The following is a 54,747-nucleotide window of genomic DNA, read 5'->3' as shown; positions in this document are numbered from 1 at the left end:
ATCTCAGCTCACTGCAACCTCCACCTCCCAGGTTCAAGCAATTCTCCTGCCTCAACCTCTAGAGTAACCGGGATTACAGGCACTGCCCCCCCTACTATTCCTGGCTAATTTTTGTATTTTTAGTAGAGATGGGGTTTTGTCATATTGGCCAGGCTGGTCTGGAACGCCTGACCTCAGGTGATCCACCCACTTCAGCCTCCCAAAGTGCTGGGATTACAGGTGTGAGCCACCGTGCCTGACCTGGCATCATGTGTCTACGGTTGCGTCCATGTGGCTGTCGTGCCTATCAGTAGCTCAGTCCTTTAGACTGCTGAGTGGTGTTCCATTGTATGGATACTATGTGCCCCTGGTGGTGGTGGTGGTGTTTTTATCCATTCACTAGCTGATGGATATTTGGCTTGTTTCCAGTTCTTGGTGATTATAAACACGTGCATAAAGGTTCTTGTGTTCACATTTTCATTTTTCTTGGGTAACTGCCTAAGTGCAGAATTCATAGGTTATATTATGAGTGTATGTTTTACTATGTGAGGAACTCCCAAATTATCTTCCCAAGTGGCTGAACCATTTTTGCATTCCCAGCAGCAGTGTATGAGCTGTTCTGCATGCTAGCTAGCACTTGATAATTTCAGTTACATTTTTAAAATTTTTCAGCTATTCTAATAGATGTGTAATGGTATTTTCTTATTTTAAAATTTCATAGCAGCCATTTTGATTGGCATTCACAACTGCCTCAGAGGGAACCGAGACAAAAAGAAAACATAAAGAAAGAAAATTCTGTCTGTGGAACGGAAGAATGGGAACAGGTGCAGAAAGGGTTCTGAGAATGAGTGTGACATTGAGTATATTCAGGGTAAAAAAATCAGCTTTGGCTGAGGAAGAGTGCCCCAGGGAAGTGGGGGTTGTGTCAACCAGACTGCCCTCTCTCCCAGAGCTCAGACCCAGGGCTTCATGTCCTCAGGTCTTCATGTCTCAAGAGGAAAGAAGGAGTTGGGGTGGGGGAAGGGTAGAACTCTTTCTGCCTTTATTTATTTATTTATTTAGAGACAGGATCTTGCTCTGTTGCCCAGGCTGGAGTGCAGAGGCGTGATCATGGCTCACTGCAGCCTGAAACTCCCTGGCTCAATCGATCCTCCCACCTCGGCCTCCTAAGTAGCTGGGACTACAGGCATGTGCCACCACGCCCAGTAATTTTTTTATTTTTTGTAGAGATGGGCTTTTGCCATGTTGCCTAGACCAATCTTGAACTCCTAGGCTCAAGCAATCGTCCTGCCTCAACCTTCCAAAGTGCTGGGATTACAGGTATGAGCCACCACACCAGATCCAGAAAGTTTATTTTTGAGCGCAGTGTCCATGTCACCATACTGTGAGCTCCATGAAGGCAACCCATCACTCTTGTCCCCTGCTCTGTTCCCACACCTGGCTCACTGCCCGTCTCATGGTTGGAGCCCAGGAGGTACTTATGGAGTGGATGGAATAATGAATATTTCTAGACCACTGAAGCTGCTTTAGTGAAACTTCACACAGAACAGTGACTGCATTCTTCCTGCCAGTCTAGGGAAGGTCCCTTTTGCTCGCCCTAGGCCCAGTTGATGGCCCATCTGGTCATTTCTTCACCACCTCTCACACCTGTTCACTTTACTATCCCTTCCCTCACCACTGCTTCTTCTGTGGGCTGTTGACACAGCCTCCTAACAACTCTCACGGCCTCCCCCAGTCTTCTTCTGTCCCCCAGTTTCTAATCTGTCTTATCTTTGCCTAATGTTGGATTAATAAGCCTTGCTCTTATCCTGACCTGTCACACCAAAGCCCCTGTACTGGCTCCTGATATCCACAAAAGAAGAGCCAACAGGAAACTGGCCCCTGCTCCTTTCCTATATCCCAGATCCCACTGGCCCTCTGGAGGGCTCTTGATTTTGGTCAAAGTCTACCGTCATGTTTGTTGTTGTTGTTGTTTGTTTGTTTGTTTTTTGAGACAGAATCTCGCCCGGACACCCAGGCTGGAGTGCAATGGTGCGATCTCGGCTCACTGCAACCTCCGCTTCCCAGGTTCAAGCAATTCTTCTGCCTCAGCCTCCTGTGTAGCTGGGATTACAGGCGCCCGCCACCACGCCCAGCTGATTTTTTGTATTTTTGTAGAGACAGGGTTTCACCATGTTGCCCAGGCTGGTCTTGAACTCCTGACCTCATGATCTACCCTCCTCAGCCTCCCAAAGTGCTGGGATTACAGGCATGAGCCACCACACCCAGCCACCTTCATGTTTTTAAAACTGCCCTTTCCTGCTGAAACCAACCCTACCCTGTCTGCATGGCCTCTCAAAAGAACGAAAGAACCAGGGCTTCGGGATCAGAGAGACGTGGGTTCAAACTCTAGTGACCTATTTCCTAACCAAGGGGACATTGAAAAATTCCTTACCCTGAGTCTCAGTGCTCTTTTCTCTAGAATGTGCAATAAAAAGTACCTACCTTTACTTGGGAGGCTGAGACAGCAGGATTCTTTGGGTCCAGGAGGTTGAGGCCACAGTAAGCTATGAAGCACCACTATGCTCCAACCCGAGTGACAAAGGGAGACCTCATCTCTAAAACAAAACAAAACAAAAAAGTACCTACCCTGGGTTTGTGTAAGGAGATTGTATGTATAAAGGGGGCCTGGCATATACTAACAATGTAGAAATTTTTTAAAAGGTAGATATGATTTTTGGTAATTTCTGCCTAAAGAAAAAAAGGCTAAAAATAGGAGTACAGTTAATTAATTGTTTTCTAATTCTTTCCCAGCCATAACACTGAAGGTTGCTTCCCTAGGGAGGGAACTACCTGAGTAGAGATTGGGTTTCAAGTGTGGGTGCTGCTGCCCCCAGCCTAATGGGTCTCATGCCCTAAAGAGAAGCTGGTCAGTCACAATGCTCCCTCCAACTCCTCTCTACCTTGGGATAGAGTCCTCATGGGTTAAAAGACCAACCAAACAGCAACAGGACACAGTAGAGAAAACAGTCAGTGAGGGAGAACTTTTTCATCCTTTCCCACAGACATTTGGGGTCATCTCATGTGTGAACATGGTGAAGGAGGAAGACAAAGACAAACAGAATGTGGTCCTCCTGACTGGGTGCTCCCTGAGGGAGAGGCATGAGCCTACTGATGATTGGAGTTTGCTATGGTTTGTATAATAGTGTCTCCTCTGAAATTCATGTTGAAATGGAATCCCCCATGCAACAGTATTAAGAAGTGTGGCCTTGAGGATGTGATTGAGTCATGAGGGCTCCATACTCATAAACGGATAGGGTTAGGGCTCTTATAAAAAACTTGACAGGCCAGGCACGGTGGCTCACGCCTGTAATCCCAGCACTTTGGGCGGCCGGGGCAGGTGGATCACCTGAGGTCAGGAGTTTGAGACCAGCCTGGCCAACATGGTAAAACCCTGTCTCTACTAAAAATACAAAAATTAGCTGGATGTGGTGGCACATGCCTGTAATTCTGGCTACTTGGGAGGCTGAAGCAGGAGAATCACTTGAACCCAGGAGGCAGAGGCTGCAGTAAGCAGAGATCATGCCACTGCACTCTTGCCTGGGCAACAAGTGTGAAACTCCATCTCAAAAAAAAAAAAAGTCTTGACAGATGGAGTTCACTCTTTTACTGCCCTTCCATCCCTTCTGCCACTTGATACTATGGCATTCCTCCCCTCTAGAGGATGCAGCAACAAGGTGCCATCTTGGAAGCAGGGAACAGCCCTCAGCAGACACAACCAAACTTGCTGGTGCCTTGCTCTTGGACTTTCCAGCCTCCAGAACTGCAAGAAAATACATTTCTCTCTTTTATAAATGACTCAATCTCAGGTATTTTGTTATAGCAACAAAAATGAACTAAGACAGAGTTGTTCCAAGAAGAAGACACTTAAAACCTCTCCAAAGCAGATGGGTCTCCCTGGAGTAGAAAGCTCCCCAATATTAATGAGATTCTAGAGGAAACATTATGATCACATATCAGGGAAGAGAGTGAAGCTTCAAATGGGCTCTGATTAGGGGCTCTCTAAAGCCCAGCCTCATTCTGGGTTCTGCAACTGAAGAGGCTTGAGGGTATCAAAGGGCTTCCAGTTGCTTGAAAAGCAAAAATAAAAAAGAAGAAGTTCGTATGTCAATAAGGCAAGTCATTAAGAAAGTAGGTGCTTTTAATACCAGGTAATGTCAGCATAAGAATATGTATACAAAGCTGGGTTATTTTTAGTATTGGGTGAAGGCACATTATTCTTTTGACAATTAGAATAAAGAAAGCAATTAGAAACTCCAGGAAAATGAAAAGCAGTGCAGAAAAAGCTGTAGCCCAAATACAAAGCAAATGAAATGTGGCATGTCTTTGAGCAGTTGATGGAGCGTAAGAAAATTGAATACATTTGACCTTGATGCTAAGAACCCCTTCTGAGCAGCCTGGGCATCAAGACATTAGATCAGAAGGGAAAGAAATGTAATTCTTGGATATTCCTTGGCTCAGCAGTGACAGTGAACTGTACTCACACAGGCATGAGAATATAATATTGGTTTATTGATTTTTTTCTTAAAGTCAATTTATGGACAAAATGCAGCTGTTATAATAATGACTTCAGAATAGTATCTAAATGTTATCATCAATTAAAATGTAAAAGTAAGACTATTAAAGACTTGAGAGGTAGAGGAGAGATAGAAGTCGGTTTCTCATTTTACATAGTGGGAAGTCAGATTGTATCTTCACTCTGTGGAGTAAGAAGTAGGTCTGTTAGTTAGAGCTCGAAGATAACCAGTGGAAGAATCAAGAATATTTTAATTTGCAAAAACCAGAAGGAATGAAGAGTGATGAAAGGGAGCCATGCACATGAACCAAAACCTTGTTTTTCACAGGAGAGTGAATGAGTTTCCTAGGATTGCCATAACAAAGTATCAAAAATAGTGTGACTCAGCCTGGCGCAGTGGCTCACGCCTGTAACCCCAGCATTTTGGGAGGCCAAGGCGAGCAAATCACTTGAGATCAGGAGTTCAAGAACAGCCTCGTCAATGTGGTGAAACCCCATCTCCACTAAAAATATGAAAATTAGCCGGGCTTGGTGGCAGGAGCCTGTAATCCCAATTACTTAGGAGGCTGAGGCAGGAGAATCGCTTGAACTTGGGAGGTGGAGGTTGTGGTGAGCCAAGATCATACCACTGTACTCCAGCCTGGGCGACAGAGCAAGACCTTATTTTAAAAAACAAATAAATAGATAAAACAGTATGACTCAAACAACAAAAATTTATCATCTTACAGTTCTGAAGGCTGAGGTTGAATCAAGGTGCCAGCAGTGTTGGTTTCTGCAGGGGAGGATCTGTTCCAGGCTTCTCCACTAGAATCTCTTGCTTGCTGGCGATCTCTGGTGCTTGCAGATGCACGGCTCCACCAGCTGCTTTCATCTCCATTTTATGATCTCCCTGTGTCTTCACCTTGTCTTCCTTCTGTATCCAAATTTCCCCTCTTTATGAAGACACCAAGAATTCTAAATTTTGAATTTGGTCTTCCAGGTAGTTATCAAGACACATTTGTCATGGATTGGAGAATAGAACATATTAAATCTTCTGTAGATTTTATAACTTTAAAATATTTACACATATGGCCAGGTGCGGTGTCTCACACCTGTAATCCCAGCACTTTGGGAGACCAAGGCAGATGGATCACCTGAGGTCAGGAATTCAAGGCCAGCCTGACCAACATGGCAAAACCCTGTCTCTACAAAAATACAAAAATTAGCCAGGCGTGGTGGTGGGTGCCTGTAATACCAGCTACTCAGGAGGTTGAGGCAAGAGAATCACTTGAACCCAGGAGACAGAGGTCACAATGAGCCAAGATCATGCCACTGCACTCCAGCCTGGGCGACAGACCCAATCTCAGGTATTTTGTTATAGCAAGACAAGAGTGAGACTCTGTCACACAAAAAAAAAAGAAAGAAAGAAAGAAAAAGAAAAAAAAAAAGGAAAATAGGCCAGGCGAGGTGGCTCACGCCTATAATCTCAGCAGTTTGGGAGGCCAAGGCAGGTGGATCACATGAGGTCAAGTGTTTGAGACCTGCCTGACCAACATGGAGAAACCCTGTCTCTATTAAAAATACAAAATTAGCTGGGCATGGTGGTGTGCACCTGTAATCCCAGTAACTCAGGAGGCTGAGGCAAGAGAATCACCTGAACCTAGGAGGTAGAGGTTGCAGTGAGCTGAGATGACACCATTGCACTCCAGCCTGGGCAAGAAGAGTGAAACTCCATCTCAAAAATAAGTAAATAAATAAATTAAATATGTACACCTATGGTATATGGGCTTCCAATTATCCTCTTGTCATAGGCCCTGCAAAAGTATGGGCGGGCCTGATGTGTGTAACCACAGCAGAAGAATAACCAGAAACCATCAGTTTTTGCTCTGGAGAGTGCATAGGAGAAGCTGAGAGTGGGAGAAGGAGGATTGTAGTGTTCTGTTAGAAGCCTCTCTGTCAATGTGATGCTCTGTTTTGCCATTTGCATGCTTCACTTCAATAAAACTTATGAAAATTATCCAAGTTCTCACCTTCTCCCTTGAGTCTTCCTGATCCCCAGCTCTCACCACAGAGAGAGCTTCTACAATCCTCAGCAGCTGTGCTGCCTTCTGTCCTGCTTGGCCTGCTCTCCCAGAGGCCCCCGAAGACAATATCACCTCCCCAGGCCCACTGGCCACCTGTCTTCTTGTCTCCCCTGAGGGGTTCCCTGAGCTGAGGTCAGCACAGCCTGTTTGCCCTGCCTCCTCTTGGTCAGCATTCTCTGCCAGAGCTTCTCTCCTCCCTCCTTCTCTAGCCTGGTGCTCCCACCTGCACCTCCTGGTAGCCCCTCAGGGTTGGGAGAAGCCCAAGCTCTGCCCATAGTCTCTGTCTGGTGGCTGGGGGTGGGTGGGGAGGTGTTGCATGGAACAGTGCTGCAGCCTCACCTCTTCGTGAGAAGCAGGTGCCTGCCAAGTCAAATGGCTTTCTGCTGTCAGTGAGAGGCTCCACCTTCCTCCTGACTGGCTCAGGCCTTTGCCACCACTGTTCTCTTTATGTCTCAGTCTCCCTCCCTCCCCTCTCCCTCACCCTTGCTTTCTGCTGGGTCCCCCTGTTTCTCCTTTTCTCTCTGTCTGCATTACCCTCCAAGCCCTTTACCCTCAATTCCATCTTGCCATGGAGCAGAGGGATTATTGCGACTCCCCCATTCCAGACCCCAGATCCTACTTCATCCTCAGGGTTAAACTACCCCTGCCCCACACACTCAACCTGCACTGGCATCTAATCCAGGCCCTTCATGCTGACCCCTGACAAATGGCCCTTGGCCCATTCCTAGTGCCCCACAGCTAACAGCGGGACGTGATCCTGACCCTGTAGCACTGGTTCCAATCTAGAACCTTAATCTGAACACTCACTGTCATTCATAACACTCCCGAATCCCACCCCTACCCTTTTGGAAGGGCTGGGGCTGAAAACTCGAGGTCTGCGATGTATCCTGGGGGTGCGGCCAAGTTCTGCATTCCTGGAAACTGGGACTGGCTTGGAGAAAAACAAAAATAAATCCTATGAAGTATGCTTCAATTGGTGCTACTGCTGAAAATAGTCCCTGAGGACTAAGACGAAGGTCAGGAGAGAGCAGTGGGAATGGTGTCAGGAGAGGGGACCAGAAATGTGGCTGGAGATGGCTGTGAGTGGAAGGGCAGTGACAGTCAGCAGGGAGGGATTAGGAGGCCCTGGGCAGATGGAGCAGGGAGGAGAGAGGGGGGCAAAGGCTCCAGCTGGAAGGCCAAGGTTATTGTTCATTCATTCCTTTGTTCAGTAACTATTTGTTGAGCACCTACTAAGTGGCAGGCCCTTTGCTGGGCACCGGGGAGATAGCAGTGGACAGAAACAAATACCTGCCTGTGTGGAGCTCACATTAGATTGCAAAGATAGACAGGAAACACACTAACAGAGATGTTAGGGGAAGGTAGGAAAGAAGGACAAATAAGGCAAAGTGAGCAGACAGCGAGGGACAAAGACTTTATATAGAGTGGCCTGGGAAGGCCTTTCTGGGGAGCTGGCATTTGAACAAACCTCAAAAGACAAGAGGAAGAGAGCCCTGCAAGTATGGAGGGACTTTGTCCAGTTAGAGGAAATAGTAGGAGCAGCAGCCCCAAGGTGGGAGCAGGCGACACATGGAGCTGCACACAGCGAGCAGGGCCAGAGCAAAGCGGGGTCAGGCCAGAGAAAGCAGCCAGGCTGCCCACCAAGGCTCGCCTGGGTTCCTAGGTCAGAGATCCCGAGAAGAGGGGAGAGGCCCTCATGCCCAAGTGGTGGGAAGGGGTGGAGGAGAATGGGGAGGAAATGGAAGTGAGGCCACCCCAGGTAAGGTCAGCTGCGACCTCTGAGTTAGCATGATGCCAGAAGAGAAGACAGGGCCTGCAGGGCCTCTCCTCCATCCACAGCCCTGGGTGCACATGCCACGAGCTCCCGCTCACTCCACCTCACGTCCCCACACTCATGCATGAACAACACACACACAGAAAATAGGCACAGGCTCAGCTTTCACATGCATGCACATAGAAATTGCGTGTAAACACATGCATGCACACGGGCCCCTCGTGTCAATGGAGACATTTTTGAGAATTCTAGATAGGCAGAATATAAGGGCTAAAGGACTTTAGAGCAACTCTCACGTATGACAGAGGCACTAAGGCCTAGAAAAAGGAAGCCTCATAATTTGTTGAGCTAGGCAGATTGCTCTATGTACCCCCATGTATGTGCGTGTTGTGCGCGCGTGCGCGCACGCGCACGCACACACACACACGCAGTCCCACCAGCTGGCCAAAGCTCCTTCCATAACCCTATCTTCTCAACAGCCTCTGCCTCCCAGGACACTCACAGGCTTAACCTAGTCCCACCATGAGTGCACCGAGCTTCCTCCCAGCTATTCCAGCAGGCTGCTGGGGGTAACGCAGTGTCGGGACCAAGACAGACTCTGCCCCTCTTGGTGGGATGGCAACAGCTCACAACCACAGCTGACCACAGCAGCCCCCGACTGCCTCTCTCCTCTCAGAGCCTGTTTCCGGGTCCAACAGACCTTCTTCCTCCATCTCTCTTTCTGGGTGTTTCTCCCTTGCTTCCTTTCTCTACCTCCGGAAAGGAGGCCGTGATTCAGTTTTTCCCTCTCTTTCTCGTGGTATCTTTCTCATCACTCTGTTTCTCTCCAGTTCTCTGTCTCTGCCGGGCTTGTCCCTCTCACTCCATTTTCTCATCAGGATCTTTTCTTGCTTTCCAGCTTTCCAGGGAAAGCTGACGTGGCGCCCCTGGTCAACGGGAGTGAGGCCTTCTGGGGTGGGGGAGTCCCGCTCGAGCTGGGGTGTGGCTGGCGCCCTGGTTGGGGGCAGCAGGAGCAGGAGCGGAGTTAGAGGCAGCGGAATGGGGGGAGAGAGGGCTGGGCCTCCACGGGCAGGAAGGGGAGCAGGGGGAAAGAAAAACTGTGGGAGGAAGTGAGCCCCCCTCCCCTGCTAGGGTGACCAACTGTACTGGTTTGCTGAGACTGTCTGGATTTGAGCATGGAAAGTCCCATGTCCCAGAAAATCCATCAGTTCCAGGTGAACCAGGACTGCTGGCTGGTCACCCTATAAGCTGCCAGGGACCCACAGGAGAGAGGGCCAGGACTCACAGGAGGGGCTTCCAAGCTTGGCCTCCTAGTTCTGGAAACAGTCAGGGCCCCACGTACTCACCAAGGGTCCCCATCTCAGGCCTGAGCCCAATTTAGAGGAGGCCAGGAGAGGGGAGATGGCAACCCAGACAGCCCACAGGAAGCTCCCAGGCGGAAAAGATGAGGAAGCCCAACTTCTGGCTTGTCTCCCAGCCTGCTGGCATGATCTCCCATGAGGTGGGCTTTACAGGAAAAACTTGAGCTATGACAGCAAGAGACGGCAGAGGGGCAACCCGGGAGATCATACCCCATCCTCAGAGGCCTGCACAACTGCTCCTGGGCTCTGCTGAAGGGTAGGCCCACCTGTCCCACTGGGAGACACCTTGGAGAGTCAATGGTCCTTAGCTGAGATCCTGCCAGCCCTATTGTCCTTCTTGGTGGAAGCGGGCACTGCCACGCCTTGCAGGCAGTGGCAGGACATGAGCAGACTAGGAAGATACATCAGTGACCAGCACGCGCAGTCTCAAGTCTGCCCAAGTGGGCTGGTCCCTCTCACTTTTTCCGCCCTCAGCCCCCCACATCTGTTCTGAGGTGGGAGTCTGAGCTTAGTATTTGGCTGTCATTCAGGTCTTAGGTAGGGAATGAGGGGACAGACTCCCTGCCCCCAGAAGGCTGCTGACATACTCACCCATCCAACAGAGCATGGGTCTCCTACACTGTATGAAATATTCTCTAAAATGTCTTGGGCATGCCGCTTCCCTAGCCTGGGCCCAAAGGCCCTATCTGTAAGATGATGAGGAGGTGAAGTGGGTGAGCTCTAAAATGCTTCGTTCTGATGATCACCCAACTTGTCCATCATGCCGTGAAGGGGACGCTTACTGAGTGTCTTCCCAGTGCCGGAGATCAATAGCACCTGGGAAGGTAAGGCCTCTGCCCTCAGTGGGCTTCCTCTGTAGTAAGGGGTCGCACATTAAACACACGTGAATAAATAATCACAGCTTATAGGAAGAGCTATGAAGAAAAGTCAGGAATGTCCGCGAAAACAGTCCCTGGGAACTGAGGGCTGTGGAGGTGCTTGCACTCTGAGCCTGGTGTGCTTGGAAGGAGGGAGATGGGGTAGGAACTGTGAACTCCTCAGAGCACCCTGGAGGTGAAGCTGCTGGCATAGACTTTGTGCAGGTGAGGGTGTGTGTATGGGCTGTGCAGAACACAGTGAAGCCACCTCCACCAGGAAGCCCTCCCTGACTGACACAGGTCACTGAAACTCCCCTCTGGTTTACTGAACCCTGGATGTGTATTCTTGCAGCCTCTGGTTGACCCACCAAACTCAAGACTTTCCTAGAAATTTTCCGGCACAGTGAGGATGATGCAACAGAGGCCTTCCTCTGCAGGGGAAAGAAAGGGGACTCTCCATTAGACCATAATAATATCCTCAACATCATACTGGGGTGTTTTGCAGGCAGCATGCTGGGGACTTCTGTGGTCTTGCTTGGTGACAGGGAATGGGGCGTGATGAGCTGCGGCAGGCTTCCTGGGTTCAGCCAAAGATGATCCCTGTCTGCCCTTGGCCCTGCTGAGAGGGTAAGTTGAGTCATGAGCAGAATTCAGCCAGTTATCAGATGGAAGGCTAAGGAAGCTTGGGGAGGGCTACTGAGGGGGTACGGTAGGCTTGTTCTGTGGAGGGGAAAATTCTTCAGTCTACAGAGTTCTTTTCTGGGGCTTCTTCATCTTTCAGTTTCTCTTCCAGCTCCCCTGTTTTGGGCCTCTTTTGTTTCCCCATTCCCCTACCCTGGGCCTTCCTGTTTGGAAAAGGGGTCAAATATCTTCACCCTGGAGGCGTCTGTCCCTTCCACACAGTTGGTGTTGTAACAGTGGAGCTCACAGAGGCCGAAGCTGACCGCATAGATGTCCAGCACCAACAGGGGGATTTTGGGCCCTGTGGGGGACACAGAGAGAACTCTCCAGGAGTGCGGCCCCTTGGCCTCCCCTCTGGGTGCCCAGTGGGCAGTGGGCCTGGGTGGCTCAGAATCCCGGCCAGGAGCACTGAAGGCCAACAGGCTCCCGCCCTGAGCTTTCTGAGCCAGGATTCCTTGTCTCCTCCCCAACCAGTGGGGAGTGCAGTGAGGGGCGGGGCCTGGAGTCTTGGGAGCTCCCTGGACAACAACATGCATTTAGCGCAGCTCAGTCTCAGAGCCAGTAGGATACGTTTTCTTAAAAAAAAAAAAAAAAAAAAAAAAACAAGCCTAACATCTTGGCTTTCACTGAAGGGTTGGTATCTGCTTTGTACACTTTGGTCTTCTTGGCTTTTCACTGAGACACAAATACATGGATGCACACTCACTTCCACACACAAACCCACACCAAGCCAGACACACCCATACAAACACACACCAAGACGTACACACACACACACACACTCACACACAAATTAATGTACGTGGTTTCATACCCACATCCACACAAACACACATACAAAGTCAGGCACACACAGAAATACACACCCTCACACCCACAAACTTGTACACACACACACACATATACACACCAACACACATACAACCCTGGCTTGGACAAAGGCTTCCCCTTTTTCCTTGTTTGCAGTGGAAGTTTCCCACCTTCCATGAGATTCAATTTCTCGCCCTTCCCCCGCTAAAATCCTCCTGGCCCCATCATTTCTTGGGTCCTTTCCAGACAGTGCTGTGTCTTTAAGGAAGTTGAAGCTGCTAAAAGTGAGTGAGAGAGAGAGAGAAAACACAACCCAAAAAAATTTGGCATCTCTTCCCCCCTCAAGTTTCTGGTGTCACTTATGAAACACGGGTCCTTGTTGCTGCAGAGCAGTTGTTTTGCTGGAAGGAGGGAGTGCGCGGGCTGCCCCGGGCTCCTCCCTGCCGCCTCCTCTCAGTGGATGGTCCCAGGCACCCTGTCTGGGGCAGGGAGGGCACAGGCCTGCACATTGAAGGTGGGGTGGGACCAGGCTGCCCCTCGCCTCAGCATCCAAGTCCTCCCTTGGGTACCCGTGGCCCTGCAGACTCTCAGGGCTAAGGTCCTCTGTTGCCTTTTGGTTCCACCTTAGAAGAGGCTCCGCTTGACTAAGAGTAGCTTGAAGGTAAGCCAGTGGGGAGGAGGGCTCCAGGGCCAGCGGCGGGAAGGGGAGGCCTCTTGGATATAGGGGCTGGTTCCCTCTTGGTCCATCCCTGCTGGTCTGAGGTGCATGGGACAATCCTTAGCTTGGAGCCGTCCAGGGGGCATCTGCTGCTTCCACAACCCACAACTGAGGCCCCACAAATCCCAGCTGCGTTTGGGCTGAGCCCCTGGCTTCACCCCAGTCAGCTGAGAGGTCCTGGCGGGGGTTTATTTGGGCAGCTGCCTGGCTAAATTTGAACAGAATAGGCCACGGGTGTGATTCCACAGAAAAGGCCTGGTGTCTGCTGCGGTCACGGCCGGAGGAGCTGGAGGGGGTGGGTGGAGTGGATGGGGGTGGTGTGCACTGCACACGGGGCCTTGTCTGGGCCAGGGGGGCAGCATACCTATGGGGGACTCCGGTGGGAGGGACTGCGGCCAGGATGTGGGAGGGAAGGGGGAGGTTCTGCAAAGTGCTGGGGGAGGGGGGTGGCTGGAAAACAGATTTCGAGTCATAAAGTCAGCTAGGAACAGGCCGAGGCAGGGAGAACTCTCCACTTGAAGGAGGAACTGGGGTCCTCTTCCATCCTGTCTTCGTCCTGCCTGGCTGCGTGACCTCGGGCAAGTCTCTGCCCTTCTCTGGGCCTCAGTTTCTCCTTCTGTAGGATGGGGGCGGTGGGCTAGGTGGTGTTGGGCTTTAGCTGGGTTATGTGGGACAGGGCATCCTGATGGGAAAGAGCTCTGGCTGGGCTTGTGGGAGGAATGAGTCCCTCTGGCGGGTTCTCAGGATCCCCGGGGTGACATGCCCTTCTCTGCAGGAGGCACCATGCAGGAGCTGCATCTGCTCTGGTGGGCGGTTCTCCTGGGCCTGGCACAGGCCTGCCCTGAACCCTGCGACTGTGGGGAAAAGTATGGCTTCCAGATCGCCGACTGTGCCTACCGCGACCTGGAGGCCGTGCCGCCTGGCTTCCCGGCCAATGTGACTACACTGAGCCTGTCGGCCAACCGGCTGCCAGGCTTGCCAGAGGGTGCCTTCAGGGAGGTGCCCCTGCTGCAATCGCTGTGGCTGGCACACAATGAGATCCGCACGGTGGCTGCCGGCGCCCTGGCCTCTCTAAGCCATCTCAAGAGCCTGGACCTCAGCCACAATCTCATCTCTGACTTTGCCTGGAGCGACCTGCACAACCTCAGTGCCCTCCAATTGCTCAAGATGGACAGCAACGAGCTGACCTTCATCCCCCGCGACGCCTTCCGCAGCCTCCGTGCTCTGCGCTCGCTGCAACTCAACCACAACCGCTTGCACACATTGGCCGAGGGCACCTTCGCCCCGCTCACCGCGCTGTCCCACCTGCAGATCAACGACAACCCCTTCGACTGCACCTGCGGCATCGTGTGGCTCAAGACATGGGCCCTGGCCACGGCAGTGTCCATCCCGGAGCAGGACAACATTGCCTGCAGCTCACCCCATGTGCTCAAGGGCACACCGCTGAGCCGCCTGCCACCACTGCCATGCTCAGCACCCTCAGTGCAGCTCAGCTACCAACCCAGCCAGGATGGTGCCGAGCTGCGGCCTGGCTTCGTGCTGGCGCTGCACTGTGATGTGGATGGGCAGCCGGCCCCTCAGCTTCACTGGCACATCCAGATACCCAGCGGCATTGTGGAGATCACCAGCCCCAATGTGGGCACTGACGGGCGTGCCCTGCCCGGCACCCCTGCGGCCAGCTCCCAGCCGCGCTTCCAGGCCTTTGCCAATGGCAGCCTGCTTATCCCTGACTTTGGCAAGCCGGAGGAAGGCACCTACAGCTGCCTGGCCACCAATGAGCTGGGCAGTGCTGAGAGCTCAGTGGACGTGGCACTGGCCACACCCGGCGAGGGTGGTGAGGACACACTAGGGCGCAGGTTCCATGGCAAAGCGGTTGAGGGAAAGGGCTGCTATACGGTTGACAATGAGGTGCAGCCATCAGGGCCGGAGGACAATGTGGTCATCATCTACCTCAGCCGTGCTGGGAACCCTGAGGCTGCAGTCGCAGAAGGTGTCCCTGGGCAGCTGCCCCCAGGCCTGCTCCTGCTGGGCCAAAGCCTCCTCCTCCTTCTCTTCCTCACCTCCTTCTAGCCCCACCCCGACCAAGGCTGGGCTGAAGCAGCCCCAGGGCTTTCCTAACTCCTCCCCTTGCCCCTGCCAATGCCCCTTTAAGTGCTGCAGGGGTCTGGGTTTGGCAACTCCTGAGGCCTGCATGGGTGACTTCACATTTTCCTACCTCTCCTTCTAATCTCTTCTAGAGCACCTGCTACCCCCAACTTCTAGACCTGCTCCAAACTAGTGACTAAGATAGAATTTGATCCCCTAACTCACTGTCTGCGGTGCTCATTGCTGCTAACAGAATTGCCCGTGCTCTCCTCTCAGGGGCAGCATGCTAACAGGGTGATGCCCTAATCCAACTGGGAGAAGCCTCAGTGGCGGAATTCCAGGCACTGTGACTGTCAAGCTGGCCAGGGCCAGGATTGGGGGAATGAAGCTGGGGCTTGGCTGGGGGGTGGTCTGAAGCAGACAGGGAATGGGAGAGGAGGATGGGATGTAGACAGTGGTTCGCATGGCTCTGAGGCTCCCCAGGGCCTGCTCAAGCTCCTCCTACTCCTTGGTGTCTTCTGATGACTTGGGAGATTGGGAGCCCCTTTGTCCTCATCTGAGACTGAAATGTGGGGATCCAAGATGGCCTTCCATCCTCTTACCCTTCCTCCCTCAGCCTGTGCCTCTATCCTGGAACCTGTTCTCCCTTTCTCCCCAGCTATGCATCTGTTGCCTGCTCCTCTGCAAAGGCCAGCCAGCTTGGGAGCAGCAGAGAAATAAACAGCATTTCTGATGCCCCTCCGTGTCTGCCTGGAATTTTGTCTGGATCTAGGAGACCCTACTGGGAGAGAGAATCAGGAGCTGAAGATGTAGGGCAGCCAGCCTGCCTGCCCACAGTGGCAGGGGCCTCTGGGACCCCAACAGACTGTGGAGGCACAGGAGGGCTGACCCAGTGCTTGTGTCAGGGGCTGGGCCTTGCAGTGGGCTGAGCTGCAGATAGTCCCTTCCTCCAAACCGTCCCACAGGACAGGTGGGGGCAGAAGCCTGGGGTGGCTGGCTACCCTGAGCAGCGCCTGATGTCAGCAGTGGCTTCAAGAGAGGCATTTGGAAAGGCGCAAGGAAATGGAGGTGCCTGGGTGGTAGTTCCTCTTCCCCGTCCTGCTCCTGGAAGAGATGTTAGGAATGAAGAGGAAAGAGGGGACAGGTGGGGCAAGATGGAGGAGACAGATGAGGAGCAGGGGACACAAGACGGAGGAGAAGAAAGCCCCAGAGAGACTGGGAACAAGAGAACATATTTGAGGGAGAAGCCAGGGGAAATGAATCGTACTTATCCTTCCCCCAAAGAAGAAATGGTATTCCAAGAGGAAAGTCCAAATGAGGACTGCAGATTCCCTGTAGGAATCTTTCCTCATGGAGCAGGTGGATCAATAACTGGCCTGGGCCGTGTGTGTGTGCGCGTGTGCGCACGTACAGCAACTTTCAACCTCTCCAGATGAGGAGCATAAGGATGATGTCCTAACCCGGAGACTCTGCACAACCTCCTATCTGTGCCAGGTAGGAGATACGTCTTCCTACTGCCTCTATCCCATCCCTTTCAAGATCGAGGATGCTGCGTGCAGAGACAATGGTCCAGAGGGAGAGGCTCTGCGGCCTCTGTCCAGAGCTCCCAGAACTGCTGAGTTCAGCAAAGTGGAGGCAGGAGGCTAAGGAGTCTGGGGTAGCAGCTGTGAGCTTTGGCTGCTGGCCAGCCCCCTTCCCTCCCTCCTGGTCCACATACAGCACCTCCCCCTGCCCACTCTCCCCTCATCCACTTGCAGCTCCTGCTGAGCTGATGTCACCAGCAGCATGTATCAAGAATGACTCCTAATCTAAAATAAAAGTTGAAAAAAAAATGACTCATGTCTGGTGGAAAACAGCAGGATGGAGCCAAATTCCATGTGCTGGGCCACCTTGGGTAAGTCATTGCCCTCATCTGGGCTTCAGTTGCCTCAAAAACCAAATGATGTGGTAGGACTGGGTGCTGCCTCATGGTCCAATAGACTCTGATTGCCTAAAGCTTGATATTCCCAGCCTGACTTGGACATCCCTGGCTCCATTCCCAGCTGAGCAGCTTGGCTTCTTGGAGTAGGACCTGGACCTAAGACCTGGGTCAGGGGCAGCACAGGGAATGGCTGTGCCTTGAGTGGACTAGCTACTCCCCTGCTTTAAGGTCTTCCGTGGCCCCCACTGCCCTCCAGGTGAAGCCTGAATTCCCCACTTAGAGCCTCTCTGACCCGATCCTCCAACAAGCCCACCCTTTCTGCCTCTTCTTGGAACAGCTATTTAATTGTTCCCTTAATGCTCCATGGTGTGCCATCCTTTGCACCTTTGCTTACACTGTTCCCTCCACCCAGGCACCCTTTCCCTGTTCTTCATTTGGCTAAGTCAGTCTTTGAGAGTTGGCTCTGGCATCACCACCTCCAGAAAGCCTGCCTCCAGAAAGCCTGGATGTTCCCCCATCCCCAAAGTGGACAGGGTCCCCTTCTCTGGGAACCTGGATTCTCCCCGCCGAGACCCTGTCAGTTGCTGAAACAAGGTCAGGAAGCCTCTTTCAATGGGCTGCAGTGGGATCGCAGCGTGCCTCTTTGGCCTCCTCAGGACAACCCTGAAAGCGGGTTTCAGGTCCCTGACCCCACCCCTGGCTTTATAGGTATTTGAGGTTGTAGCAGGAACCTGGGTGTGGGGCAGGGGGACTGTTGATCTCCACTAATTGTGCAGGCATTTCTCAAGGCCCTGCAGACCTAGATCTGTAGGGTAGCCACATCTTCCTACCTTCTGTAGCTCCCAGCCCCTCAGTGGACCCAGGGCATCTTCCTTATTCATATACCCCACCCCCACCTGCACCAAGCCCCCAGCAGGGAAAAGACCCTAGTCTGTCTCCACTCTCCTTTGCCCTCTGTATTCTCATTCTGCTCCCATCAGGACAGCCCACGCTCTGTCCCCCCATGTGACAGGCCCCCTCCTACCTCCACACCTGGAGTCACACTGCTTCCCCAGCATTCCTGAAGTCGCTTCTCCTCCCCAGATCCTGCCCCTTCTTCAAGACCCAGAACAAGTCCCACTTCCAAAGCCAGCATCCACATGGCTCAGGGGTGGCATCATAGGGTCCCCAGTCTCTTTGCCACGCAAAGGGATGTAGCTATGGGTTCTCTCTGCCTTCCACCCAGTGTCCGGCCCAGCATGTGGCCAGAACACCTCAAGCCCCATCCCCATCAACGCACAGTGTGGATGTACTGACAGCGTAGGCGGGGTTTTCCCTGCATACCCCTCCTGCTATGAGGACAGTTTCTCAGGAACAAGTTTATTGCAGGGAACACACTAACCTCTTTCATAATAGCCAAAGGCATAAAAACTACAAAAATATCTGGCTCTCAAGTGTGGGCAGCTCGGTGTGGGACCTGGTCTGAGTCGTGACTTGGGCTGCCCTTCAGGCCAGCAGCCTGGGAACCTTCCAGCCACTACCCAGAGAGGTCCGTGGAGCTGAGGGGGTGAGGCAGTGCCTCGGCTGCTTCCACAGCATGAAGGCCAAGGCTGAGGTGGAGCTGAACTGGAGTGGTTCCAGAAAAGGCTTCATCGAGGCCCTTTGAGGCTGGTGGCAGAGCCAGGGTAGGGAGAGGCCTGGATGTGGCCGCCCTGGCTCGACTGGCTCCTGGACCAAGGCCCTAACCCGCCAGTTTCTTTCTTCAAAACCCCTGCTGGCTCTCCCATGGCCAAGTGGGCGGAGCAGAGCTCTCCTGAGGCTCCCAGTGCAGACAGACCTCCACCCAACCACGGTGATCCAGAGGACCTGCCGGCTGCATGGCTGGGGTGATGCTGGGAGAGCCAGGGAGGGAGGAGGATGGTAGGCAGGAACGTGCCTCAACACAGATGGGCAGGTGGGCTGGCCTTCCCTGCCCTCAGGACTGGGCACCATTGGCACCCAACAGGGCCGTCTTGCGGAAGACCTGCAGGGTTGGGTTGTGCAGCAGCGTGTAGGCCAGACCCCAGCGAGCCCTGCAGCGGCTGGCCCTGGGCCTTGCTCCCTTGGCCATGGAGTCCTTTGTCTGTAACAGCTGCATCCCTGAGAGAGACGGACTTTTCTGTGAGTCACTCAACAAACACCCAGCCAAGCCTCCCTGGCCCTCAGACCTGAGCAGAGAGCCTGAAAATCCCAGGCGTAGTGCAGGTGGTGAGGCTTAGGATGTCCCTGCAGGCAGCACATGGAAGTGGGGTGTGAGGTCTGTGGAAGGTGTGTGAGGTGTGTGAGGACTGGAAGCTGGGTGGGACAAGGGTCTGGAGCTGGCTTAGTGTCCCCTCCCTACACAGACTTCTGGGCAGAAAGAAAGGAGGAGGTCATACTCTCTGCCCCAAGGGAGAAGTGGGGGCAACGAGGGAGCCCCTTAGCAAGACAGCTGTTTCATTCTCTCTCTGTGCACACATATGGTGTGTGTATGTGTGTGTTCATATCATGGAAAAAATTACCCTGAGATCAGACCAGGAGGGGTGACCAAAGGCAGCCAAAGAGAGGAAGTGAGAATTTTCCTGGCGCTCACTCTGTGTGCTGGGGAGGGGCACGCATCCTTCCTGGGAGAAGCTGGGTAGGCTCTATTCCCCCATTCCCAGTGGGAGGGCGCACCTTCGTCTTCCTCCCCTGGTCTGAGGCTGTCCTTGGGGGCCGCCATGGTCCTGGGTAGGAGGCTCCGAGCTTGCAGGAGCAGGAAGCAGAAGGCTGTCATGGCTGGATGCGACTGGCTGACCTCAATCTTCAAGAAGTTTCGGTACGTGCAGTAGCCTGGGGTGGGGTGGCGGATGGCAGTGCTGGGGGAGCAGGGGCCAGACTAGAGGCATCCAGACACCCCCTAACACATACGCAGGGAGTGTGCGTGCACACCCTGCATCCAAGCATGTAGACACACCAGGCATGTGGCATATCTGCTGCACGGGCACATGTGGACCTGCTAGAACACCCCACATCCACTATACATGCTGCAGGGCCACACGAGGCACAGTGCAGGCACACACAGGTGGCATCTGCAGCTACAGACATCGGTGTGAATGATCAGCTGGCACAGGCCTGGGGCAGGGAAGATGCCTTCCTCACTGCTTGGGTAGCCTGAACAACCTTCCAGCCCTGCCCAGTGACCTTACCGGGGTCGAGAGTGGCGGCTCTCGGTGGCAGCAGGCTGAGGTCCATCTGGCCAAGGTGGATGGCATTGTAGAGGGCAGAGAGGAGCACTCGCCAGGTGGCCACCATGGCACCCACCAGCACATTGAGGGGAAAGAGAAGAAAGGTGGCTGCATAGAGCACTCGCCTAGGGTAGGAGAAGAAAGCTGAGGCAGGCCGTCCCCCAGAGCCCCCTCCCCAGGGTCAGTGTCAGACCTAGATGCCCAGAACTGCTGTGTATTTACTGAGCACCTACCATTTACTGCTGTGTCTCCTGTGCACCCCACCCTGGGCAAGGCCTTCTCTCTTTCAATCCACTACCCTGGGAGACGGGAAACTGAGGCCCAGAGAGATTGGGTGACTTAGCCAAGGCTGTCAGCTATTCAGTGGCAGAGCTGGGCTTTCATTCTAGGTCCTTCTAAGTCTTTCTATGACCCTGATGCCTCCCACCTCCCTTTTCTGGGTCCCCTGTCTGCTAATTCCAAATTCCCCTGGGAGCCAAGTCTCTCCCACAGCCTTGTCATCTGACAGGGAACTCCCTTGCTACAAAGCGGGGAGGGGCATGGTTTTGAGGAAACAGAGGACCCAGGGGAGAGCTGTACCAATTCTCAAAGCAAGAAAGGTTCCCAGGGGTACTTCCAGCCCCATGCCAGGTTTGTAGAGAGGTACTTTGGAGTGGGCTGAGCCACTGTCCCTTTTCTGTATGGGTAAGGCAAGCTCTTTCTACTATCTTCTGGGCTTCTTGATAGAGAGAGGGGATAGATGGCAGTGGAGGGAGGACACAGAAAGAGAGAGATGCTGAAGAAAAGGCTGAGGGCCTGAGGGAGCCACAAGCCCAGGTGCCGCCTCACCGGTTGGTCAGCTGTGGGTGTCCATCATGAGTCTCCAGGAAGACCCAATGGGCTGCCATGTTCTGCAGGGTCACAGCCAGGGCCAAAGTCACCCAGAAGGGCCTGCCAGTAGGGTGGGGAGGTGGTCACTGTTAGCGGACCTCTAAGGAGGCCCCGAGCCCTCCATGTCTTGCTTCACTCACCACGAGGACTCCAGGGAACGGAAGAGCAGGAGGTTCCTGCCATGGAGCACAGGCATGAGCACCAGGAAGGCCAGGGCCGTGGTTCCCAGGAAGAAGATGATTTGCTGCACCAGGAGCCCTGCCAGGGGCGGGAGTGGCAGGGGGACAGATAACAGGTTCTATGAAAGCTGGCCAGCCCTACCACCCCCAGAATCAAGGACTTTGGAATTGGGCAGGCCTGGTTTTAGATCTCTGTTCTGCCTCTGCCCAGCTATGCTGCCTTGAACAAGTCACTTTACCTCGCTGAGCCTCAGTTTCTTCCTTTGTAAAACGGGGATAATAGTCCCTACCTCAGAGGCTGTTGTAAGGATCCGAAGAGGTAATGTCTGTGGAAACTCTTAAAATCACAAAGTACTTTGTAAATGTTATTTCCCTCCAGTTTCTCCTGAGTTTGAGTTCCTGGGGAGTAAGACTACATTTTAAGCTGATGTTTGCATTCCTTCAAGCTAGAGCCTGGCATACGGTAGGTGCCCAAGGACTGTCTATTGAAATAATCTGGCCAACTGATTAGAGAATGATGCCTACAAAAAGGCCTGGAGGCATAAGGGCTACCAAGAAGAGATGCTATGGCTTTTGTCCTAGTAATTCCTCCACTCCTTTACCATCCTTCTCCTCCCTCAAGGAGGTGAGAATGGAAGGAAATGGAGAGAGAGATACAAGGCCCTTGGATGGGCAACCCTGGCCACAGCCCCTCACCATTCAGAGTGCTTTTCTCACCGCAGTACCCAAGGGGAGAGTCAGAAACTTGGGGCTGGTAGGGGTCCTGGAAGGTTATCTGGTCCAACTCTCTCAGGGCAAGACCCCCTTTGCAGACCCCAACAATATCCATGGAACTCCGCTTGCATACCCTCAGTGACAGGGGTCTCATTACCTTTGTAGGTAGCCAATTGTGGCACAGCCCTTTCTTAAGTTGGAGTGCAGTGGTGCGATCTTGGCTCACTGCAGCCTCCACCTCCTGGGTTCAAGTGATTCTCCTGCCTCATCCCCCCCCCAAGTAGCTGGAACTACAAGTGTGCATCACCACACCCGGCTAATTTTTGTGGTTTTAGTAGAGACGGGGTCTCACCATGTTGGCCAGGCTGGTCTCCATCTCCTGACCTCGTGATCCTCCTGCCTCGCCCTCCCAAAGTGCTGGGATTACAGGTGTGAGCCACTGCACCCAGTCAGGAATGTACCATTTTGAATTTGACACCTCCAGACCTGGGTCCACCCCCCATGAGAACATCTGATGGCACCCAGGGTTCACCTCCTTGTGGGGGGTACCCACTCAATTTCCCAAGGGCTCCTGTACCCCCATCCTGAGTAAGCTTCTTAAGGGCAAGGAAGGCAGGGGGGTCCCTCCTCTTGCTGTCACCCCAGAGCATTCCCAGACAAACCCTGAGGGCAGTACTTGCTGAGCACTCTTCTCTTCAACTGGGGCCAGTGTCTGAGGTGAGGCCCAGGCCGAGGCCGGCTGTGGCGGGCAAGGGAGGCTCACCAAGGCAGATAAAGGCTGTCTGGTAGGCACTGAAGCTCATCCAACAGAATATGGCTTGGCGGGAGGGGTGGGGACTCCGATGCAAGGGACTCAAGTCCAGGGCAGCTCCTCGGTACAGAGCTTGAAGGTTGGTCCTGGGGTAGGAGCCAGGGAGGCAGAGACCTCAGGAAGCGACTCTCTCTTCCTAAATCCTCTTCTGGGCCAGCAACTGTCCAAACTCCCAATAGAATTTCAACCCATAGCCATCAGCAGGGAGTCCCAGAACTGTGGCAGCCAGGAGGAGGCCACTAACCCAAGATATCTGGAAGAGGTGATACCTGGGCAGTCTTAAAGAGTGAACGAGGAAGACAAAACCAGGCAGAAGGCTCAACCTGAGCCAAGTCAGAAAAGTGACAAACAGTGAGAATGGAAGTGACACACAGCACAGCCACCTGGTAAAGAGGCAAGGCAAGCACAGGCTGGGGAGCTTTGAATGCCAGGAGAAGGAGGGGTGACCTGTGGAGAAAGACCCCTGGGAGGAGCTCTGAGGCCTGGCAAGTGTACAGGACACATGGGCCAGTTTTCTGACATGGGTAAGTGCTCGGGCTGCCCCTTCCACCTGCCCTGGGCCTTCAGTGCTCCTCACCACTCACCACTACAGGGCAAGTGAGGCAGCATGGCAAGACCCGCACCACCTCTCCAGAGCGCTATGCCCCCAGGCCACCCCTCACCTACGCTCTCACATGGCAGGGCCACCCCAGCCTCAGGTCTTGTCCACACAGTCCTCACCTCCTATCTCTTCCATTCCCGGGCAGGTACAGCTTCCCCAGGCCGCCTTCCCTCTCATCCAGCCCTGAGTTGGTGGTGCCCTATGTCCCTCATACTCACAGACATTTCCCCAACTAGACAGGAAGGTCCAAGTGCAGGACCCAGCCCCACCTTCTCCCTCCACTGCAGCACAGCCACACTCAGGTGGGCTCCCTGACAGCCTGGGCTGGCAGGGCCCTTCCCTACCTCTAGCTCCAGGGCCATCCTGCAAACCCACAGGACTCCCCCTCCTTCCCCACCTCTGCACTGGGTGAGCCGGAGCCTGCCACTCACCTGTGTGTCACCAGTGAGCGCATCAGGACCAGGAAGGTGAGTGAGCAGGACAAGACCAAGGCCGAGATGTAGCACACTGGTGGGCAGAGAGGGGACAAAGTGAGAGGTCAGGGCCTGGAGCCTCCTGGGGTCCTCGGAACCCCTGCCAGGTTGGTGCCTTGTGGGGAGTTCCCCCTGCCCCACAATGAACTCTGCGTGGAGGCCTCTTGGCCCCATCCCCAGTTCTCAGATCCAGTAAGCCAATGACTTCGGCCACCCCATTCATCCCAGTGATACATAGTAGCCAAGAGATGAAACCAACTCTGAGTCTGCAGACCTGGTCCTCACCCTGCTGTTGCTGCTTCCATTGCTGCGGGACCTCCATCCAACCTGGCATCTGCCTCCAGCTTCACTGCTTCTTGGCCATGTGGCCTTCAGGAGGGCACTCCATCTCCCCCAGGCCCCCATTTGCTTGTGAACATACTGCTGGGCACGCTGTTATGCTGCCCAGCTCCCAGGATAATGTGAGCCATAAGGCCCCATCCATGTCTGCACTAACGGTCTTTGTTCAGGGCATAGAGGGTGTGAGTCCACATCGGTGTGGCCTGAGTCCATCAGAATAAGGGAGGCGGCCGCTGTCACCCAGCTCCCTCACCCCTTCCCTGGCCATGCACACAATGAGTGTGTGCATGATGGTGTGTCATGAATAAGCCTGGATGTTGAAGAATATCAGGGGTGCAGGCTGCAACTCTCACACCTTACATCCACATCCAGCCTTGCTCTGGACTGTCACGGCAACCCCACGAGGTTAGACAGAAGAACTGTTCCCACTGGGCTGAAGAGGAAGCTGAGGCTCAGAGAGAGGGCTTCACCCAGCCAGCCATGCCGCTAGAAATGATAGAGTGAGGTGTGCAACCATTTCCAAGCAGATCCAGAATGAGCCTGAGATGCCTGCACCCTGATCTCATTAGTCAGCCCAGGGAAGTGTTCCTGGTGCCCGTGTCACCACCAGAATCTCAAGCGCAGGGAAAGCAAACACAGAAAAGGTGAGTGCTAATTCCACAGAACCACAGGGATTAGAGCAGTGGGTCTCTACATTGACATCACCTTTAGGATCACCTGGAGCTGCTAAAACTTGCCCATGGCCCAGCCTGCACCCAAACCAGTCAAATCAGAATTTCTGTGGGTGGGACCCAGCCTTAGCCTGTGAAAGCAACACTGGTGATTCAGTGTGCAGTCAGGGCTGACAGCCACTGCTCTGGGGACTTTTCAAAGGCAGAGCCTTCATGATTTATTTCCATCGGCAATGAATTGAAATCAATCAACCAGCCAATATTCATTGGGTGCCTACTACAGTGGCGCTCAAACTTTGCTTGCATGAGAATCACTGGAACTGTAATTCTGGCACTTTGGAAGGCTGAGGCGGTGGATCATCTGAGGTCAGGAGTTCGAGACCAGCCTGACCAATATGGTACTAAAAATACAAAAATTAGCCAGGCCTGGTGGCAGGCGCCTGTAATCCCAGCTACTTATGAGGCTGAGATGGGAGAATCACTTGAACCCAGGAGGCGGAGGTTGCAGTGAGCTGAGATCGTGCCACTGCACTCCAGCCTGGGAGACAGAGTGAGACTCCATCTCAAAAAAAAAAAAAAAAAAAAAATTAGCTGGGACTGGTGGTATGTGCCTGTAATCCCAGCTACTCAGGAGGCTGAGACATGAGAATTGCTTGAACCCAGGAGGTGGAGGTTGCAGTGAGCCAAGATTGTGTGACTGTACTCCAGCCTGGGCGACAGAGCACAACTCCATCTCAAAAACAACAACAAAAAAAAATCACTGGGAGGGCTGTTCAATCATAGAGGCTAGGCCCCACTCTGAGAGTTTTCGATTCAGTAGGTCTGACACAGGGTTTGAAGTCACCGGGTGCTTCCCAGATTCAGCCAGGACTAAAAATGATGCTACAGACACCCAGGCCCTTCTGCCGGTCCCTAGCTCCCTCCTCCAGGGCCCTGGCCAGGACACTTTTCTCAGAAGCAAGGTTGGGAGAAAGCACTGCAAATGCATAGCTCCAGCCTCTGTGGTCCCCCTTCTGAAGCCAGCTGGGCTGCAGCGAGGGCATATTCTGGACCAGTTGCTGCCAGGATGTGAAGAGCCCGCCTGTTGAGCCTGGCCTAGTGAGTGTACAGGCTAACACAGGGGTGAAAGTTAGCAGCCCCCTCGGCCACAGGCCTGGCCTTTGATCTCCATCCATCTACCTCCTACCTCTCTCTCCCTCCATTGGTCCCCAACTTGGATGCCCCCAAACCCCAGCACTCACACACTCTTCCTGCTCTTTGCCACCTCTGGGATCCTGTGACTGCCTTCTTCTGGGCCCTGCTTTGGGGGATAGATCTGTCTTCCCTCATGTGATTGAGGGCCTCAAGGGCAAGTGTTCCTTTTTTACTCCAGCACTCATTTTGCAGGTGGGGAAATTGAGGTCAGGAGAGGTAAAGCACTTTGCCCAAGGTCACTTAGCTTGTAAGTGATGGAACAGAGATTATAATCTGGTTTGTCTGACTCAGCCTGAGCTCTCTGTGAGTGATGCTAGGCTTATGGTCCAAGTGCTGGTTGGCAGTCCTAAAGAAGCCCTGAGCTCAGAAGACATTAGCTCCTTAGCCAAAGGACAGACCAAGGGACACTGGAGCCCAGGTTGTGGGGTGGCTTTGGGGCCTGGCGGCAGGCGCCTATAATCCCAGCTACTTGGGAGGCTGAAATGGGAGAATTGCTTGAACCCATATCTCTAATCCTCTTGGGCTGCAGTATTCCTCATCTGCAAATTCAGAGAGTAAATGCTGCTCTGTTTGGCCCAAGAAGATCCAAAGTGGGAGCCTTTGAGCTTGGAAACTGCAACATGAAATTAAAAATATAAGGCGTGATGAGTGGAAGCAGAATCCTTTGCCCTGGACGTGTCTCTTCTTGCCTTCAAGCCTCAATGTCCTGCTCTGTGAGCTGGGATCAATGATGCTGACCTACAGGGTCACTGTGAGCAAGGGTCTGAGGTTGGTTGTGGACTGACCTGGACCATGTCTGCACCTGCCTATGACCCAGGTTGCAACCAACTCGAAAAATCTCCCAGGAGAAGTCATTTTCAGCTCACCCACAACTTGTCACCTGTCCAGTTTGTGGGCCTCAGCAGCAGTTCCAGGGCAGCCTCTAGTATGGGAACTGAGGTGCTCAGGGAGATGGTGGAGGTGGTCAGGGAAGGAAGCGGTCACTCCGTGCACCTCTGCCCACTCCCCACTCCCTGCCCTCCAAGACCAGCACGCCCAGGTCCGTGGGATAAGGATGATGTTAATGGTCAGGTACAGCTGTGGAGCAGCCACACCTCCACCTGCAACGCTGGCAGCCCACGCTCTGACCATCACGTTACTCCTCAGAAGCCGGGGGCCTGTCCGTCCCAGCCTGGGGCCCCCAAGTCAGCAGAAGGTGCATGCCTCCTGAGTCCTGAGCACGAGGCTTTGCCCCAAGGTGATGGAGAGAGCCCCCGCCTAGTCTTCAGGAGCCCTGCGTTCTCTTGGCTGCACTCTGCCCTGCTGGATGGCCTCAGGCAAATCCCTCCCCATGTGTCAAGTGGGGACACTTCTCAGTCCCCTCCACAGGGCTGTTGGGAGCACCCAGAAGGCAGAGTAAGTAGGTGATTGCAGGAGGCATCAGACCACAGAAGCGAAGGCCAGGATGGTTCCCTGGTTCGGGAGCTCATTGTCAGAGGAGGGATGGAGAAAGGAGATGGCCCCAAAAGATAGGGAGTTGGGAAGAGAAAGCCTGAGCCCTGCCCAACACCAGCCCTCTGCCATGAGGATTCGCTCAGAAATCCTTACCGTCCTCCATCGCTGTCTCCTCCCTCCTTCCCCACCCTCATCTCACCCAGCCCATGGCCTTCCTCATCTCCATTCCTGGAGAGTTGGTCAGAGACACTGGGGGTGGTGGGGGAAGGTGCCACAGAAGCAGGCAAGGGGCAGGAGCTGCTGAGATGTCCCTTCAGGTTTCATGGAAGCTCAGAACTGGAAGCGCCAACTGCCTCAATTTGGAGATGAGGCAATTGAGACCCAGAGAGGGGAAGGAATGTGCCCAAGGGTCTCCAGTGTGTCCATGGCCGACTAGGGCATAGACCTTGGGTCTCCCCATTTTCATTCCCCACTGCAGCCCTCAGAGGCTCCCTGGAGGCCTCACCTTCCAGAGCCCACAGATGGTGCTTCACCAGCTCCACCACCTCCTGCTTGTCCTCTGAGAGCACGATCCCAAAGCCGGCCAGCAGATAGGAGACATCCGTGGTGATCCCCGCCCTCACCTTCTGGATGGTGGGTACCACGCCCACCAGCAGCAGCAGGGCCACCTGGAAGAGTCCCACAGTGAGGGCCCCATCCCAGGAAAGGGTTTTCTTTACTAACAGGGGAGACTTTGGGGAAGAAACTGGCAGCACACAGGCTCCAGCCACACGCCCATTGCCCATCAGTGTTCTTATCTGCCCATTAGAGCAGGGTCCTCATGCCTCTAAATGAGGACATTACAGACAGGTGCAATTATAGCCTAATAGGCCAAAGGCATGCCTTCAAGCACCATAACTGCATATAGTCGGCCCTGCATATCTGTGGGTTCCACATCCATGACCAACCAATTCAATCAAGCACAGATCAAAAATATTTGGGGAAAAACCCTCAATAAAAAATAATAATGCAATACAAATAATACAAATAAAAAATAATACAGTAGGACAATTTTTGGGTTTTTTTTTTTTTTGTTTTTTGTTTTTTTTTGAGACAGAGTCTTGCTCTGTCACCAGGCTGGAATGCAGTGGTGCAATCTCGGCTCACTGCAACCTCCACCTTCCAGGTTCAAGCGATTCTCCTGCCTCAGCCTCCCGAGTAGCTGGGACTACAGGCCCACGCCACCACATCCAGCTAATTTTTGTATTTTTAGTAGAGACAGGGTTTCACCACGTTGGCCAGGATGGTCTCAATCTCTTGACCTTGTGATCCACCCGCCTCAGCCTCCCAAAGTGCTGGCATTGCAGGTGTGAGCCACCGCGCCCAGCCATGGGACAACTATTTACATAGCACTTATGTTCAGTATTGTAAGTAATCTAGAGATAACGAGGTATACTGGAGAATGTGTGTAGGCTACACGCAAATACTACACCATCGTATATCAGAAATTTAAGCCTTTGGATTTTGGAATGGAGGGGTGTCCTGGAACCAGTCCACCTCAGATACTGAGGGATGACTGTGTCTGCACCTCTATTTACCCATCATCTATCTATCTAAACTTTGGAATGTAAAATTTCCGGTTTTTCTATGTTGTGAAAGTAAATGAGTGCAAGAATTAAAGCTAGACAGACTTGGATTCAAACTTAGGCTACGCCGAGATATCAGCTGTGCAGAAACTTGGCCAAGTCAAATTCACCTCTCCGAGCTTCCATTCTCCCCATCTGTAAAGTGGGGAATAATTATAACTACCTCCCAGGATCTGAATTGTTGTTGTTTGTTTTTTCTTTTTTCTTTTTTTTTTTTTTTTTTTTTGGAGGTGGTGAGGCAGAGTTTATCAAACATGTTATCTCGCTAAATCTTCCCAATTACTCAAATAGGAAAATTACTCTATTTCCTCCTTTTTAGAGATGAGCTAACAGGTTCAGAGAGGTTAAATAACTTGCCCAAGGCCACACAGGAGGTAAATAGTGGAGCTAGGATTTAAATTTGTGTTTATGTGGCCTCCAAAATTAATGCTCCGAGTCACTTTGTGAGTCCAAGAGTAAACACCCCCGCCCTTCTGGGTAGGCCAGAATTCCCAAGACGGCCTGCAGCACCTGGTCAGGGTTCTGGATGGGGCACCTAGAGAGCTGGGTTGGGCCGGAGCTACTCCAGGCTTGGGGGTTGAGGGCAGGGCTCCACAGGCAGATGGCAGTACAGGGTGCAGGACATACCTGGTAAATGGCCGTCCCTGTCAGTGTGGCTGAAAGCACCAGCTTCAGCGGAAGACGGAATCCTGCAGTCCTCAAAGGAAGGAGTGTGGTGAACAGCACCACTCAGGCCCAGGAGCCCTCCTCCCTCCCAAGGGTCCCAGGAAAACAGCTAGCAGGACTCTGAATGACCAAGGCCAGGCCAGGGTCTTCCCCCTGTCCCAAGCTGGTAGTTGTCCCTGTTGATGATAAGGATGCCAGGGAGCAGAAGCCAGTCCTCCACTGAAGCTATTCTGTGCAAGGTAGGGTAACACCCCCTGTCACGCTCGGCCTCAGCTCCCAACCCCATACCTGGCTGTGGAGTGTAGATGCTGTGTCTCAAGCAGACCTGGGCCCAGGACAGGAAGCCATGCTTGGAGGTGTGGGAGCTGCAGAAAGACCCAAGCAGGTGTGGGGTCCTCAGTGGAAGCCCCTTCCCCGAGGGCCAGCCCCAGAGGCTGGTCATTCTGCCCCTCTGCCCCTGCCATGCTGCCCAGTGCCAGCTTCCCAAGCACGACTTCTAACCAGCCTGATCCACTGGCCCACAGAGGGTGTGTCGGAGACCCCACCTGCTTCCCAGCTTCTTCCTGCAAAGGAGGTTCCTCAGATATTTCTCAGAGTAGCTGCTCTGTAGCCCCTGTGGAGACAGACAATTGAACAAGCAGATGAGACCTGCCTCGACCCATTCGTGGGTCCCTGGCTCAGGGAACTAGAGTGTTCACCAAGCAGGTGCTCCATAAAAACCTCTTGGCCATGGCTGTGGCGGTGAGTGCGGAGGGGCTGACTTGTGGGTTTGAGATCCATGCCCTCCAAAGCTTCCCTTTTCTCTCTCACAAATACAAGGCCAGTTTCCTGTCAAAGAACCATCAACACCAGGAAGTTCTTCCTAAGATCTGTCTCCAACTCTCACCTGCTTTGCTCAGTCACATCTCATCACTGTTTCCTCCCACCCCTAGCCCTCTGGCCTCTGCCAGCTGAAACTGGGGCAAAGGGAAGCTGTGTCCCACGGGCACATCCCAGGCCAGGACACAGGAGGGGTCATTCCAGGTCAGACCCCCTCAGGCTTCTCCTCCTGCTACTACGCAAGGGAGATCACAAGGGTGACCAGATTTGTCTAAGCCACATTCCAGGCCTTAAGCTGCCTGTGAAGTGGCAGAGGTCCATGGGAAGATGGGGCGAGCCCCTGCCCTGAATCACTGGGAGAACATAGGCGATTGTCACTTGTTGCCATGACAACCCTGGGATCCAGGGCAGGAGTGGGTCAGCTCAAAGCTGATGGGGGTCCTTTGAGACTTAAACCTCTTTGACCAAAGTCCAAAGAGGATTTTGCACCTCTCAAGCCTGGGAGGAAAGGCTGGCAATGAAGAGAGGGGTGGGGTGGTAGAAACCCTGGAAGGGAAGGTAAAGGGCCATGCCTCGGGCACCATGTGGCCCTGGGGGGCCGCTCCCTCTTCAGAGCCAGCTGTAAACAGGAGGGGACGCGGGCTTCCTCGAGGAGTGTGAGCCTCAGGGCAGGAGCTACAAGTGTTCAGAACTCCCTGCCTGCCACATGGGAGCCGAGCCTGGAGTCTGTGGGCCTTCTTGGACCAGAGAAGCCCAAAATGGACCCAGAGCTCTCCATCCTGCCTAGGGATCTCACTCATTCTCTGGATTCAGTCTGACCTTGCTGAGTTAACACCCAGTCCCAGCCCCTCTGCTGAGTTCCACACTTTGAGCAACACACACTTAGGACCAAACGTTGTCCCGGGAGCACCTGCTCCTCCCTCCACCTTCCCTGGGCCAGCAGCTGGCATCACCACCTACCTGCTGGCTGTCCAGGTGCCTCATCAAGCCTTTCCTTCCCCTGCCCTGTCTGAAGAGAAGCCAAGCCCTTTGGCCTCTATGTCCTAAGCCTTTCTCCTAAGTCTGTCCTTCTTTCCCCTTTGAGGGCCTCTGCAGAGCTTTCCTCTTCCTCCTCTCTCACCAGAAAGATGTACTGGACCCCCCCTGCACCCGCAGTCCCAACACCTGCTGCACGTTTCACATTGCACTGTAGGTATTTGCTGCTGCATCTGTCTCCCCCACCACACTGGGAGCTCCTGGAGATCAGACACAAGTCCATCAGCTCCAAGTCCACAGCACTGAGCCCAGGGCCTGACATGGTAAGTCCTTAGAAGGCTTTTCAATAAGATCGAAGTATCTTCTAAGAATTCTCTTACCATGATGCATTCATCCATCCATCCTTCCTTCCATACACCTTTCCTTTGACCCATCCACCCATCCATCTATCCATTCATCCATCTAATCAAACCTTCAAAAATATTTGCTGAGTATCTATTAAGGGCTAAGGCCTACCCAGTGCTGCAAATACAGCGAACAAAACAGACAGAAAACCATCTCTTCCCCTTTACTCATGCTCTTTCCTGTGCCTACAATGTCTGCTCCTTATTCTCTCCTCACTCTAGATCTCCCTGTCCTTCAGGCCCTTGCTAAAGTCTACCTCCTCTAGGAAGCCCTCCCAGCCGTCCCCTTGATTTGAAATTATTCAACCACATTCAACCTAGAGTTGATTCATAATCCAATTCTGCCCTGGGTGCTTCCTGAATCATCTCAGTATGTGCAGAACTCGGATTAGGCACAAGGCTCCAGGCTGTCTCTCCAGCCAGATCTCAGTGTTTCACAGACAGAGCTATGACTCTCCTGGCTTCTGACTCAGTTCTGCTTTGTTAAGTCCCTACTATTCATACAGCCCAGTGCCGCGGGTATCCTGGGTGCCAGTCAAGGGCCAGCCCAGCCTTTGCCTGGGGAGGGAGGACTAAGCAGTCTCAGCAAACATTTTCTGAGCATCTGTTCTGTGCTGCGCCCTACATTAAGCACGGCCATGTATCTGGGACCACAGATATGGGGGAGTAGGGCTGTCTTGGGTGCTAAGGAATATCTTACCCCAGGCCTGCCCCTTTACCTTGGAGACTGCTCCTGTCCTACGACTGAAGCTTCTCACCAGCTGCACGGGGTACCAAAGGCTCAGGAATCCGAGGCCCAGCAAGAGAGGCAGGGAGGCCAGCAGGGAATAGTACTTGTAGATCTGGACAGACAAACACCCAGACAGACTACCTTCCACCTTCTTCCCCCAGCCAAGAACCAGAATCCATTGCCCTTCCCACCTCACACTGGGCCCTGAGGATGGTCTGGGGGGCCATGGGAAGGCTTCAGCTCTGCGGTTCCCAAACCGCCACCCAGCGCAAACCTGCCCACTTCCCCTTCTTGCGCCCTGCAGGGATGCTCACCCCTCCCCCAGGCTCCTGGACCCCCACAGGCCTGAGAGGAGCCAAGAGGAGGAGATAACTTGATTCCCTCCTGCCCCCCACACCCACCTCAACCAGGGCTGGAATAAGCCCTGGAAAGGACACCTCTTTCTGTTTCTGTGTTCCCCGAGCATTAGGAACAGCTCTGAAAATCACACGAAAGCCTGACTTTGCCTACATATAGTTTTCAACCTAAGCATCAGGAAAGTCTACGCCCTGCTTCCCAGGGCTGAGGACTTCCTGGGGGTGGGCCTTTTGTATACTCATTCATTTATTTGTTGGTTCAATATACTTTTATTGAGAGCTTAGTATGTGCCAGGTTCTAGGTGGTAAAAAAGAGCCACCAAGTCCCCCCTCTCAAAGCAACCTCTAAGTCTTCACCTCCACCCTGAGGGACTGGTGTTATCAGCTCCAGGGATGGATGCAGAAACAGTCTCAGAAAGGTGGCACTGTTTCCCCAAGGCACTTGGTATCACCTGGCATCATTTTGTTTGTGTATCGTATCTCCCCTACTGAAATGACAGCTCTTGGGAGGCTAGGGACTGTGTTTGTCTTGTTCACAGCTGTAGTCCAGTGCCTGGAAATGTCCCTGGTACAGAGTAGGTGCTTCAAATATGTTGCTGAATGAATGCGTGAGCGAATGAATGAAGTGGTGAAGCTGGATTCACACTCAGGTTGTCTGGCTCTAAAGCCTGTACCATCACTCTTTGGGTTCTAGACTGGACAGCTTCACAGCTCCAGCCAGCAGCCAGTGAGCAAGGTCCTGAGGTTCTGGAATTCTCCTCTTGTCCCTCTAAGACCATCCCTGACTTCACACTTGCCGGCCTCCATCACACTTCACTTCCATTCCCTCTCCAGCCTGACCAAAGGGAAGCTGGGGAATCACTAACACAGGCGTTGGGGCGGGGGGCCATTTCAGGCTTTCTCTTCCACCTACTCTGCCCACTTTCCCTTCTCTGCCCCATCCTAGACTTAAAGCTCCTGAGGGCTGGGCCCAGCCGCCTTGTTCCCTGCCTCTCCCACAGAGCAGTCAAGCTTGGAAGGGACATGTGTTTGAAGGCATGGAATCCCGTGCACAATGGAAGGCTGCAGGGCGGCCCGTCATAGAATCAGAGCTCAAAGGAGGCACTGTGGTTTGAGTAGGTTGCTCTGCACGCCCCTCTGCCCTAGGCCATTGTGGTCAGCGGTTACCTTGGGTGCCTGGGGACACTCTGCCCTCTGCCAGACCTGGACACCAAGGTGGGCCCAGGCCAGCGTGCTGCCGAGCAAGTGTGCAGCTCTGTGGCCAGCTGTGGCACACGCGGCCAGAGGGTAGTAGAGGGCAGCGTAATAGAACAGTCCCAGCATCTTCCAGGCCCCTGGAAGGTGAAACAAGCAGAGAGACCCATGCTGGAAGAGCAGACATGAGGCCGGTGGTGAGCCCACCCAGGCCTCTCTCCTGTCTCCAGCTTCCAAGCCCTTCAGCACGTTCAGCAGGCAAGAGCCCTAGGTTCAAATCCAGGCTCTAACTAGTCTCAACGCTGATCTTGGGCAAGTTACCTCTTGGAGCCTCAGTTTTCCCACCTGTAAAATGGAAATAATCACAGTATATTAGCAAGGGAAAAATGAGAAGGTATATACATGATGCTTAGCATGGTGCCTGAGTAAATACTCAATTTAAGATACTACTTCCCTGGCTCTCAGTTCCTCCACTGCAAAATGGGGCTAATATGCATACTTTGTGGCGTCATTGTAATGACTGGATGGTCTGAAGAGGTCATGTCTCAGGATAGTAGCCCATCTCATTGACAGCTATTCCTGTTACCCTCATCTCCTCGAGCTCCGCTTAAAACTCCGAGACCCCACCCTATTCCCATCCCATCACACCAACCTCAGGGCCTGGGGGGCAGTGGGTACCTTGGCTGGGTGCTGAGGCAAGAGTCAGGAAGGGCAATGGGTCCTCATCGGGGAGCAGCAAACACAGGGAGCTGAAGAGGACCATGAAGACAGCAGCAGGCACTGCCTGGGGCCTGTCCCCAGCCAAGAAATCCACAGGGCTAGCACAGAGGCAAGGACAGGGCAGGAAGGAGTTACTCAGCCCCTGCACCCCCATTACCTCCAGGCTGTATTCCATAAATCAAGGAGGTAGGGTCAGTCCCACTTTCTAGATGGGGGAATAAGACCCCTTTATTCATTCATTCCATAGATATTTGTGGAGTGCCTCTTATCTACCAAGCTCTGGGTCCTGTGCCAAAGGGACTTGGGACATACATACAGTGGGAAGAAGCTCTAAGGCTGCTCCCTCCGCCCACCCTGGAAGCTCCAGGAAGCAGCCACCTCCACACGGATTGGTCTGTCTGAGCTGGCAAACCTTCAGAGAACTCAGCAAGTCACAACATCCTTGTACAACGGCCGCCGCCCTGGGCTGGGTGTGGACCCGAGGCAGAGGGCAGACAGCGGGCATAGCTGTCCCAGGCATCACCCCTCTGGGCTCAGGGCAAGCCACTCAGACCCTCGGCTTCTGCACTGCAGCTTGCATTCACGCTCTGAGGGGTTCATTCTCACTCAAGCACTGCCCCAGCCAGGGCAAGCTCTTTCTGGGGCCAACCGGAGACCCCAGGCTGGTTCCCTACAAAACCAGCACAGCAAGACCAGCCTCGGTGCACAGTCTGGGTTTGGGATGCGAAGCTGTCTATACCAGGGAGCTACCCATCACCTGCCCCAACCCTCTGGTCTCTCGCACACTAGCCTGCCCAGCCCCATCTCCTCAGGATCATGCCGATCCAGGCAGGCTCTGGGGTCACAGGGCTGAAGGAGATAGGAGAAGAAAGTTCCAGCTATAGGGGCTAGAGGTCAGTCCCCATAAATCTGCCTTCAAGCGTTAGGGTCCAGGTGATACCCTCAGGGAAGACGAGGGTCAAGATGGCATTGGGATGGTCACGTCAATCCACATATGGAGGGCTGCCTGAGAAGGTACACTCTGAAGCTGGGTCATGTCAGGCTTGTTACCCTAGGGTCTGGGTTGGAGTCCTTTCTCCCAGGTGGGCTTGTGCAAATTCCCCCCCCCGCTTCCTCTGGGGGTCCTGACTAAACCTGGAGACCTGGGTGGGCATGAGGAAAGCCCCAGGCTAAGGGAGGTAGGGATGTCATTGAAGCCAGAGCTACCTTTTAGGTACCTAACAAATCACCCACCCTCCCAGAGTGACCCTGTCAGCTGGGCCCCCTGAGTGGGGGTGCCCAGACCATGGCACCAACCTGGGCAGGCCGGGCCTGCCGCGCACACAGTCAGGCCAGAGCTGGCGGCGCCTCACCAGCACAGCCAGGAGCAGCAGCACAAGGATCTGAAAGGAGAGCGCAGAAGAGGGCTTGGGGTGCCCAGGCCTCCCCTGAGGGTCTGAGTTTGAGGGCTTGGACTCAGGCCCCGGGATATCCCCTACCTGCCCAGTGCACACTCCTGTGGCATCTCGGGGACTGGTCAAGGGGTGACAGACATCTGGGAGGGTGGACTTGCATCCTGGTTTGGGCCCCCAGGCTGGGAGAACTCCCAGATAGCTCCCCCCACCCAGGATCTCCCAGGGCCCCCATTCACCAGCCCCACCGGGAACATGGGTCCCGCTGGCCAGGCTGGCAGTAGCTTTCTCAAGCCAGGTTCAACTTGGGTTGGACTCACTGACAGCGAGGCCAGGCAGGCGTGGTACAGGCCGGGTGGTACGCTGGTGTGGCAGGAGGGCACTTCCCTACAGAGCAAAGGAAGGCTGGCTCAGGCCTGCGACAGGCCCCCCTGGGTGTGCAGATGGGTCTGGGGTTCAAGACTGTTCACACTGAGGCTTTACCCACTACCTCCCTCAACCCTCTGATCCCTCCTACACAAGCCTTCCCAGTCCCACCTTCTCAGGGTCATTCTGGGGCCCTCATGTTCCTGTGATGTGCCGGCCCCATGCCAAGCTCTGGGGTTATAAGACTAAAGGAGATGGGAAGCTCCCAGGGGCAGCAGAGACCGGCTCAGCTTGATCATTTATCCTTTTTCTTTTTTTTTTTTTTTTTTGAGACAGGGTCTTGCTCTGTCACCCAAGCTGGACTGCAGTGGCGATCTCGGCTCACTGCAGCCTCAGGCTCCTGGGCTCAAACGATCCTCCCACCTCAGCCTCCTGAGTAGCTGAGACCACAGGTGTGCATCACCACGCATGGTATTTTTTTTTTTTTTTTCTGTATTTTTAGTAGATACAGGGCCTCATCATGTCACCCAGGCTGGTCTTGGATTTCTGAGATCAAGCAATCCTCATGCCTCAGCCTCCCAAAGTTCTGGGATTACAGGTGTGAGCCACTGTGCCTGGCTGACCACTTATTCTTGCTCACCCAGATGCTTCCTGTCCTTCAAGGCCTCCCCTCTCCAGGAAGCCCCTCTGACTGCTCCTGGTCTCACAGACCTCTTCTCAGAACTGTGGCTGAGCACACTACCTGGGTCAAGCAGTCAAGGGTTTGGCCCTATGATTTGCCCTCTACTCACTGCCATCTGAGGTTGGTCTGTGACTAAAATGATTTCCCCTGGTCCGTCTCTTTTCCTGCTTCCCTCTCAACGAGAGCCTCCGTGGACAGCCATGCAGGTTGCCCACTGCAAAAAGATGCTCAGCCAAGGGAACGAGCAGGCCACCCTGCTCACCAAACCCAGCACCCGCTGAACTGAATGCACCTAACCGGGGATCCCTTTCTCTAATTCCACAGAGGCTCTCTATGGCCTGGCAATGGTCCTGCACTCACCCTGGCTGAGCACAGAGGTAGACCCACAGTGGAGATAGGGGTCACTGAGGACAACGAAACCTTCCACTTCCCCAGCAGAATCATGTGGCGGAGAAAGGGAGTGAGGCAGGAATCCTGAGCTCAGGGCTGCCCCTGGCCCTGGAAGATCAGGCAGGACTGGGTTCCTGGGGAGCGGTAGAGCTACGGGTTTTCCCAGCTTGGGCTTGGGAGAGCCAGAGGGAGGATGGCAGCATGGGTGAGACCAGTGCGGTCTGGTGGGCAAGGGCCTGAGATGGAGCCTGGGCTGTGGCCAGTCCCTGCTTGCCCAGAGGGCTCAGCCTCCCGCCAGCACACTCTCCACTGTATGAAGAGAGGCATCAAGGCTGCATTATCCAGGGGAACACAGACCCCTGGGACCCTCTGCTGGGTCAGCTCGGTCTGTCCTGCTCACTTTCTCTCAGGAAATCCCAGCGGATGAGCGGTGGGAAAGAAACCAGCCACTTGGTGGACAGGCAGAGAAAGTCAGCTCTGGACAGCTTCTTGGCCAGGAGACCAGCCTCTTCGCAAAGTAGAACTGGGGTCCTGAGTAGCTGCCATGCAGGGAGCAGGTTCCCACCGTTGGTGCTCCAGTCTCAGGCTCCCCACCTCCAGCTCCAAGGCCTCTCATTCCAGTGTACAGGGCAGCCCCCCCTCTCAGCCTGCATCTCCCTGCATGACTAGGTCCTGCTCCACCTGTATACCTGGGCCCAGCAGGGACTTGGAAAACTGTCCCTGGAGTAGTTTGACCATTTTCCTATGGACCTTACCCCAAATCACTCCCACCCCCAGAAACGCCCTCCAGGGCCCTGCTTGGGGGAGCCTCTGGCCCTTTCTGTATCACCTGAGGTCCCCATCTGACCTCTCAGCTCAGTGTGAGGGGTCAGATGGGGATCTCAAGTGGCACAGAAATGAGCAAATGCTTGGCTGGTGGCTTGTGGCCCCATGTTTTGTGCCATGGGACAAACAGGATGGCACAGACATAAAGACCTTGGAGAGGGTGGTGAGCTTGATCCTGGGACGGGCGCAGCAGTTGCTGAAGGATGCAGAGGAGGGAGAACTTTGGGCCAAAGGAGGTGGCATCTGATTGGAGTTTAAAAGATGGTTATTGGCCGGGAGCAGTGGCTCACACCTGTAATCCCAGCACTTTGGGAGACCAAGGCAGGCAGATCACCCAAGGTCAAGAGTTCGAGACCAGCCTGGCCAACATGGTGAAGCCCCGTTCCCACTAAAAGCCCCGTTCCCACTAAAAATACAAAAAGATTAGCTGAGCGTGGTGGTGTGCACCTGTAATCCCAGCTACTCGGGAGGATGAGGCAGAAGAATCCCTTGAAATGGGGAGTAGAGGTTGCAGTCGGCCAAGATCGCGCCACTGCACTCTAGCCTGGGCAACAAGAGCGAGACTCCATCTCAAAAAATAAATAAATAAAAGATGGTTGACATCTCTTTAGGCAAAGAAGGGGAAAAGGCAGCTCCAGGTGGAGGGAAATGTATGAGGAAGCAGAGGGGCAGGCAACAGGCAGTGTGGCTAGGGCTGGTCAAGGCCTCTAGTTTGATTGCAGCCCAGAGGTGAGGTAAGATGAGGTTACAGCAAGCATGGGAGGTCCTGGAAAGCCACTGAGGATGTTTGAGCCATCGAATGTTCTGGATTTTAGGAAATTTCTGTGGCTGACTCCACTGCCATCAGTGTTCATCCACCCCCACTCCAGCCTGAGAGCGCTGGGGCACTGGGCACTCCAGAGCTCTTCAAAGCTCTGAAGCAACATGTCCCCAGGGTGTCTGACTCACAGACAGAGGTGAACCCAAGTTCATCTCCTCGGGATTCCCCTGAGCTCCCAATTTTCTGCTCCCACTTCGGGGGAAGGGGGATGGCAGGCAGCTTAATTGGTTTGGCTAAGTAAATAGATTCAAACAAATCTCTTTATTCTGACGGGTGCCATGCCCTGCAGTAGGAGAAAGGAGCTGAATCTTCTAGATGTCACCCACATGAGGGACTGGACTCCCCATCACCCAGTGCCTGACATACACACAACTTTATTCTGAGACCACGCTACAGCTACAGGCATCTGGCTCCCGGCCAGTGTCCGGGCCCTGAGGCTCCCAAGGACACAGCTTCAGATTAGAGCCTTCACCTAGGTCAGAAACCATCCTCATGGGTTCCTGGGCCTCTCCTCATTCTGGTCCCTCGCAGCCCACACATACACAGTAGGACATGTGGAGCCCACAGGCTCTCGGTCAATCAGGCAAGAAGAGTGGGGAGCACGCCCTTGCTGACTGCAGGCTATTTTCCAGGTGGTCAGAACCCTGAGTCCTCCAAACAACAGCTCCTTCCCCTAGGCCTGGGCGGAGCCTCTGTCCCTGCTGGATGACCCAAGCCCAGCCAGGCCGCAGCCCCAGCCCCTGGGGAGGCACGCAAGGATTTTTCCTTCTCAAGTTTCAGGTTTTGATGGAGAACAGATGTGCACACATCTGGCTCGGCAACCCCCAGCCTCACCTTTGTACTTCTCCAAACCCTCAGACAGAGCAGGGAGGTAGGGGATGGGGCCAGGCCTGGGAACAACAAGGGAGAACTGGCTCTGGGTCCTACACAGGCAAGGCATCCTGGCAGGAGATGGGGGACACAGAAGGGGTCCAGCTCCTCCACCAGGGCGCCCAGACTAAACCCCGGTAGAATGGACCCAGGCAAAGCAGCTGTGGCCGGGTTCTCAGGCCACCCGGGGGCGGGCTGCCTCCCTGCTCCCACCCTCGCCTGGGCTGGCCTCAGCACTCTTGCTGAAGGGAATAGGCTCTCCTCATCCTCTGAGACCATCCAAAGACAACAAAGGTGCCTGTTTGCTCAGTGACTTCTCCCCAGGCTTTCTCCCTTTGGTTCTCTGCCTTCACCGAATCCCCCAGCCTGCCCAGAGAACTGACACTTTGGAAACACCACACCCAAATGCTCACCACAGAGACCAATAACCCCTTGAAGACAGGTCTGCTTGCCTCAACTGCTCCCAGCAGCTTCCCCATCCTGGCTATGGGCCAGAATCACCCAGGGAGCCATCCTTGCGGATCTGAATCTGCAAGGAACACTAAAGGAATCTGTATTTTTAACACATCACACAGGTGCTTAGGTATCTTTACAGCAGGGTGAGGGGTCTTTTTCTCATGTAGCAGAAGCAGAGACTGAATGAACCCCAGAGAGGCTGTGACTTGCCCAAGGTCTCACAGCAAATGAGTGGCAAAGCCAGACCTAGCAGCCCCTGACCAGGAGCTGCTCCCCGACCAGTTGCAACCTCTGCCATCACCCCATTCTGATGGCCGACAGAGTGAGGTTGGGGGGTTCCACACTTACCCCTCTGGCTGGAGCTCCTCGCCCCCCTGGGGCTCATCGATGTACCAGCTGCCATAGGAGTAGTCCTCTGTGGCCCCGGGGTAGGTCTGGTTCCCTGCTGGCTGGGACGACATTCTCCAGCCCTTCTTCTTTGACCCCAGGCGAGAGAAAAAAAAGCCACTAGGGATGTGAAAAGAGGCTTAAAAGAGAGAGAGAGAGAAAAAAGAAAGATGGAAAACCCAAACAAAGAAACATTTCTCTTTAATCCTGAAGGTTACTTTCTTACTTTTAGCTCTCTGGGAAAAGCCCGTCTGGGACTGAGGGCCTGAGCAAGCTGGCACAGGAGGAGGACAGGGCCTCTCGTGTCCCCTCCTCCCTTCCCGCCCATCGCACCGGTCCTGCAGAGATAGCCGTCCCCTTGGGGGCCCGGGGCTCCTGCTGGCGCATCTGTCTGTCTGACCAACCACCAGCAGGCGTTTGTTCAAAGGACCATTTTCAAAGAAGTCTTGTCCAGTCCGAGCTGCCTAGAGAGACGCCCCTTCCTTCCCCCTTCCCAAGCCCACCTAGACAGACCCACAGACACACCAGAAGGGAGGCCCAGGGAGGAAGGAGTTGCAGAGATGAAAGGGTAGGCAGGCCACAGCCAGCTCCGCACTGCCTGCCTGGGCCCTCCCAGCTGGGCTCCCCTCCCCTCCCCCAGCCTCAGCCTGCCCCTTTCTGGCCCCTTTGGGCCTCGGTGATGGAAACACACCATAATCCTTGACAAAGCCCCCCTCCTGGGGGAGGAGGCCCCAGCACCATTGGCGGCCTGAGCGCAGCAAGGGTGTGGCCAGGAGCCACCCCCACCCCCGCACCTGACTTCACACACATACCTGCCTTCAGCGCCTGCCCCAGAGCTCCCACGCCCCTGCCCGCCACATCTGCAGTGCCCCACACAGACAGGAGACCAGCATTGCAGCAACAACCGAGGGAGACCAACTGCTGGGGCTGGGCTGGGGTGGAGGCAGGGAAGGGGAATCTGTCCGTTCCCTCTTCTAGGGTTCCCATGAAGGAGGCAACATGTGTCCACTGGTAAACCCTTTTTGTTCCTACAACTTGATTTCACAAGGAGATAACTCACCCCCACAAGGCGGAAATTAGCTCTTTAAACACAAACCAGACCCACGGGTAGGCAAGAGGAGCCCCGCCTGCCTTCTGCTCCTCCTGCAGTGAGGTTGAGGGTGAGCAAGGCAAGGTCTGGGCCAGGGAGGAGGGCTCCTCCTCATTCTCCCTCCCCAGGAGCAGGACCCGTGCCCCAGCCTGAAGGGAGGGGCGAGAGGCAGAAGAAGGTAGAAAGCAGTTCTCAGGCCACAGTCCCTGGTGGAGGTTTAGGCCCCTGAAACTGTGAGGGTCTCTGTCCTTCCAGTACCCTACAAGGGCCTTGGGCTTTGACCCTATCAGCTAAGACAGTCATTCAACAGCTTTTTTAAAAAGACATTATTCATTTAGTCTTTTAACTTAAATTTATTGAACACCCACTATGTGCCAGCACTGTTCTGAGCCCTGAGACAGGAGACGTTAGAGTTCATGGGAAACACGGTCAGATAACTAAATCCCCTCCGCAGTCTGAGGGCTACAATGGGAAGCACAGGCTGAGCTGGTCTGTACCATGGGAAACCAAATTTAGTCCAAGAGTATTTGGGAGTAGGGGGAGATTCTGAAGAAAATAACCTTTCCATGGTGATCTGAAGGGCAGAGAAGAGTCAGCTGAGCAGAGGGTGGCAGGCTCAGGATGGGGATGGGGGTGGGGGGAACTGTGATCCCCACAGAGGAAACAGCAAGGGTGAAGTCTCAGAGCAAACAGGGCTTGAAATCCTGGAGGAGGCTGTCATTCAAATTCCCAAGCCCACAGGGCAGGATTAGGGGCTGAGCACCCTGCTAGCCTGAGTTCCTCCCCATTCTTTCCAAATGGCCCTTCTCGCAGGAAAGGGGTTCTGTTGCTCTCCACCATCCCACAGAGATATCAGCGCCTGCTGACTCAGGGCTGAACCCGAGCTTTATTTGATGTAATGCAGGAACCCACACTGGCCCTTCTGATCCCAGGGATGCGGGAAACTTGCCTTCCAGGCACGGGTGTGAGCTTCTGGAGGGCGGGACTCTATCCCTGCCTTCCCTCCTCCTGCCTTCCCCCATGCACAGCGCCTGGCCCTTGGGTAAGAAGGACTTTAGAAACTGAGCTTGGCAAAGCCATTGCTTGTTCTGGCGGTCAGTATTCATTAGGGGGCCTGTCCTACACAGGCTGCTGCGGTGCCCTGAGGTTCACCAGCTGGGCTTCCCAGAGCCCCCGTGCCCACACCAGAGCCCAGCAAGCCCTTCCCTGCTCAGGGGTCTCAGACTCTTACCTTAGGGAGCAACCGACTCCCATCTGATTTTAAATCCATCTCCAACCATTGGAGTCCAGTTCCAGACGGGGAGCCCACTCCCTCTACAAGGCAGCGGTGTCTGGGGTAAGACATCCTTGCCTATCAGAAACCATGCCCTTTGGCCAGGTGTGGTGGCTTACACTTGTAATCCTAGCACTTTGGGAGGCCGAGGCGGGTGGATCACCTGAGGTCAGGAGTTGGAGACCCAGCCTGGCCAACATGGCAAAACCCCGTCTCTACTAAAAATACAAAAAATTAGCCAGGCGTACTGGTATGTGCCTGTAATCCCAGCTACTAGGAAGGCTGAGGTAGGAGAATGGCTTGAACCCGGGGTTGGGGGGGGGTGCTGAGGGTGCAGTGAGCCGAGATCGTGCCATTGTACTCCAGCCTGGACAAAAGAGGGAAACTCCATCTCAAAAAAAAAAAAAAAAGAAAAGAAACCATCCTCTTCCTTGGAGGAAGCCTAACTCTGCCTTCCCCAGGCTGGTTTGGCAGTGAGCAAGATGAGTCAAGCCCTGTACCAAATGGAACCTGATGTATGGTAGGGCTTGAGGGACACGACACGAGAGGGGAAGTGAAGTGGGGGAAGAGAAGAGAGCCAGACGGGAGTTGGCGTTTGAGATGAGGTGGTCAGGGAAGGCCTCACTGGGAGGTGGTATGTCGCTGATACCTGAAGGGAGAGAGGGAGGTACCCTTTGGGGACTGGGGTCATCTGTTCTGCGTTGATCTGAAGGAAAGCCTGACTCTGGGTAACTTATAGGGAAAGGGGGTTTATGTGGCTCACAGTTCTGCAGGCTGTGCAGAAAGCAGCACAGCACCAGCATCGGCTTCTGGGGAGGGCCTCAGGAAACCTACAATCATGATGGAAGGTGAAGGGGGGTCAGGCAGGACACTTGGCGAGAGAGGGAGCAGGAGAGATGCCAGGCACTTACCAATAACCAGCTCTCACATGAACTGATAGAGCAAGAACTCCCTCATTACTGCAGGGAGGGCACCAAGCCATTCAGGAGGGATTCTCCACAATGACCCAAACATCACACACCAGACTCCACTTCCAATATTGGGGGTCACTTTCAACGTGAGATTTGGAGGGGACACACATCCAAACCCTATCAGGCACTGAGGAAAGGCAATCAGGTTGCCTGAAGGAGCCTCCACCCACCCAGGGGCTGCAGTCAGGCTGGCAGAAACGGACCCCAGCTGAGCCCAGGCACAGTCCCTTCCCCACCCCCCATGGAGAACCCAGTGCCAACAATGCCACCTCCCTCCTCATGGGGAGACACAGAGCACAGAGGCCACCAAAGGAGGCCTTAAGCAGAGGGGAGGAAATGGTGAGCTTCATCCTTTTCACCTGGCGTGGGCCTAGCAGGCAGAGGGCAGCCTTGTGCCCGGTACTTTGGCCAGGGCAGAGCTGGAAGGTCCAGAGGTAAGGGCCAGGTTTCCGCATGGCAGTGGAGAACGCCTGGTTGGGGAGGCCACCTAGCTGGATTTGAACCCTGGGACTGGCTATGTGGCCTTGAGTGAGTCTTTTCCCTTCTATGGGTCTCACTGGCCTCTATCAAACCCAGCCTGGAGATTCTCCAGTTGTGAACTCTCCCCTCAAGTCACCCCTCCCTGCACGCCAGTAACCAGTTGTAACAAGAAGCTCACAGAGAGTGGTTGTGACTTCCTAGGTGAACCCATTGCTTCCCACGTGCCCCCTCCTGGCCCACAGCTGCCCTGCCCAGTCTGGTGGGGGCAGAGGGGCAAGCTGGGTTGAAGATCCATGGATAGCAGGTAGCCGTGTGGCTCAAGCTGCAAGGTGAGCCCACTTCTTGAGCCCAAGGTACCTCCTCAGCTTGGGGCTAGAATCGCTTGGAGCTCCCATCTGCAAAATGGGAGGCTTGGCTCTGAGCTATTAGGAAAGATGCTACCTGGGCAGATGGCAGGAGGCAAAAAGTGTCAGGAAGAGAAGGATGGTAATGATGTGCCCCTGAAGAATTTCTCCAAAAGCCTGGGCAGCAGAGTCAAGGGCCTGCCCTCTGGAGCTGGCTTTAAAGGGGCACTGATACCCAGGAAGGTCCAGCCCTGCCCTCAGGAGAGGGCAGGCTGGAGAGTAAAAGTGCTCAAAAGACAGAACTGCCAAAGGCTGAGGAGCAGGGAGGGAAAGGAGGAGATGGCTTGTGCAGTTTTGCAGGCTCCCTGGAGGAGGGGGCCTGGAGCAGGGAACTAAAGCCATGGAAGATCTGGAATGATAGCAAGAATGAATTTACACGTGTCTCAGGAGTGCCAAGACGGGAAGTCTGAGAGATAAGGAGAGAGGAGCATAGGGGTCAGGGCAGGGCTGCCTCGCTGTGGCCAGCATGAGCCCACGTGGGCACTCAGATGAGGCTGATGCCAGTATCCAAGGAGCAGCTCAAGCCAGCAGGACTCCCAGCTGGGCACAGATTGGCAGGTGGCTAAGCCCTGCTCAATATGAGAGGAGGTCCTAAAAAGCTTCTGGACTCTGAGCCAATGAAGGCCATCTGCCATTTGGGCTTGGCACAGAGCTGCTACACCCCTCGGGTTGGAGCTGGCCCATGAAGGCCTTGGGACAGGGCTTCCTTCCTCTCATGTTTTTGTTCAAGTTGATTAAACCTGAGGAATTTTTGCATCCAGGAACAGAGGCCCACGTGCATGCCTTCGGCAGCCTGTGATTATCAAATCCTCAAAGGGCAAAGTGCTAAGCTTAGAAGAAGCTAACAGCAGGCCAGAAGGAATGGGGAAGGCCAGCAGCATCCCCAGAACCTCAGAAACATCCCCTCAAGGACTCCCAGATCTGCCAGAGCACCTCCAGAATCTCAGCAACATTCCTGAGTTTCAGTAATGCTGTAAGAACCCCTCCAACCTCAGTATTGCCCCGAAGAACCCCCAGACCTTCAGTAACACATGAGAACCCCTACAACACCTCAGGACACTCAAACTCTGGCAAATCAAGCACAGATTGGAACAAGATGTTCAAAAGCCTGTGAGCATTTGCAGAAAGCCTGGAGACCCCTGTTGCTCTCCACCCTCCCATCTCTGAGTCCTACAGCAAACCCAATAGTTCTACAACACTCAAACCTCAGGAACACCCCCAACTCCCACAGCACAGAAGAGAATGCCCAAGAAAGGGGCTTCAGTCCAGGAGTTGGGGGATGGCCCCTGTGCTTACCTGTGCAGCCCAGTCCCCTTGAGAGTCCATGAATAAGCAGCCAAGAAAGTCAACCTCATGCAGGCCCGTGAGCTCAGAGTGTGCCCTCAGTGGTGCAGCACACTCACACACATATCCAACAGCCCTTCGCGCACACACGTGCTTAATTCTGGCACCAGACCAAGTCTGCCTCCACCCAGTGGGCTGGAAGGCAGTGTTGTTGGCTGCCGTGCTCACGGCGGGAAGAGTATGGATGGCTGTCCACCTCCTGTCTCGCTACCTCCTACCTCCCCTGCCATGTGGGAGGGTCAGAAGCACCAGCTGATGTGCCCTTCCTGCAATTCTCATGCCCCCCTCACCAACAGCATCATCATAACATAAAGGATTTAGACCAGGCTCTCATACGAAGGTGGACACTGGTGAGGAGGAGGAGGGTAGCCGGCTGTTCCAGGGGAGCAGCATGTTCTTTCCCTCTCCGAGAGCTAGGCTAGTACTGACCTGGAGGAGGGAAGGCAGATTTCAGCTCAGGACAAAGGTAGCCTTCGTACTCTAACAGAGTAGTGAGGGCCCCATCAAGGGAGGCAATCAAGAAGAGGCTGTTAACATCAATATGCAACAAAGGGTTTCCTGCCTTCAGAGGACAAGACACAAGGCCATGAAGATTCCTCAGCTATAAGAGCTCCACATTCTCCGTTCCCAGCACGTTCCTCCCTTGAGTGGTGTCACTATGGTGTGTCCTTGAGATGTAGGCTTTGTGCTGCCCTCCTTCTTCACTGAGGACATTGACTGCTGGGCAGATCCCCTGACTTCTCTCTCCTTGTTCCGCTGCTGACCACAGGACAGGGCTCTCCACCAACCTCTTGCTCACAGGCGGTCAGATCCAACTCAGACAGGACTCTGTGAATGTCTCACGGCCTTTTGGAGCCCCTCAGTGTCCCCTGAGGGCAGCCCTCCCCAGGTCTCCGATGTTATTCATCAGAATTGCTCCAGCCCATCACTCTGCTTACTTCCTGCCCCTAGGCCCTGATTCCTGCTCACTCCCCATCCCTCACCCCATGCACCTTCTCCCTGTTCCCTGACCTGTTTCAATCCCACCTGGCCTCCCAGGCTTGGCTCCAGCCTACCTCCAACCAGGCACTCTCCTGACCTCTCCTTTCCTTGTCTCTTTCCTTTCCTTTATTGATCACTCCCGGAAACTTGTCCCTCCAGGCAAGCAGGATGCTCTCAACACAGGGCCTCGGCAGTTGGCCCTGAGCAGTGGCCCCAGCACCTGCTTTAAAAGGTGCTTGATCTGCTCCTCTGCTTCCCCAGTCTGGCTCTGCCCCTCCTCCTGCCTTCACAGACCTCCTCCCCCTGATTCCAGGATCAGAGGAGCCCACCCCACCCCCATCTCCAGCTCAGGCACAGAGCAGGGGCTGGGGCCCCACACAACACACAGGGCGGCTTGTCTCCAGCAGTAGAGCCTCTCCACACCCCCAAACCATTTGCTCGAAACTTGATCTCCTTGGCCCTCAGGCTTCTCAGTGGAGAAGCCTGCACAGGGCTTTGATGGCTGAGTTTCCCCAGATGTGGCCTTAGAGAAGCTGAGGAACCCGCTACTTACACCCATTTGTCCCCATCTATCACTCCCAGGGGGCCACTGCCTGATGAATTGCTGGAGGGGAACCACCAGCTCAGCTTTTAATAACCGGATCCGCATCCTGCTGCCCAGCTGGGCTGAGGGCCCTGACCATGCTAAGGGGAGTCATCACGGGGCTTCAGGGATGGAATCCCAGATATGATCTATTCCTGGAGGAAGTGAAAAAGGCCCCCTTGGAGATTTCTCTTCTATTTCTCACTCCTCACAGACAGGCTGGCATTCTGGAGTCCTGCTCTTTGCCCCAAGTACATGCCTGCAACCTCCAAGGCTGCAGGACAGTCAACTGCATCGCCTCTCACCTGAGCACAGGCTCACCCTGCCCTCCTTCCCCTTCCAGGGATGCAGACAAGACTGGGGAAGGAAATGGCGCTCAGAGGGTGCTCCAACTAAGTGCTGCCGCAAGCAGGGCGGGGAGGGAGTAGATAAAGGCCGGGCCAAGAAGCAGGGCCCTAAATTCTCAGGAGAAGGGCCCTGGAGAGGCGGTCTCTTCTTCCTTGAAGGAGAAAGGGAGTGCTACCTATAAAAATGTGGGACCACAGGCTTTTGTATGTAAGACTGGCTTCCAATGATAGTGAAAGACCCTGGAAGAGAGGACTAATAAGGGGGATGATGCCAGAGCCAGGCCTGCCCAGTGGGAGGCAGGGAGAGAGGGAGAGAGAGCAGCTCAAGCTGAGACAGGGAAGCAGCCCGCCAGCTTGGATCTGATCACCATCTTGTCCATGGAGAAAAGGATTTTTAGTTCCAAAGGGTTAAACCCACATAAAGAGAAAATTAACCTTTAGCACGCTTTTAGGAATCCATTTCCAAGGAATGCCTGTGTGCATGTATATGGAGACAAAATTCCCAAGGCCGTTTGTAATGGCAAAAATAATTGGCAACAACCCCAATATCCATCCATAAATGCTGATAAATTGACACGCTGAAGTACTATTTTGCTGTTAAAAAGAATGAGGTAATTCTCTGTGGACTGACGTGGCAGAACCTCCAAGACATATCGCCAAGTAACAGTAACCAAGAAAGCAAGTTGCTGAACAATACATAAATCGTGATCTCATTTTATGCTTCTTTAACTAGGTAGACATATGTGTATGTATGTGTGTATACATAAAAAGTGAATTGGCAGACACACAGCAAACTGTTCACAGTGGTCACACTTGGGGGAGGGATGAATTTTGGAGAATGAAGGAGGATTTTTCACTTGTTTGAAATGTATATTTTAAAACTCATATTGCATGTGTAATTCTTTTTAAATAAGCCTGCTATGAGTAAGGATCTGTGAAGGCATCACTGAGCTGTGTGAAATTGATTCCGTCCCCAGCGCAGTATTGCACATTTCCCAGTCTCCCTTGAAGCTAGATGTAGCCCTTAGACTAAGTATTGGCCAGTGACTTGGACAAAGAGTGTTGAGCGTAATTCCCAGGTTGTGTTCTTAAAAAGAGAGGTGTTTTCTTTACCCCTCCTCCTTCTAGCTGGCTGAAAAACAGTTGTGATAGCTGGATCTCAAGCAGCCATCTTGGACTACGAGATAGAAGCCATGAGTTAAGTAGAATAGAGCAGTAAGTTAGCGGCAAAGACAGAGCCTTAGCTAAGGCCAGGTTATAAGGCTGAAGGAGACTCCTGCTGTACCCGAGACTCCATCACATCCAAAAGAAACTTAAGCCCAGAGAGGCCACATGATGCGCCAGGGTCAGTGACTGACCTAGGGAAAGTTTTACCAGAGATTCCCCACCACCACTACCACACACACACACACACACACACACACACACACACACACATACCCCTCACTGCTTTTCCTCAAGAACATTCCTTCCTAGAGCTTGGACTCTGTTTCACTGTATGGTTGGGAGACTCCTGGGATTGAGGGAAGGCCCCCAGTATTGATTAAGCCAAATGGCAGGATTGGGACACACCTCTCAATACTCTGTCAGATAACACAGCAGAACCCCTGCCCACTGGTGGGTCTGCCTGTCAATATCTGCTCCTGGCTTCTTTCTTTCTCTCTTTCTTTCTTTTTCTTTTTTTTTTTTTTTTTTTTTTTTTGGAGACGGAGTTTCACTCTTATTGCCCAGGCTGAAGTGCAATGGCGCTATCACGGCCCATTGCAACCTCTGCCTCCCAGGTCCAAGCGATTCTCCTGCTTCAGCCTCCTGAGTAGCTGGGATTACAGGCATGCACCACCGTGCCCAGTTAAATTTTTTTGTATTTTTAGTAGAGACGAGGTTTCTCCATGTTGGTCAGGCTAGTCTCGAACTCCTGACCTCAGGTGATCTGCCCACCTCGGCCTCCCAAAGTGCTGGGATTACAAGCGTAAGCCACAGTGCTCGGCCCCTTTCTCTCTTTTTGTGTTTGTCCTCCTGTCTGCCTTTCTGCCCCTGTCCATCAGTCTCTGCCTGTCCCTCATATGCCACTCTCTGTTTCACTCGCTCTGTGTCTGACTCAGTCTCCCTCCTTTCCTTCTGTCTCTCTCTACTTTTCTTCTGTCTCTCCTTCTCCTTCTTTCTCTGTCTAACTCTGTGTTTCTATCACTCTCTCTGTTGTTTCCTTTTGGTTTCTCTCTCCTGCTCTTTGTTTTGCTCCCCATTCCCCAGTCTGGCTGTGAAGTTTGCATCTCTCCTCTTAAAGGTTTTAGGCAGTACATTTTCTAAGCTAGCCCAGGCCATGCCTACATCTCTGATCTTGGGCCTTGTCTTGTGCTGACTCCATGCTGCCCCTGCCATCTCTTGCCCTCTTTCCCACCTTACCTGCTCTGTCTGTCCCCAGTGCTGCAGGATGAGTGGTGCTGGTCTCAGGATCCACAGTCTTCAGGGCCCTGGGTTTAGACACCGTCTCAGGGGTTTGTGCCTTCAGAGCCTGGTGGAGCAGCCAAGCAACTGGGCACATGAAGACAAAGGTCAGTGCTGCTGAGCAGTAAGGCTACCCTCTCCCTCCCGCCAGACCAGGAACTTTAGCCCCTCCAAGGCAAGGCTGGCAGAGGGGGACTGTCAGGGCAAGCGCAGGGATCACTGATGCTGCCCTAGCTCCCCTCCTCCAGCTCCTCCTCAGCTGGAGGTCAGAGCAAAAGGACTTGAGGGATGGCCCAAGACTCTCCTGACAGTGCTTGGTGCTGGAGCCCGGAGCAGGAGGCCAAGAGAGGAAAGGTGTGTTATCCGATGGCACTGGCGTGACAGACAGATCACAGTTACTACTCATGACAGAAAGCTTCAAAGTAGCCAGGCCCCTCGGTGGAAGGAAGAGACTAGGCTTCTAATTTTGTCTTTACTACTTACTGGCTGAGTGACCACAAATGCAGCCTGTTGGAACTCAGAAAATAACACCCCAAGATGAAAGCCTCAGAAGCAAAAGTGACTTAGCTTTCTCTTGCCCTCCTGTCTCTCAGACCCGTTCTCCCTCAAGGACAGATGTAGAAATGAGAATCCCTCCTCCTCCAGGCGGGTCATAGAAATCAAAACCCCTTTTCCCCAAAGCCAGCCATAAAGCTTACAGACTCTAACTTTCCCCAATTTCTGTGTAAAAATGGGCCACAAAGAAATTCTCAGGCCTAGGTGGGGCACGGTGGCTCACACCTGTAATCCCAGCACTTTGGGAGGCCGAGACGGGTGTATCATTTGAGGTCAGGAGTTCGAGACCAGCATGGCTGACATGATGAAACCCCGTCTCTATTAAAAACGCAAAAATTAGCCAGGCAGTAGTGGTGCACACCTGTAATCCCAGCTACTTGGGAGGTTCAGGCAGGAGAATCGCTTGAGCCTGGAAGGTGGAGGTTACAGTGAGCCAAGAATGCTCCACTGCACACCAGTCTGGGCGACAGTGAGATCCTGTCTCAAAAAAAAAAAGAAAAGAAAAGAAAAGAAATGCAGAAAGTCTCAGGCCTACCTTGTTTGATCGCAGGCCAGACCTCCACTCCAGAGTCCTACCCATGCCCACACCCAGAAGGAAGAAATGCATGCTCAGAGAGGCCAGGAAGAAATCCAGACAGACAGGCCTTGCTGGGTATCCCCACTCGGTCTATTACATTACATCATTGTCATTTTTGACCAATCATATCGCTACACAGGTGTCCATATGTCCTTGAAACTCAGCATAAAAATGGACAATTTTCCCTGTATCTCTGGGTCCTCATTCGGAAAGCTCCTGTGTACGCCTCTCCTCCTATTCACCTGCCTCTTGTTGGTGATTTCCAGCCAAACTTCAGAGGGCGATGGGGAAGGTTTCCCCTGGCCCCTGCAGACCCCTCCGTGCTCAGGGCTCCAGTTTTCCTATCTGTGTGATGGAGGGGGACTGGCTGCCATCCTTCCCTTTGCTGGTCTGAGCCTGTGATCCTGTCACCCTGTGGGCCTCTGGCACTGTGGACTTGAAGGGAGTGGAAAGTGGGCCTGGGGTGACGTTCCCCTGCAGGGGAAGAGAGGCTGCTGCGGGGGGCTGGGTGCTGAAGGTCCAGGATGGAGCAGTGATAATCGCATGATCGCATTGGACCAGGAATCAGGAGACCCAAGGTCTATCCCTTCACTACCCATCTGCTCTCTCTGCACCTCGGATTCTGAGCCTGTGGAAGGGGATGAGTCTCAGCTCCAGGTCCTTGGCTTCAGAGAACTCACGGACTCCCTGCTTGCCAGGATTCAGCTCTGCCTGGAGGAAGGAAGTAAAGTGGGGGTGGGGAGGGAGTTGGAGGTGGGTCGTTGAAGATAGGGGTCTCAGAGTCCTCAGGGGCCGTGGGGGTGTGTCAGCGGGGGAGGTTGAAAGGAGCCATTGTGGGAAGCAGGAAGGGGGCCCTCTGGGGTGGGCTAATTATAGGCCCTGGCTCTTCCAAACAAAGCCAGCGGCCTCTGAGTGGCCATTCTTTTGGGGAAGAAAGAAGACTGGAGGGCCCCATTAAGGTCTTTCACGCTGGAACTTTGGACGGTGGCTTGGAAGTTCACCTCCCAAGGCTGCTCCCTTCCTGCCTCCCTCCCCTCACCCCAGCCCACATACCCTACTCCTTCTTGACTCCCTCTGGGGAACCAGGCCCTGCCCCCCAGAGACAGTCTCACCTGGAGTTTCAACTTTTTGAAAACTGTGGGAGGCTGAATCAGGGAGGCAGCTGGGAGTAGAGAGAACCTGGGAAGGGAGGAGGGATCTGGTGCTGCCCTGTGGCCCAGGGATCAGTTTCTCCATCTGTAAAATGGGCGTGCCAGCCAGCTCTGACTTGCTGAAATTCATTGAAGTTTCTAGATTTCTACATAGAACTGAGGCCAGACCCAGAGATGCCTGAGCATCAGGGTTTCTGCCTCCTGTCCTGCCTCCTACCCTCCAACACAGCTACGCTCCCTCCTCACCAGCTGCTTGCCCACTGAGGCACCAGGTTGCAACTCTGAGTCCAAGTTTGACTCAAAAGCCCAAAGTGGTCTTTGCTTGTCACAGATGGAATCCAAATGAAATAGCCAAAAGAACTCTTATTCCTTTCTGCATAAGTAGAAGCTGGGTTGGATTTCTTCATCAATTTATTCATTCATGCATTCATTCATTTATTCATCCATAATGCTTTAACCATTTCCCAGGCACCTATCCCTCACCCAGCCTGGGCACACAAACATGATTCCTGAAACAACATTCAGGGCAATGAATGATGACTTGTGTGGGCAAGTCTTCATTTGAGACAGGAGAAGAAAATGCAAAATGGGGTGGAGGGGGGAGTCACTAACCCGGGTCACAGGGGAGGAGGCTTTTAGCCAGTCTGCAGGATGAATAGGGCTGCATCGGGTGGAGCTGGACAGTTTGGGCAGTGGAAATCACACCAGCAAGGGTAGGGAGGTGAGAAAAGGCAGACCTGACCTGGGGCAAAAGGGAGCCATCCCCAGGACATTATGTTAAGTGAAATAAGCCACTTGTGAAAAGACAAATACCATAGGATTCCAATTCTATGAAGCCCTGAGTAGTCAAATTCACAGAGACAGAAAGTAGAATGGTGGCTGCCAGGAGCTGGGGGGAGGTGGAAGAGGAAGTTGTTTTTTAATGGGTGTAGAGTTTCAGTTTTGCAAGATGAAAAGAGTTCTGGAGATTGGTTGTACAACAATGTGAATGTATTTAACACCACTAAGCTGCACATTTCAAAGTGGTTAGGATGGTAAAGTTTATGTTATGTGTATTTGAATGCATTTTTTTAAAAAAAGTAACCATACACACACATCAAAAAAAGTAAGCCTTCGCCAGAGAGAATGGGGGAGGGGAGGCAAGAAATAGGAGTGGGTGTGGACATTAGGTGGTGGAGGATCCTAAAAACTTGCTAAGGCCAACAGAGCCACCTCGTATTCTTTGTAGAAAGTCGGAGGGAGGTTAGCTGGGCATGGTGGTACGTGCCTGTAATCCCAGCTACTCAGGAAGCCTGAGGCAAAAGAATCGCTTGAACCCGGGAGGCGGAGGTTGCAGTGAGCCGAGATCCCGCCACTGCACTCCAGCCTGGGCAACAAGAGCGAAACTTGGTCTGAAAGAAAGAAAGAGAGGGAGAGAGAGAGAGAGCAAGCAAGCAGGGATGGAGGGAGGGAAGAAAAGAAAAGAAAAGGAAAGAAAAGAAAGAAAGAAAGAAAGAAAGAAAGAAAGAAAGAAAGAAAGAAAGAAAGAAAGAAAGAAAGAAAGAAAGAAAGAAAGA

At 53.6% G+C, this 54,747-nt stretch overlaps 2 protein-coding genes across 12 annotated transcripts; one reads left to right on the top strand and one right to left on the bottom strand.

Annotated features, from left to right (window-relative positions):
- The first annotated feature begins 12,395 nt into the window (after nt 1-12,395).
- On the top strand, nt 12,396-14,871 carry ISLR (immunoglobulin superfamily containing leucine rich repeat). Of its 3 annotated transcripts, none has more exons than XM_023196622.1 (2): nt 12,396-12,741; nt 13,574-14,871. In XM_023196622.1, the coding sequence occupies exon 2, from the start codon at nt 13,582-13,584 to the stop codon at nt 14,866-14,868; it is 1,287 nt and encodes a 428-aa protein (XP_023052390.1). In that variant the 5' UTR covers nt 12,396-12,741; nt 13,574-13,581; the 3' UTR covers nt 14,869-14,871. The 3 variants fall into 3 exon arrangements, with proteins under 3 accessions (XP_023052390.1, XP_023052392.1, XP_023052391.1); XM_023196624.1 differs by lacking the exon at nt 12,396-12,741 and adding an exon at nt 12,858-12,972; XM_023196623.1 differs by lacking the exon at nt 12,396-12,741 and adding an exon at nt 13,033-13,376.
- Nucleotides 14,872-18,147: 3,276 nt separating this feature from the next.
- Nucleotides 18,148-48,182, bottom strand: STRA6 (signaling receptor and transporter of retinol STRA6). 9 transcript variants are annotated; one of them, XM_031935796.1, is made up of 19 exons: nt 47,608-47,715; nt 40,952-41,079; nt 36,515-36,581; nt 36,100-36,185; nt 34,762-34,901; nt 34,405-34,428; nt 34,057-34,223; nt 32,523-32,645; nt 30,151-30,218; nt 29,894-29,970; nt 29,567-29,628; nt 27,820-27,982; nt 23,635-23,710; nt 22,555-22,688; nt 21,039-21,156; nt 20,857-20,958; nt 19,990-20,153; nt 19,478-19,633; nt 18,148-18,922 (listed from the first exon to the last, which is right to left on the bottom strand). In XM_031935796.1, the coding sequence occupies exons 2-19, from the start codon at nt 41,062-41,064 to the stop codon at nt 18,759-18,761; spliced, it is 2,004 nt and encodes a 667-aa protein (XP_031791656.1). In that variant the 5' UTR covers nt 41,065-41,079; nt 47,608-47,715; the 3' UTR covers nt 18,148-18,758. The 9 variants fall into 9 exon arrangements, with proteins under 9 accessions (XP_031791656.1, XP_023052476.1, XP_023052472.1 ...); XM_023196708.1 differs by having other exon boundaries at nt 34,762-34,874; XM_023196704.1 differs by lacking the exon at nt 47,608-47,715 and adding an exon at nt 46,505-46,862.
- Nucleotides 48,183-54,747: the final 6,565 nt, after the last annotated feature.

This window comes from Piliocolobus tephrosceles, chromosome 6 (genome assembly GCF_002776525.5).
Source record: "Piliocolobus tephrosceles isolate RC106 chromosome 6, ASM277652v3, whole genome shotgun sequence".
NCBI lineage: Eukaryota > Metazoa > Chordata > Mammalia > Primates > Cercopithecidae > Piliocolobus > Piliocolobus tephrosceles.
This window is presented reverse-complemented; position numbering and strand designations above follow the sequence as displayed.

Excerpts from the sequence above, each read along its gene's own strand:
- ISLR (XM_023196622.1), top strand. The coding sequence starts at position 13,582 with ATGCAGGAGCTGCATCTGCTCTGGTGGGCGGTTCTCCTGGGCCTGGCA.
- STRA6 (XM_023196701.2), bottom strand. The coding sequence starts at position 41,318 with ATGGGCGGGAAGGGAGGAGGGGACACGAGAGGCCCTGTCCTCCTCCTG. Across the intron at positions 22,689-23,634 it reads CGCTCACTGGTGACACACAG|GACCAACCTTCAAGCTCTGT; the intron begins GTGAGTGGCAGG and ends CTCCTACCCCAG. Across the intron at positions 19,634-19,989 it reads AGCCGCCACTCTCGACCCCG|GCTACTGCACGTACCGAAAC; the intron begins GTAAGGTCACTG and ends ACCCCACCCCAG.